This window comes from Mixophyes fleayi, chromosome 1 (genome assembly GCF_038048845.1).
Source record: "Mixophyes fleayi isolate aMixFle1 chromosome 1, aMixFle1.hap1, whole genome shotgun sequence".
Taxonomy (NCBI): domain Eukaryota; kingdom Metazoa; phylum Chordata; class Amphibia; order Anura; family Limnodynastidae; genus Mixophyes; species Mixophyes fleayi.
This window is the reverse complement of record NC_134402.1, coordinates 306929999-307002087: the sequence shown is the minus strand read 5'-3', so window position 1 is coordinate 307002087 and position 72089 is coordinate 306929999. Positions and strand designations below refer to the sequence as shown.

Sequence of the window (72089 nt, the reverse complement as noted above, 5' to 3'; positions counted from 1 at the left end):
TGCCTTGCGATTTGATACGCAGACATTGCGCAGCGCACATTGCCTGCAATTACAGTTGAAATCCTCACTCATGTTCCCTCGCACCCCACAGAGGTATGAGGAAAAATAGGAGGTGATTTCTATCAAATCTCTGCCGCAAAGTATCTCGCGGATATTCCGGAGACACTTTGCGGCTAATTGAATTTCCCTATTATGTATTAAAATGGTGTTACTATCACCTACCTGTTATTGCAGTTTTCACAACCTGGTACTGGATTCTTGCATGGATCCTGGAATTTTGGGACCTGTTGGAAAATGTAAATATGGAAAACTGAGCAATAAGTGAACACCTTGCATAACACAGATCATGCAGTATATAATGCATACATTATAATAAAATATAACATTTATCACACCCTCCCAAGCCACATCACTCTACCCCTTGGCTACATCATGCATCACGCCACCCCACAGCTACATTACGCTTCATGCCATCATCATCATCATCATCCTTTATTTATATAGCGCCACAATAAATAAATGATGATGATGCCACCCCTGGCACATCACGCATCAAGCCACTCCCCAGACACACCATGGCACCCTCCAGACACATCACGCCACCCCTTAGGCACATATAACACCTCCAAGACATATTAAACATCCTCCCAAGACATATTATAACCTCACCCAGACACATTATGACACCCCCCACCCCACTGTGCTTACCAATGCTGCTGTCACACGCCGGACTCTCGGGTTCTGTGCCCAAGGTCCGGCGCGCTTTCCTGACCGCCACTGAGTCCCTCCATGTGGCTCTGGTCGCCGCCATGTTCCTTTCAGATCTGCGCATGCACTGACCCGATCACTTTATCTTATTACCTGCTTCATTCATTGGACACTCTGCACCTAAGGAGGCCTCATTTCAGTCTCTCTCTAACTACCTCCGCATCCCCTGCTAGTATCGCCTGGTGCTCCCCTAGAAGTCTGTCACAGCAGAGGCTGCTGAGACCAAACCTTGCGGTGGTCCCTGGTGAAGACCATCTGCACCGTTAGACTCTGCGCCATCAGACAAAGTAGTACCATACCCAGCAGACTAAATAGGATTCCTCCTTCCTATCGTGACAGCTGCTGACAGAAATCTTCCTGCAGAGTGAGCAGGGAAGCTGTAATCTTGCGAGATTTGAAGCTCCTGGCTTGCTCTGCAGGCTGCTGGATAGCGTGGGATGTCCACCTACTGGCCCCCACTCACGGGCGCATGCACCACCTGCAGGCACAAAAAAAAATACTTTTAAAAATATATATATTTTTTTACTATAGTGCTCCAGTGGGGCCCAGGGAAATTTGTACCTGCACCCTTCCCCTCTTGGAACCCCTGAGGGCATGTAATGAAATATATTGCTCATTGAAAATCAAACTAAGCAGAATCTTCTGCACCAATTCAATGTATTTTAAATATGTTGTTATTTTGTAGTTCTACTTTTGTATTAAATTGCTCTACGTCATGGCCAAAAGTTTTGAGAATGACACAAGTATTGATTTTTTTACAAAGTTTGCTGCTTCAGTGATTTTTTAAACCTTTTTGTTAGATGTTACTATGGTATACTGAAGTAAAATTACAAGCAATCCATAAGTGTCAAAGGCTTATATTGACAATTACATTAAGTTTATGCAAAGTGTCAATATTTGCAGCGTTGACCCTTCTTTTTGAAGACCTCTGCAATTCGCCCTGGCATGCTGTCCATCAACTTCTGGGCCACATACTGACTGATGGCCGCCCATTCTTGCCTAAACAATGCTTGGAGTGTGTCAGAATTTGTGGGTTTTTTGTTTGTCCACCTGCCTCATGAGGATTGACCACAAGTTCTGAATGGGATTAAGGTCTGGGGAGTTTCCTGGCCATGGACCCACAATTTCGATATTAGCCACTTAGTTATCACTTTTGCATTATGGCAAGGTGCTCCATCATGCTGGAAAAGACATTGTTCGTCACCAATCTGTTCTTGGATGGTTGGGAGAAGTTGCTCTTGGAGGATGTTTTGGTACCATTCTTTATTCATGGCTGTGTTCTTTAGCAAAATTGTGAGTGAGCCCACTGCCTTGGCTGAGAAGCAACCCCACACATGAATGGTCTCAGGATGCTTTACTGTTGGCATGACACAGGACTGATGGTAGTGCTCAACTTTCCTTCTCCAGACAAGCGGTTTTCCAGATGCCCCAAACAATCTGAAAGAGAATTCATCAGAGAAAAAGACTTTACCCCAGTCATCAGCTGTCCAATCCCTGTACCTTTTGCAGAATATCATTCTGTACCTGATGTTTATCCTAGAGAGAAGTGGCTTATTTGCTGGCCTTCTTGATAACAGGCCATCCTCCAAAAGTGTTCGCCTCACTGTGCATAGAGATGCCCTCACACCTGCCTGCTGCCGTTCCTGAGCAAGCTCTGCAATGGTGGTGCCCCCATCCCGCAGCTGACTCAACTTTAGGAGACGGTCCTGGCATTTGCTGGATGTTCTTTTGCACCCGGAACTGCTAGGAAGCATCCTTTAAGCTTGAATATCGAAGCTAACACAACAAGAACAACTTCCCAACATACATAAAAAAAATATATATTTTTTTTATCTTTGCGATAACATGCTGGGAAAATCCGAATCTATAACCATACGACTACTAAAGCCTCAATAAGCATCTGCGAATCATTCTCCAACCTCTAATTATGAACGGTTCAGGTGTTCATTATCATCATTATCTGCTATTTACTCCTGCCACTGAACACCTGAAAATAAAACACTTTTCAGCCGTATCTGCGACTATTTCCCATTCTGAATCTACGCAATTGCTCAAACAAGCCCTTACTGTACATTTCCTATGTTAGAACACCCATTTCCTTCCCTATTGTGCCTCTTGAGACGTAAGGAGTTGTAAGTGCCAAAAAGTTGCAGATCTGAATAGCTGTCATTGTGCACATTCACTTTCTGAGCATGCACAGTGTGAAAAAACTATGCAAATGGGCGTACGTCTCACTTCGAATCAGGAGAGCCACTATGCATCATATTATGGTCCAACAAAAATAACTTTGCCTGATGATATGAAGACATGATTCAAAAGCACAAAACAAGACATAAAGTGAATGTAGTTTTATTCAGTGAAAAATGCATGTACAAGACAATATTTAAAAAAAATTTTTACAGTGGAAAACTCATTTAAGATTTATGGGGAATACTACAACTAAACACATTAACTAGCTACTGTATTTATCTAACTGGATCCTTAATTTAATATAACTTATACATTTCAGAGTCTAAATTTTCTCGATTGCTTTATATTTTTGTATCTGTATATGAACAGTTACCCAACACATGGCACACCTTTAATCATATATCCAGGCTCATTTTGTTTATATTTAATATTAAGAATAATACATCATTCTCATTCTGTTTTAATAGAAATTCCATGAGTACGAGAGTGTGTTTGTGGAGCTAAGTGCTGAGTGTTTTTGTGGAGCACAAAGGGATTTTAGGTGTCTGCTTTGATGGAACATGGAAACTCTGTTCCCCAGAGAAAACTCTCCCATTGGTTATCAGCCAGCTCCAGTTGGTTGGAAAATAACAGCATTACTTCCAGGGGCATGGAACTGGAAGAGAGGAGTTTCTGGTACCTATTGGACAGGATTAGACAAATGCCTCCCATGAACTTATATGAACTCTTAAATATTTCCAAGAATTATTAAGAATGCATGGCCTGAGGCTCTCTAATGTAGTATGCCTATTGTTTTCTCTAGCTTTACATATTTTGTCCAGTTTGCACAATCAAATATAACGGGCTGAGTCAGACTACCAAGAAAAGAAGGTTTTAGTTATTTTGCCACTGTTGCACAATTTTGTTTTGAATGCCTATTTTTTTCTTGCAATCACGATATGTTCCACATTGTCTGTGGTCTTCCTTCCTTTGCATCTCACCAACCCCCATTTCTTAGTCTCTCATTGTCTCTTGTTTGCCTTTTTTTGGTGGAATATTGCTGCTGATTGTAGTAGTGCCCTGTTCTCCAGTCAGCAGGCAGCTTTCATGAACAGTTATGCTTCAGATCACTTCTACCCCACAGAGACCTGAGCTGCATCGAAGGTGATCAGCATAGTTATTTGCTTTATGTGAAGGCCAGGGCCTTGCTTAGTGCAGCAAATGGTGTAAGTTCCATGTCAGGGACCCCACCAAAGTATTCTTGCAGGTAAGGAGAGGTTGGTCCTAAAATTAAAGTGGAAAAAAACTTTAAGAATGTCCCCTTTTCCAACTTGAAAAATGCATTCATGGGCTGGAATGATTTAATATATTCTAGATCTATACAGTTTTACAAAAGTTTCCCAATATAAAATATCGTTTTACCAAAAGGTGTCTATATATTTAATTGAAATTAGCACTAAACAGTTATGTAATAAGCTGCAAAAGAAATATTTATTTTCATGTAACTATGAATATACTAGAGATGAGCGCACTCGGATTTATGAAATCCGAGCCCACCTGAACGTTGCCGATCCGAGTCGGATCCGAGACAGATCCGGGTATTGGCGCCAAATTCAAATCTGAAACTGAGGCTCTGACTCATAATCCCGTTGTCGGATCTCGCGATACTCGGATCCTATAAATTCCCCGCTAGTCGCCGCCATCTTCACTAGGGCATTGATCAGGGTAGAGGGAGGGTGTGTTAGGTGGTCCTCTGTCCTGCTATATCTCGTGCTGTTCAGTGCTGTGCTGTGCTCAGTCCAGTGGTGCTGTGTCCTGTGCTCTGTCCTTCTGAGGTCAGTGGTGCTGCTGGGTCCTGTGCTGTGTCCTGTTCAGTCCAGTGGTGCTGTGTCCTGTGCTCTGTGCTTCTAAGGGCATAGTTATTTCCCCAATATTTCCCTGTGTTTAAAAAAATAAAAAAAAGTTATTTAAAAAAATACCAAAAACCAATTACATTTTTTTTTAATTACCACAAAATTTGCACAACCAATCCTGCAGTATAAGCCCATTGGTACTGCAATATTACCAAGTTCACACATTCAGCAGTAAAAGTCCAGTGGTACTGCAATATTACAAAGTTCACACATTCTGCAGTATCAGTCCAGTGGTGCTGTGTCCTGTGCTCTGTCCTGTTGAGTTCCGTAGTGCTGCTGGGTCCTGTGCTGTGTCCTGTTCAGTCCAGTGGTGCTGTGTCCTGTGCTCTGTGCTTCTAAGGGCATAGTTATTTCCCCATTATTCCCAAGTTTTTTAAAAATTTTAAAAAAGTTATAAAAAAAAATAAAAATAAAAAATTTTAAAAAAATATATAATTATAACCAAATTTGCAAAACCAATCCAGCAGTATAAGCCCATTGGTACTGCAATATTACCAAGTTCACACATTCTGCAGTATCAGTCCAGTGGTGCTGTGTCCTGTGCTCTGTCCTGCTGAGTTCAGTAGTGCTGCTGGGTCCTGTGCTGCGTCCTGTTCAGTCCAGTGGTGCTGTGTCCTGTGCTCTGTGCTTCTAAGGGCATAGTTATTTCCCCAATATTCCCCTGTGTTTAAAAAAATAAAAAAAAGTTATTTAAAAAAATACCAAAAACTAATTACATTTTTTTTTAATTACCACAAAATTTGCACAACCAATCCTGCAGTATAAGCCCATTGGTACTGCAATATTACCAAGTTCACACATTCAGCAGTAAAAGTCCAGTGGTACTGCAATATTACAAAGTTCACACATTCTGCAGTATCAGTCCAGTGGTGCTGTGTCCTGTGCTCTGTCCTGCTGAGTTCCGTAGTGCTGCTGGGTCCTGTGCTGTGTCCTGTTCAGTCCAGTGGTGCTGTGTCCTGTGCTCTGTGCTTCTAAGGGCATAGTTATTTCCCCATTATTCCCAAGTTTTTAAAAAATCAAAAAAAAGTTATAAAAAATATTAAAATATTTTTTTTTTAAAAAAAAGTAATTATAACCAAATTTGCAAAACCAATCCAGCAGTATAAGTCCATTGGTACTGCAATATTACCAAGTTCACACATTCTGCAGTATCTTGTGCTACATATAATGGAGACCAAAAATTTGGAGGATAAAGTAGGGAAAGATCAAGACCCACTTCCTCCTAATGCTGAAGCTGCTGCCACTAGTCATGACATAGACGATGAAATGCCATCAACGTCGTCTTTCAAGCCCGATGCCCAATCTCGTAGTACCGGGCATGTAAAATCCAAAAAGCCCAAGTTAAGAAAAAGTAGCAAAAAGAGAAACTTAAAATCATCTGAGGAGAAACGTAAAGTTGCCAATATGCCATTTACGACACGGAGTGGCAAGGAACGGCTTAGGCCCTGGCCCGTGTTCATGACTAGTGGTTCAGCTTCACCCACGGATCTTAGCCCTCCTCCTCCTCCCCCCCCCCTACAAAAAATTGAAGAGAGTTATGCTGTCAGCAACAAAACAGCAAACAACTCTGCCTTCTAAAGAGAAATTATCACAAATCCCCAAGGCGAGTCCAAGGATGTTGGTGGTTGTCAAGCCTGACCTTCCCATCCCTGTACGGGAAGAGGTGGCTCGGGAGGAGCCTATTGATGATGTAGCTGGCGCTGTGGAGGAACTTGATGATGAGGATGGTGATGTGGTTATTGTAAATGAGGCACCAGGGGGGGAAACAGCTGATGTCCATGGGATGAAAAAGCCCATCGTCATGCCTGGTCAGAAGACCAAAAAATGCACCTCTTCGGTCTGGAGTTATTTTTATCCAAATCCAGACAACCAATGTATGGCCATATGTAGCTTATGTAAAGCTCAAATAAGCAGGGGTAAGGATCTTGCCCACCTAGGAACATCCTCCCTTATACGTCACCTGAATAACCTTCATAGTTCAGTGGTTAGTTCAGGAACTGGGGCTAGGACCCTCATCGGTACAGGGACACCTAAATCCCGTGGTCCAGTTGGATACACACCAGCAACGCCCTCCTCGTCAACTTCCTCCACAATCTCCATCAGATTCAGTCCTGCAGCCCAAGTCAGCAGCCAGACTGAGTCCTCCTCAATACGGGATTCATCCGAGGAATCCTGCAGCGGTACGCCTACTACTGCCACTGCTGCTGTTGCTGCTGTTAGTCGGTCATCTTCCCAGAGGGGAAGTCGTAAGACCGCTAAGTCTTTCACAAAACAATTGACCGTCCAACAGTCGTTTGCCATGACCACAAAATACGATAGTAGTCACCCTATTGCAAAGCGTATAACTGCGGCTGTAACTGCAATGTTGGTGTTAGACGTGCGCCCGGTGTCCGCCATCAGTGGAGTGGGATTTAGAGGGTTGATGGAGGTATTGTGTCCCCGGTACCAAATCCCGTCGAGATTCCACTTCACTAGGCAGGCGATACCAAAAATGTACAGAGAAGTACGATCAAGTGTCCTCAGTGCTCTAAAAAATGCGGTTGTACCCACTGTCCACTTAACCACGGACATGTGGACAAGTGGTTCTGGGCAAACGAAGGACTATATGACTGTGACAGCCCACTGGGTAGATGCATCCCCTTCCGCAGCAACAGCAACAGCTGCATCAGTAGCAGCAACTACAAAATGGCTGCTCGTGCAAAGGCAGGCAACATTGTGTATTACAGGCTTTAATAAGAGGCACAACGCTGACAACATATTAGAGAAACTGAGGGAAATTATCTCCCAGTGGCTTACCCCACTTAGACTCTCATGGGGATTTGTGGTGTCAGACAATGCCAGTAACATTGTGCGGGCATTAAATATGGGCAATTTCCAGCACGTCCCATGTTTTGCCCACACCATTAATTTGGTGGTGCAGCATTACCTCAAGAGTGACAGGGGTGTGCAGGAGATGCTTGCGGTGGCGCGCAAAATTGCTGGACACTTTCGGCATTCAGCCAGTGCCTACCGCAGACTAGAGGCACATCAAAAAAGCATGAACCTGCCCTGCCATCACCTCAAACAAGAGGTTGTGACGCGCTGGAACTCCACCCTCTATATGCTGCAGAGGATGGAGGAGCAGCAAAAGGCCATTCAGGCCTACACAGCCATCTACGACATAGGCAAAGGAGTGGGTATGCGCCTCAGTCAAGCGCAGTGGAGACTGATTTCCGTGTTATGCAAGGTTCTGCAGCCATTTGAACTTGCCACACGAGAAGTCAGTTCCGACACTGCCAGCTTGAGTCAGGTCATTCCCCTGATCAGGCTGTTGCAGAAGCAGCTGGAGAAAGTGAGGGAGGAGCTGGTAAGCCATTGCGATTACACCAAGCATGTAGCTCTTGTGGATGTAGCCCTTCGTACGCTTTGCCAGGATCCGAGGGTGGTCACTCTTTTAAAGTCAGAGGAATACATTCTGGCCACCGTGCTGGATCCTCGGTTTAAAGCGTATGTTGTGTCTCTGTTTCCGGCGGACACAAGTCTACAGCGGTGCAAAGACCTGCTGGTCAGGAGATTGTCCTCTGAAGAGGACCGTGACATGCCAACAGCTCCACCCTCATTTTCTTCCACATCTATGGCTGCGAGGAAAAAGCTCAGTTTTCCCAAAAGACTCGCTGGCGGGGATGCTGATAACATCTGGTCCGGACTGAAGGACCTGCCAACCATTGCAGACATGTCTACTCTCGCTGCATTGGATGCTGTCACAATAGAAAAAATTGTGGATGATTACTTTGCTGACACCATCCAAGTAGACATGTCAGACAGTCCATATTGTTACTGGCAGGAAAAAAAGGCAGTTTGGAAGCCCCTGTACAAACTGGCTCTATTTTACCTGAGTTGTCCCCCCTCCAGTGTGTACTCGGAAAGAGTTTTTAGTGCAGCGGGGAACCTGGTCAGTGAGCGGCGAAGGAGGTTGCTTCCTCATAACGTTGAAAAAATGATGTTTATAAAAATGAATAATCAATTCCTCAATGAAGTACAGCACTGCCCTCCAGATACTACAGAGGGACCTGTGGTTGTGGAGTCCAGCGGGGACGAATTGATAATGTGTGATGAGGAGGAAGTACACACTGTAGGGGGAGAGGAATCAGAGGTTGAGGATGAGGACGACATCTTGCCTCAGTAGAGCCTGTTTAGTCTGTACAGGGAGAGATGAATAGCTTTTTTGGTGTGGGGGCCCAAACAAACCAATCATTTCAGCCAAAGTTGTTTGGTAGGCCCTGTCGCTGAAATGATTGGTTTGTTAAAGTGTGCATGTCCTATTTCAACAACATAAGGGTGGGTGTGAGGGCCCAAGGACAATTCCATTTTGGAACTTTTTTTTTTGCATTATATGACCAATCAACAGTTGTTTGCCATGTTCAAAAAGTAAAACCAAATTTAAACAAATTCAAGAAATTAAACCAAAAGTAAAATGCCCTGTCATAATTTAAAACAAAAGGTATTGACGTGCTCTAAAACTACTGTATTGTTGTTTATATTCTATAAACACTACACTTGAAAGCTTGAGTCTTTCAATAAAAAAGTAACTGTCCATTGCACGAATATTTGCAACAGGGACAATTTTAGGGTTAAGAAAGTCAACTAATAACACTTCGACGCTGTCTGTCTTTATAAACACTACACTTGGAAGTTGGAGGAGGTATTGTGGCCCCGGCACCAAATTTACTACCGGGGCCACTCCACTGTGCAGTTCATATTTAGGTGTATCAGATATTAAACAACGGTGACAGTTGATGCCCAATTTTTTAATTATATTGTGGCCTCAGTACCAAATTGTGTACCGGGGCCACCACACTACGCAGTCCATACCCTTTTTTGGTGGAATTCTGACCCGTGGAGGGTTTTTTAATTATATTGTGGCCTCGGTACCAAATTGTGTACCGGGGCCACCACACTACGCAGTCCATACCCTTTTTTGGTGGAATTCTGACCCGTGGAGGGTTTTTTAATTATATTGTGGCCTCGGTACCAAATTGTGTACCGGGGCCACCACACTACGCAGTCAAGATAGATAGATGCGTATCATAGATAAAGTACATTCAGTGGTGTGGGGCAAATTGAAAAATATTCAAAATGCACTGACATTATCAAAAACAAGAGGTTTTCACACGCTGAAACTCCAACATGTATATGATGGAGAGGATGGAGGAGCAGCCGTATGTGCAGTGTAATGCAGACCTGTTGAAGGTTTTTTATATATTTTATTGTGGTGCCCAGTGCCCACTACTCTACGCAGTCCAGATACTATTTTTGGGTGTAATTCTGACCTGTTGAAGGTTTTCTATATATTATATTGTGGTGGCCAGTGGCCAGTCCTCTATGCAGTCCAGATACTATTTTTGGGTTTAATTCTGACCTGTTGAAGGTTTTCTATATATTTTTTATTGTGGTGCCCAGTGCCCACTACTCTACGCAGTCCAGATACTATTTTTGGGTGTAATGCAGACCTGTTGAAGGTTTTCTATATATTTTTTAATGTGGTGCCCAGTGCCCACTACTCTACGCAGTCCAGATACTATTTTTGGGTGTAATTCTGACCTGTTGAAGGTTTTCTATATATTATATTGTGGTGGCCAGTGGCCAGTCCTCTATGCAGTCCAGATACTATTTTTGGGTGTAATTCTGACCTGTTGAAGGTTTTCTATATATTTTTTATTGTGGTGGCCAGTGGCCAGTCCTCTATGCAGTCCAGATACTATTTTTGGGTGTAATTCAGACCTGTTGAAGGTTTTCTATATATTTTTTATTGTGGTGCCCAGTGCCCACTACTCTACGCAGTCCAGATACTATTTTTGGGTGTAATGCAGACCTGTTGAAGGTTTTCTATACATTTTTTATTGTGGTGCCCAGTGCCCACTACTCTACGCAGTCCAGATACTATTTTTGGGTGTAATTCTGACCTGTTGAAGGTTTTCTATATATTTTTTATTGTGGTGCCCAGTGCCCACTACTCTACGCAGTCCAGATACTATTTTTGGGTGTAATGCAGACCTGTTGAAGGTTTTCTATATATTATATTGTGGTGGCCAGTGGCCAGTCCTCTATGCAGCCCAGATACTATTTTTGGGTGTAATTCAGACCTGTTGAAGGTTTTCTATATATTATATTGTGGTGGCCAGTGGCCAGTCCTCTATGCAGTCCAGATACTATTTTTGGGTGTAATTCAGACCTGTTGAAGGTTTTCTATATATTTTTTATTGTGGTGCCCAGTGCCCACTACTCTACGCAGTCCAGGTACATTTATTGGTGCGAATCATACAAGTTCAGGGTTTTTAATATATATTGTGGTGACCCACTCCTCTACGCAGTCCAGGTACATTTATTGGTGCGAATCATACAAGTTCAGGGTTTTTAATATATATTGTGGTGACCCACTCCTCTACGCAGTCCAGGTACATTTATTGGTGCGAATCATACAAGTTGATGGTTTTCTTATTATATATATTGTGGTGACCCACTCCTCTACGCAGTCCAGGTACATTTATTGCTGCGAATCATACAAGTTGATGGTTTTCCTATTATATATATTGTGGTGACCCACTCCTCTACGCAGTCCAGATACATTTATTGGTGCGAATCATACAAGTTAAGGGTTTTTAATATATATTGTGGTGACCCACTCCTCTACGCAGTCCAGGTACATTTGTTGGTGCGAATCATACAAGTTCAGGGTTTTTAATATATATTGTGGTGACCCACTCCTCTACGCAGTCCAGGTACATTTATTGGTGCGAATCATACAAGTTGATGGTTTTCTTATTATATATATTGTGGTGACCCACTCCTCTAGGCAGTCCAGGTACATTTATTGGTGCGAATCATACAAGTTGATGGTTTTCTTATTATATATATTGTGGTGACCCACTCCTCTACGCAGTCCAGGTACATTTATTGGTGCGAATCATACAAGTTCAGGGTTTTTAATATATATTGTGGTGACCCACTCCTCTACGCAGTCCAGGTACATTTATTGCTGCGAATCATACAAGTTCAGGGTTTTTAATATATATTGTGGTGACCCACTCCTCTACGCAGTCCAGGTACATTTATTGGTGCGAATCATACAAGTTGATGGTTTTCTTATTATATATATTGTGGTGACCCACTCCTCTACGCAGTCCAGAAAGATACCTCGTTGCAACGTTTTGGACTAATAACTATATTGTGAGGTGTTCAGTATACACTGTAAATTAGTGGAAATGCTTGTTATTGAATGTTATTGAGGTTAATAATAGCGTAGGAGTGAAAATAAGCCCAAAAACTTGATTTTTAAACTTTTTATGTTTTTTTCAAAAAAAATCCGAATCCAAAACCTTAAATCCGAACCGAGACCTTTCGTCAAGTGTTTTGCGAGACAAATCCGAACCCCAAAAATAATGAAAATCCGGATCCAAAACACAAAACACGAGACCTCAAAAGTCGCCGGTGCACATCCCTAGAATATACAGTAGTCAACAGCTGTTCCAAGCAATCATCATGTGACCACGATAAAGAAAAGTCAAAATGGCAAGTGAGGTCAAAAGCATAGCTGAAAACAGCCTTCTCTCACCTCTCTCTCTTTCTCTCTTTTAAGAAAATGCAATCTTTGCTCCCCTCGCTGCCCAACTGTCATCTTAAGGTTGACTTGATCTCATAATTTTAATATAGGCGTCCAAGTGTTCAAGCAGCTGAAAACACCATGGCTATATTATCTAAGGAACTATACATCTGGTAGCAACCTGCAGGCAACATAAACATCAGCATATATCCAGCATGAAAAAAGGAAGCCATGTTCCCAAAGTCTCCTGTTTGTCACATCCAGGTTTGAAAATGAGGGTATAGCACTACTTTAAGCGATCAGTGCCTTTATCGTTTAAGCACATTTGGTACTATTTGCATGGTCAATTGTTACCCAGAAAGTAAATCTCTCAATACTTAAACCTTTCTACATAGTAATGCATAACATCAACATGCCCCATGTAATACGCACCACATTGTAATTTTAGGAAATTGGGAATTAGGCTGTAAACTCAAAGCAAGAATCTCCAAGGTAGCATTTTCTGAAATACTACCTGTGCCATGTGCTACACATGAAAAACTTTGAGAACTTAACAAGATAAATAGGTGGTGTAGGAAAGAGGGTTCTTGGTGTACTGGGCAGATATCTCTCTCAACTACAGACTTTACAGTAGGAATGGGATGCACCTCAGTGGATAGGGTACAGCTGTGCTGAGGAAGAAGATTTTTAGAATTATGTAGAAGATTTTAAACTAGGAACTGAAAGGTATAGGTGGAGACTGAAGATGGAAGATAGTGCAAGATGGTGTTCACCGAGAACAGGCTTAGTGAACGAAAAATGGTAGGACTGGGGAGGTTTTAGAAGAGGCAATGAAGAGGTGACTAATATTAAAAACAATTAAAATATAAAATTGGTAAAAATTGATAGGAGTTTTACAAACACAAGACGTTAGCTAAAATTAGTTGTGATATAATAAATTTAACTGCGCTTTGGTTTATGAAAGTCATAACTGGGCTGTGAATTTGAAAAAGCAGAAAGAATGTATAGGAATCATAGGAAAGGGCCTAAAATCGTCATCAGAAAATCATTAATTCCCCAAACTCTCCAATCTACTAAAGTTCAAATTATTTAAAAGTTAAATGTCTTTGCTGAGCAAAATCATTGCTCTCCAATTCATTTGAATAGGATTTGCATTTCATTGTAGACAGAAAGCCCATTCAAATGCACTATCCATTTAAATGAATCTGAAAATCTCAAACGATCAAAAGCAGTGTTTATATCATACTTGCCAACTCTCCAGGAATTTCTGGGTGAGTCTCACGGACTCCCAAGAGAGTATAGCAATCTCCCGCATCTGCCCACTTTGCAGAATTAGGTCCAAAAAGCCGACATTCACCGGGAATCGTGGCATTTGGCCACGCCCCCTGCTGTAAAATGCCGCATTTGTGTCAGTCATTACATTACGGAATCAAGGAATAAAATGCAACCACTGAGGTTAAATGACAAATTACTAAAGGTGATAGAAAAGAGAATATTTAAATTGGTAAACCTATAAGGGGATGAAAGTTTTTATGGAAATACAAGGAAAGTATCAAACTATGTAAAACATAAATCAGGTTATCAAAGATTGAAGCTGTAAAAATGGATTGTAAAACAGAGTAATGATAAACCCAACACAATTTGCAAGTACATAAACAGCAAGAAAAATAAATGGTAATATTGAGCCAATAAAAGATAAAGTAAGAAAAATAACTGTAGAAGATAAAGAGAAAAATGATCTTTTAAACTTTTTTTGCTCTGTATTCACAAAGTAGGAAAAAATGTCAGCAAATATGTTATTACCAATAAATGTAACACAGGATCAGTTATAGGTACACCTGGCATCCACCGATGTTTGTCAAAGGAACTAAGTTCAGTCATTGATAGATCAATATTTTGTTATATGCGGGGGTCGAAGTGGAAATTTAGACGTGGTGGTATGGAAAATATATGTGAATGCAATGTGATAGTTTTACAATGAAGACAGTAGGATACCACCATATAACAGCCTTCTTCCACCACTAGTTATATTTATGGACCCCATAATTGTTTCAATTGAGTTTGGACAATCTATATCTGCCCCCCACCTCACATAGGACTGTCACAGTTGCCAACATACTTTTCAGGTACACTTTGATCCACCTAGCTAATAAGCTTAAGTGAAAATTGTTAAATAAGTGTATTGAATTTTAACTCAGAGACATGGAGTATTTCACACATACAGTATACATTATGTTAAATGACATATGTTATTAGACTGTTATTATTATCATTCTTAATTTATATAACTCCAACAACTTCCACAGTGTTGTACAGAGCTCTTTATATACACACATCGGTCCCTGACTCGGTGGAGCATATAATGTTGTTTTCTCACCACATTCATAGACGTATACACACACCAATCATCACCAACAAACAGGAATGAGTAGTGCATAAACTGCATCAGTTGAATCCGGGAAAAAGCCCAGATTAATTTGCCAGACCGTGGTGTATGGAGGGTGCGGGTGAATGAGGGCGAGGGGCCATGGTAGTCCAAAACCAATCAACACCTGTAAAACCAGATTCAAAATATCATAAAGTGTAAAATATAACAACAACATTGTAGAAAAAAAATATGTAAATAAGGTGGCGGTGTCTTATCGGCGAAACACAATGGAATTTAGGGGGGGGGGGGGGCATAGTAAAAGGAGGTGTATCACCACCTGTAACAGAGAGAGCTTTTGACAGGAAAACCTGGAACATCTGAGTGGATGTGTCCGGCATGAGTAAAATGGCATTAAAATAGAATAATATAATACCTTACATAACTTTGACAAGGCCAATCAATATGTATAACAGAGTGTATCTACACAAATGCCGTCCATCATCATCCATATTTGAGTTGTAAAGAGCATCACATTAATACTTTGGGTGCCTTAGTTATTGTAGGAAAAGTTAGATGTCGAGTTTGCAGGTGTCCTAATGGGGATCATGAGATCATACATCATAGTGATATGCTGCTTTCTGCAAAATATTAAATATTTTATTGGACTCCTAGAAATTGATATAGACTATTGGCTGGGATTTTATTTGTTACAATTGTCATACAATTATTATGAGATTCAGTAGCCGACAAAGAGAATATAACTTTTGTGGGGGAATTCAATGCCCCGCGAACAACGCGTCATTACGGTAATTTTAACGCATATTTTTGCCCGCAGTTTACAGAGTTGCAAGGAAAAAATCAGTGTTGAAATTACTGTAGTAACGGTAAAAATGTTTGTCTATTAACGTAGTAACGGTGTTAGTGCGATGCCCGTTATGTTATAAAGAACAACGCAGGGAATTGAGTGCCCCCCCCCCCATTGGAATGTTACCTCCCAGATATTTCTTCCCCACCCATGCTGATAAACTGTTAATTTTATTTATGATAGCACATATGCTGCCTGTCTGCACATCTCATTTTATTGATTGCATTTGTATGCCTTGTTTTATTTCAATAGACAGTTTAAAAATAAGTAAAGAACTATACATCACCCTGAAGCCTTTTAATTGTAATATGAGGGCACTGGGTCATTTATTTTATGGCTCTGCTTGTTTGTGCTCACTGACCTTCAGAGAAGTGAGAATGGGGTATGTTTTTATGTGTGTTGTTGCCATTAGAGAGACATTCCACTGCTCCACAACAGCCTGTTTACCATCTCAAGTTTCAACCCAGTCTCCTGGACTTGTTGATCTTCTAGGAACACTGTCCAGGCTGTGCCTGCTGAAACAAGTATACTAGGAAAAGATAGCCAACCTCATGCGAGGGATGACAACATTTTTTAAGACGCTCTACTGGTCTGATGCTTACAACTGCTGATTGTACTACTTTTTGGTCTTAAGAAGAATCTCTCTTGCAATACTATTGTAGATGTTAGTAAACGCCTGTAATATTACAACATATATGCAGAGTACCATATTAAAAATCAAGGAAGGAAGATTCAGGAGAACGTTGACTAGAGCTTTTAACAGTCATGAGCTGAATAGATGGAAGTGTGTCAAGGAGACAGTAACATTCATTACAAAATACATAGATGCGGCACAATTCATTTACATGTGTTTGTGTGTATATACATACATATATACCTCATTTTCTGTCTCTCTCATGAAAAAAGCATGCCTCCATTCTGGATTTTAGAGCTGCTCCATCCCTGTAACCTTTTGCAGGATTATCGATCCAGTTAGAAATGTACAGGAAGAGTAAAAACACCATTTCAAAGTTCATACCGCTACCACTATAGGAACACTTTCTTCGTTCATTTCAAACTTTTTGCTGTTTTCACCTAAAAAAACTTGTTTAGCCTATTTTGGGTTTTAAGTTAAACGTAAGAGTAAGGTGACATCATGACTGTCTTTAATATTTGTGTCTCTGAGGTGTTTGAATGTTTTTTTATTACTTTGGTGCATAGCAATATGCTTTCCCATATAATATGCACCTGAAAGTAAGTAAAGGCATCACATGAAAAGTATAGGCCTGGGCTAGTTTCCATCACCTCGAACACATATCAAAATAAAGCCTTTTGCTGGGATAAATATCTGCAGTCAACTTCTAAACATAAAATACTCCGCTAACTGCTCCTTCACCCACTATATCATCATCATCATCATCATCATTTATTTATATAGCGCCACTAATTCCGCAGCGCTGTACAGAGAACTCATTCACATCAGTCCCTGCCCCATTGGAGCTTACAGTCTAAATTCCCTAATATATACACACACTCACACAAAGACAGACAGAGAGGGAGACAGACAGAGACTAGGGTCAATTTTTGATTGCAGCCAATTAACCTACCAGTATGTTTTTGGAGTGTGGGAGGAAACCGGAGCACCCGGAGGAAACCCACGCAAACACAGGGAGAACATACAAACTCTACACAGATAAGGCCATGGTCGGGAATCGAACTCATGACCCCAGTGCTGTGAGGCAGATGTGCTAACCACTAGGCCACTGTGCTGCCCATATCTCATGGGAGCGTACACACTAATGCAATAAAGGTCGTTTATTGTGTGATTGGCATGATAACCGGGTGAAAATCCTATAGTGTGTACCCAGCATTACCTGTCTAATTCCCCTACCAAAGATACACAGACCAGTAGCTGAGAGCTAATTAACCTAGGAGTAATTAAGTTTCAAGTGGGAACAAACTTAAGACCATTTTAGTACTGCTTGATAAATTATCCTACTAAAGTTCCAGCAAGTGTCAGTATAATGTAAGTTTATCAGACTACTAGGAATTCTAGGACGGTGCGGATTTGTTAGCATTTTTGCTGACTGCCCTTCATGCCAGGCCAAATATTTGTTATTCCTGGTCCCTGGCCTGGGGTCAAACAGATCTCAGCTGCTTAATGTCAGTGTTATCAGCAGACTGTCCAGTTTATCTGTCAGACAATGCAGCCTGTGATTTACTGGAGCGGAATGCCATATGCTGTTGTGTAGGTAAATAAGACACAGTCTGTCGGATACACCTTAGCATGGAGGCAGGTAACAGAAAATGCATGTTGCATTTTTAAGTTATTTATATTTGATTTATGAGCAAATATGAAATGAGGAGACACAGAATATATAGAAAGGTAATCTGTATACTAACGCATTAAGGGCCTCATTTACAGTTAGGAGCAAGGCAAAATGGACTATGTTTGTTTCTGGAGAAACCAAATTTAACTGTCAACTTTTGCATGTAGCACACAGATACTGCACAGCTTTATTTGTACATTGCAATTTAGAGTTGAGTTTGGACACTCTAAATCTGACCCCCCCCCCCTTAAGTGAAGATTGTTAAATAAGTGTATTGAATTTTAACTCATAGGCATGGAGTATTTCACACATACAGTCTACAATATGTTATATGACATACGCTATAAGGCTATTATTGTTATCATTCTTAATTTATATAACATCAACATATTCCAAGGTATTGTACAGAGATCTTTATGTACACACATCAGTCCCTGACTCGGTGGAGCATATAATGTTATTTTCCCACCACAGTCAGACATGTATGCACACCAAGGTCACTTTAGTCCAGTATGTCACATAGAGAATTGTTACGCTCTGTGGGACAGGAACCAATGCTAATCCCAATTAGTGCTGGCAGACGAGGAGAGCGGGGTCTAACGAGCTCCCCAGTATTCACCAAGAACCGCTGCAAGGTGGGATGGACTTAGCTGCCGAGAACTCGCAGGTCGCGGTCCCTTGGACTGTCTCAGGATGTAACACAAAGCCAAAAGGGTGAAAAGTGTACCCAGGAGATATAGCAGCAGCTGAAGCCAGGTACACTGGGTGTAACACAGGGTGGTTATGCAGATAAGGATCAAGTACTCAAGTGATCAGGAACAGAGTAGTCAGACAGGCTAGGATACGGTACACGAGTTGTCAAGTCCAGAATGGTCAGACAGACTAGTTTCGGTACAGAAGAGATCCAGCAATGCGTTGTCAGACAAGCCAAGTTCTATACACAGGAGATCAGCAAAGTGGTGTCAGACAGGCCGAGGACAGTACACAGATATTCAACAGAGCGAGCAAGGAGAAGAACCAAAGGGGCAGCAAAGCAGGGAGTCAGACACTCGGCAACAACATTGCACTGACACTGTGAGTGTTAGTGCAATGACTAAATAGTGGAGGCTATCCCAGCAGACAGGTCATGTGACCCGCTACCCAGAAGTGGTGGGATCGTCGCGAATGGGAAGGCGCTGGAGCAGGTAAGTTTGTTACAAGTATATGGGGAGAACATACAACCCTTAGGGTCCCATACCTATCTCATTTTATCTCTTTTGGAGCTAAAGCTCCGTTATAGTCCTTTGAAATTGGTCCCTCTTTTGTGGTTGTGTACATAAAGGTGCTTTTAATTTGAGCAGTGTTTAGTTGGGTCCTACCAACATTCTTTATAACCTTTATGTAAGGTTGGCATCTACAATTAAAATGTGCACAAAGAACCTCATGTTTGTTCTAGATATTACTATCATACTTGCCTACTTTGGAGATCTCCCTTCTGGGAGGGGAGATCTCCTTGCTGCCTCGTGGGGGCAAATCGCGTCATTAGGCCCCACCCCACTGCTGAACCATACCAATTTTGTCCTATTACAGCAGGGGGTGTGGCCAAGATGACCCAATTAGCCCCGTCCCCACCCACTTCACCAACTAAGAGGCCGGGACCTGGGAGGTTGCCCTGCTCTCGGGATTCTGGGAGAGTTGGCAACTATAATAACAACAAATAATGTCTCCTATTGTGATTATTATGTCTTTCGTGTTTAAAGTGTGCTCCTGCATTTTGTTCTGTATTCTGTAAAGTCAGCCACAACAGGGATACAACTTTCTATATATTAATGAAGTTTCACAAGTTGGTGCAGGGTAGCATGTAGATGTTAAGTTCGTATTATCGCTACCAAATCACATTGTCCAATGTGATTATTGTGGTTCCAACGCACAAAGAGATTTAATAGCAAAAGATAGCAGGATTGACAGCAAGCCATGCTGAAGCATAAAAGATAGAACAATAAACAGGAAAGTATAAGCTGAATACATTACATTACGCAAGCACTCCCTGGACCCAGGTCCATTTTCATCTTTGTAGTTAGGAAGAGAGCTAACACTGGCCACATGAGCTTATATGCAGTTTGAATTAACCAAACAGTGATGATGTCACAATGTACACAGCTAACACTCAGAGAGGTTTTCATTGGTCCAGGTTTAATGATGTTCCAGTTGTTTGCTGGTCATAGGTCAGTTCATTTGATCTTCTCCAAGGAAGGGGGGGCAACTTACTCCAACTGTTGCCTACGTGTCTTACCGCCGAATTACCAGTTTAAACTGACCCATAAACAACGTTATTTTAAGTATTAATCTCATATTACTCATATCTTGCAACTGCTAGATGCGATCGCTACTCTGTCGAAACCGGGTTAATGCTGGTGAAATAAGCTTTAATATGAGAACAAACTCTTTACTCCATAAATACCTTAACTTTAATATTATCTATGTGTTATCAATCTCTAATACATTTTACTAATAAATAAATGTGGATTGGAACCTTAATAAATGTGTACTATTTACAAGTGTAAGTGCGAATGTAAATGCGTGTGTTATTATTCCGTGCAATTGCGTCATTACACTGGCATACTAATTGTAATTGCACGGTAAAACAATATTAATCAATTTAGTTTACTTCATCCAATTATTTGACTTCCATATAGAATATCCAGTATATCCAATAAATAGAAAAGCCTGCACTCAGGAGTTTTATAACATTTCAATATATATACCCTTCCACTGGCTCACACATATATTTTTATTAATAGCATTAATTCTACTCTGCTTTTGTTACTTTTTTCATGCTTTGTAGTATTTGTATCTATGCATAGTAATGTGAGTATGTCAAGTGAGGGCGTTCCTTGCAAAGTACAGAGTTGGTGCACTGGTGGAGCAGAACAAAAACAAGATTTAACTGAGATTTTTTTAAATGAAATAGTGGAATGGAGAGGGGTTTTATGGAGTTACTCGCTGTGCCAAGGGCAGAGCCATAACTAGAGATTTTAGTGCCCTAGGAGAGAGACCATTGCCCCACCCCCACCCCCACCCCCAATTTTGGTGGGAGTGCACTGCTGGAAGAGAGGTAGCCATCCCACTGTGGGGTGGGGGCTGTGCAACTCTCTCCTACCTGTACTTGTGGTTTGACTACCTGGTGCTGCTGCTGGCGTCTTAAGCTCACTTGCTGCTTGGCTGGATCCTGTTGGGTCCCTGTTTGGAAAAAGATAGTTATTCACCACAAGGAAAGCAAAGCAACTAGTGAATACTCTAGGCCTCCCTCCTCTAACCATCCCTTTCATTGAATCAAAGTACCCGTGTTTAATAATCAGGTCTCCTTCCCAGGATTAAATTAATATTATTTACATTTTAAAAATAGGCACATTTGCGCCCTAACAGCTCGACATTAAATAGCATTCACATTTCGCAAATAGGCCTTCTTCCACCCCCTTCCACCCCAAATTGGTCCCACATTCAACTAAATACACCCAAAACCCTCCATTATTAAATTAATAGTCCCCACCACCACAATCATCCCACAAGTAAAAATCCCCATTAAATTAATAGTCACCACCAATAAATAAATCGCCCTTACCTAGGTTAAATTAATAGACCATACCCAGATTAAATGAATAGCCCTACCAATAAATTAATAGCCCCTACTGCTGTTAAAGTAATATACCATACACCTATTAAATGAATAGCCCCACCAATAAATGAATAACACTGCTATTACATTAATATACCCTACCCTTATTAAATTATTAGCCCCACTGATAAATTAAGAACCCCTACACTAGTTAAATTATTAGCACCTTACTCCATTAAATTAATAGCCCTTACCAATTCATTAATAGCCCCTACTACTATTAAATTAATAGCCAGTGATGATGGACAGAGACTCACAGGCTGAGGAGGAAACAGAATGGTGAAGAGAGGGGTAAACAGAGGGTTGGGGGGGGGGCAGAGACTCATAAACTGAGGGTGAGACAGACGGGAAGAAGAGACATGTATACTGAGGGTGAGTCAAAAGAAAGGGAAGGAGTGAGAGACAGGTTAAAAGGCTGGGGAGGGCTTGAGAGATATACAGGCTGTGCGGGGGATAGATATACAGGCTAGGGGGGGAAGAGAGACAGATTCACAGGCTGGAGGGGGAGAGAGAGATTCACAGACTGGAGAGGGGGAGAGACAGATTCCCAGGCTGGGAGGGGGAGACAGATTTCCAGGTTGGGAGGGAGAGAGAGACAGATTCAAATTTTGGGTTGGTAAGAGGGACAAATCCGCAGGCTGGGGTAGGGGTACAGAGAGATTCACAGGTGGGAGAGAGACAGATTCACAGGCTGGGGGGGAGACAGAATTACAGCCTGGGGGGGACAGATTTACAGGCTCAGGGGGAGAGGAGAGAGACAGATTTACAGACTGAGTATTACTTCTCAATCATCACTATGTTGGAGGCAGGACTTGATTAACCCGAGGTCTAACTGGGTTACAGCCCAGGGGCCTCGGCATCTGGAGGGCCCGCCAACATTCATCGGGTCGTGGGAGTCCCCGCCCCCAGTTCCGACTGTCATCTGGAGAATGAATGCAAATGTTATGCTGTTAGCTGCTTACTGTCATTGTAGTCCTTCCGCGGCGCACAGTTGTCTCCTTACTGAGGAGATCTTGTGAGAATGAGACTTGAGTCCATAGTCTCACTCTCATGAGATCTCCTCAGTAAGGAGCTTACTGCGCAACGCGGAAGGACTACAGCGAAGGAAGTAGGTAAGCACTCAGGGGGGGGGGGCTCACATGTCCCTTAGCCCGGGGGCCTCCATTCTCTTAATCCGGCCCTGGTTGGAGGGCGGGCAGACCGGCCTCAGGGAGGAGCGTCCTGTGCTTCACTGCATTCCATGATGCAAGCGAGTGCCTCTGCAGCATGGCGCTCCCCCACCGCTAATGCTGCGATCCGCCAATGCTGACTCTGCAGCAGCCCCAGATGTTTACCTGGGGCTGTGAGTCGTGTAATAACGGGGGCAGTGGCGCCCCCTCTGCCTGGCGCCCTGGGCAGCTGCACCGCCCCCACCACCCTTACTATGGCCCTGGCCAAGGGACACATAGGCATTTCCATTCTGCAAAAGACCTTGATTTTTACATAATCTCTAAACTAGTGGAGATCGGGTCTTGTCCTATACTTTTAATGGAACGTAACTTCCATTTACACTTTGTCATAGAAGTATATGAGAAGGTACACTGTCCAATTTAAAATAAAGATCTTGCATCTTCTGTTTGCACTTTGTCATAGAAGCGTATTTGTAGGTACACTTTGTCCAATGTAAAACAAAGTTTCAAACACACAAAGTGCCACATGTAATATAATCAGTCCCAATAATCTCATTATTAATTTAAGCTATAAATAAGGCTAAACTGATAAACATTTCAGGAACAAATTTATAAAAGAGTTGGTAGGAGGTTGGACTTTTGTCATTTACACTTGTGCAAGTAAATGACACACAGTGTCCTCTACAGATATTTTCGTCTCTCTGTACATCTAGACACACGTCTAGTTCCTGAAAGCATCTCCCGACAGTAGGCTTGCAGGATGGGCCATGGGTGCAAAACAAAACCCTTTTGTACCTCTCAGCACACATGAATGTATGGGGCATCTGAGAGGACAGACTGGAGTTCTCGGTATTGTGACCGATCATTACTTTTCATCCCTCACCTCCTGGCCCTGTTGCAGTCATACCCCCTGCAGTGGTGAAAAACAAAAGCATTTTGCGCAGTCCTTAGGGTAAGTAAAAGAGGTCCATAGAGAATCATTTAGCATTGAAAGTGAAAATTTGCACATAGCAATCAATCAGCAATAAAGAAGCAGAACAAGGGTAGGGAAATAGTGAGCGATAATAGAGCTGAAGATCAGGTGAAAGGTAAAGACAGTGAGCCATACAAATATTTAAGAAGGGGATACATGTAAAGGATAAGAGAGCAAGACATACCTCCCAACTATCCTTGCCCCACCAGAATCAGGATAGGTGACAGACTGCCGTGCTCTCTCCTACCTCTCCTTCCCTCTCTCTCCTGGGAATTGAACTCATGACCTCAGCGCTGTGAGGCAGAAGTGCTAACCACTTAGCCATCGTGCTGCCAAGAGTTTGATTCAAAACCATGGCCTTATCTGTGTGGAGTTTGTATGTTCTCCCCGTGTTTGCGTGGGTTTCCTCCGGGTTCTTTGGTTTCTATCCACACTCCAAATACATACTAGTAGGATAATAGCTAAACCTTTATGTGTGTGTGTGTTTGTTTGTTATGGAACTATTGCCTTTAACACAATAGACACATCTTCACAACATGCATAGATACTGTGCCTCACTGGTGCTGGCACATACATACTGCATCCACTACTGTCTGCCAAAACATACATATTGTACCCACCACTGTCTGCCACAACATATATACTGCACCTCACTACTGCCAGAACATACAAACTGCACCTCACTGTTGCCAACTGCAACTATGTGAAGCTTATTTAGGGCTCAAACACTTTAATAGATGGTTGGCTACTATGGGATACTGACCTGTGCAAATCTGTGCATTTTGCAGTGTGTCTTTACTGAAAAACCCAAGAACGTATGGCACATTCATATTAGTAAAATATGTCAACATTGTAGTGTTGATCTAAAACCTGCTGAGAGAAAAAAAATTACTTTTAAGTTGCAATACACATACACTTTATTTTTAAATAACAAGTTTAGTTCCTTAGTAACACAAAATTACTCCGTGCGGTCTATTTATTTGTCTACCACTGCAGAAAAGTCTCTCAGCTGGAAGTATTTGCTTTCTGCTTGATCCTGATAATATCTGAGCCAGGCAGTCAGGAAGCTCCTCAGTGGTCACATGATTGCAGAGAGAGTTCCAAAACCTCTGTGCCCACTATACCATGTTGTGATTGTCTTTATTTAATTATTGTCAACATATTGTGCAGTCATGTGTAGAGAATGTTTAATTGAACACAACTGTTGTAATCTATAGCAGCCAATCATATATAGAATTTCATTACTGTGAATATACTACACTGTAAACAACTAATAATGTATTGGTTTAATAAGCCTCATAATGTTATATATGCAATTATGTTTCTTATTAGTAATATAATGGACACATTTTGCAATATTCAATTTGTGTGTTTCTTTGCTTTCATGTATGAACTCATCATTATTAATTACTAAAGTGCCTGTCGAGGAAATCTTGTGCAAAACTATGTTTACAGTGTTGCACACAGTCTCCTTCTTAGAAAAAAACATCTTACTTCTAAATCACAGACCGCTATTATTTCACATATTGTATGAGTTCTGAAATATTCTGAAGTATACCTTATAATAAAATGGCTCATCACATTACATTGTAATTGTGCAAATGCCAAAGACACCTAGGTGTTATATTTGCACATCATTGTGATGAAAACAAATTGTAGTGATAGCTGTGTTCTCTATGCAAACAGAAAACAAGGTTGAAACATCAAGGGAAAAGTCACATACTTTTATTAATGTTATCAATTAGCTTAATATGAGCAACAAGATAAGAGAAGAGAGTGGATGGAGTGAGTTTGAAATAGGTAAGTTTTGAGCCAAATGAATGAGTACCATATTAGGTCAATATAATCACATAGCCCTGTTATCATATAGTTATAAAAAATACCTGTAACAAACTTTAAAAGGATGGTCTGGCATATTAATAATCACAATCACTTCTAATAACCACACACTATGCAATCGGAATACTACACCACTCCTTCAGAAATGGGATGTTATTAAAGATGCTATTATACAGAATGTTTGCTATATTTGTGCTGTTCTTATATTTCATTGCTTACCCACACCATTTCCAGACTTTTGCTTCAAATGTTTAGGCCACACTGTCTACAGTACTTAACCATTAAATAACAAACCTTTTAATATTAGCCACAGCAAAGACCTCATCATACTATAGTTAATCCACAATCAGAATGCAGATCTTTATTTGTATAAAACACTGTTTACTCCTAATATATTATTATTCTTTATATGGTGCCACAAGGCATCCGCAGCGCCATACAAATACAGTTTAACAATACAGGACAGTATACCAGGGTGTCACAGTACAGGGTAAAACAATTATAACCAAGATTTCGAACTCCGAGTAAAATAGGTACAGTGGAGTAGGAGTGGAAGAAATTGTATTGAGACAGAAGGGAAGAATGCCCTGCTCATAGGAGCTTACAAACTAAGGGACGGGGAGAAAGACAGCAGGCACAAGAGGAGTCAGTAGAGGAGATCAAGCGCATGAGGATAGAGGGAGTGGGTGGAAAGGAGAGCAAGGAAGGAGAAGGTGAAGTGGATGGATGGTAGACCTTGAGGAACAGATGGGTTTTGAGAGTCCGTTTGAAGGAGCCAAGATTAGGGGATAGACGGATGGAGGGAGGCAGGTTGTTCCAGTGGAGGGGGCAGCACGGGAGAAGTCTTGAATTCTGGCATGGGATGAGGTGATCAGTGAGGAGGAGAGACGTCGGTCATTGGCCGATCACAGGGAACGGGCGGGAGTGTGGATGGAGAGGAGGTTAGAGATATAAGGGGCAGTGGAGTGGGAGAGGGCCTTGTAAGTGACAGTAAGGAGTTTAAAGAGGATTCTGTAGGGGAAAGGGACCAACGTAGGGCAAGGCATAGAGGGGAGGCAAAGGAAGAGAGGTGAGAAAGAACTTAAATATTACGTTTAATATATAAGTTTACATATCTTCAACAGCCAGAGATGGCGCTGCCGCTAGGCAAACCTAGGTGGCAATCTAAAATACTGAGTGAGCGACTCATTCAGAGAGCTACCTGATGACATGGAAGGGACAGTGGCTGGCAGCTTCTTACCTGTAAAGCTGCCAACTGCTGCTCCTCCATATTGGTAATCAGTATGGAATGTACCTATGATGTCACAGCCCAGTGCCACACTCATGGTTTCAGTGCAGAAGATGCCACCTTCTGTCTAGGAGAGCAGCCCTGTTAACAACATATAAAATCTTACATACAGCATACATCTCAAATTTGCCTCTTCTTCAGATGGAACAGAGGGCATCTCATGATAGAGGCATAGCCAAATCAGTGTGGGAGCGTGTTCATGTCCCTGTGAGAATATTAAGCACTTTTGAAGTGTTAGAGTGTAACCGCCTCCCCTCTACTCCAAAAGCCCAGTAATGGATGCGAACACCAGAGCGGCAGTGAACAGGATATACTTCCCAAATCTCCCACCCGTGGGTGAAACACTTTACCTGATGCCAGATAAATATGTGTGTGTGTATATGTGTATGTATGTATGTATATATATATATATATAATATACACTAGGGATGTGCACCGGCGACTTTTGAGGTCTCGTGTTTTGTGTTTTGGATCCGGATTTTCATTATTTTTGGGGTTCGGATTTGTCTCGCAAAACACTTGACGAAAGGTCTCGGTTCGGATTTAAGGTTTTGGATTCTGATTTTTTTTGAAAAAAACATAAAAAGTTTAAAAATCAAGTTTTTGGGCTTATTTTCACTCCTACGCTATTATTAACCTCAATAACATTCAATAACAAGCATTTCCACTAATTTACAGTGTATTCTGAACACCTCAAAATATAGTTATTAGTCTAAAACGTTGCAACGAGGTATCTTTCTGGACTGCGTAGAGGAGTGGGTCACCACAATATATATAATAAGAAAACCATCAACTTGTATGATTTGCAGCAATAAATGTACCTGGACTGCGTAGAGGAGTGGTCACCACAATATATATTAAAAACCCTGAACTTGTATGATTCGCAGCAATAAATGTACCTGGACTGCGTAGAGGAGTGGGTCACCACAATATATATTAAAAACCCTGAACTTGTATGATTCGCACCAATAAATGTACCTGGACTGCGTAGAGGAGTGGGTCACCACAATATTATTAAAAAACCCTACACAGGTCTGAATTCCACCCAAAAAGTTTATGGACTGCGTAGTGTAGTGTTCCCCACAATATTATTTAAAATTTTTGCAGCAACAGTCAACGTTGTTTAATATCTGATACACCTCTATCTGGACTGCATAGTGGAGTGGCCCCGGTACCCAATTTGGTACCGGGGCCACAATACCTCCTCCAAACATCGTACAGACCATTCATCATTGAGATCCCATCAAGTATGTTAAAGACAGACAGGGTCGAAGTGTTATTGGTTGACTTTGTAAACCAAAAAACTGTCCCTGTTGCACATAGTCGTGCAATGAAGACTGACTTTTTCATTTAAAGGCACCATCTTTCAAGTGTAGTGTTTGTAAGTCTAAGTTATATTATACTTTTGGTAAAATTGGTTTATTTTGTTCCTCTTTATGGTAACTACTAATAGAATTAAAGTATTAAATAGAAGCGGCAGTTCCTCTTTATGGAAATTAGTAATAGAATTAAAGTATTAAATAGAATTAAAGTATTAAATAGAGTGGTATAGAGTTGTAGTGTGGTATAGATAGAGTGGTCCCCACAATATAATAATAAAACCCTCAACTGGTCTGAATTCCACCAAACAAGTATCTGGACTGCGTAGTGGGGTGGCCCCGGTACCCAATTTGATACCGGGGCCACAATAAAATAAATACACCCTCAACTGGTCTGAATTCCACCAAACAAGTATCTGGACTGCGTAGTGGGGTGGCCCCGGTACCCAATGTGATACCGGGGCCACAATAAAATAAATACACCCTCAACTGGTGTGAATTCCACCAAACAAGTATCTGGACTGCGTAGTGGGGTGGCCCCGATACCCAATTTGATACCGGGGCCACAATAAAATAAATACACCCTCAACTGGTCAGAATTCCACCAAACAAGTATCTGGACTGCGTAGTGGGGTGGCCCCGGTACCCAATTTGATACCGGGGCCACAATACCTCCTCCAATTTCCAAGTGTAGTGTTTATAACATCTTAACACTACACTAATTCTAGCACGTCAAAACCTCTTGTTTTAAATAATGACAGGGCATTTAACTTTTGATTTAATTTATTGAATTTGTTGGCATTTTCTTTTACTTTTTGAACATGGCAAACGACTGTTGAATGGTCACATAATGCCAAAAAAAAAGTTGCAAGATGGAATTGTCCTTGGGAGCTCCCACCCACCCTTATGTTGTTGAAATAGGACATGCACACTTTAACAAACCAATCATTTCAGCGACAGGGCCTACCAAACAACTGTGGCTGAAATGATTGGTTTGTTTGGGCCCCCACACCAATAAAACAATTCATCTCTCCCTGCACAAACTAAACAGGCTCTACTGAGGAAAGATGTCGTCCTCATCCTCAACCTCTGATTCCTCTCCCCCTACAGTGTGTACTTCCTCCTCCTCACACATTATCAATTCGTCCCCGCTGGACTCCACAACCACAGTCCCTCTGTACTGTTTGGAGGGCAGTGCTGTACTTCATTGAGGAATTGATTATTCATTTTTATAAACATCATTTTTTCAACGTTGTGAGGAAGCAACCTCCTTCGCCGCTCACTGACCAGGTTCCCCGCTGCACTAAAAACTCTTTCCGAGTACACACTGGAGGGGGGACAACTCAGTTAAAAAATAGAGCCAGTTTGTACAGGGGCTTCCAAACTGCCTTTTGGAGTTCTACCACGTCACTACCTCTAGTTAATTTAGATTGCAAGGCTTGTAAATATAAATACTTTGAAGATAAAAAAAGCAGGCTGCACAGACTGTGGAGCTAGAAAGTGAAATTAAATGGACCACGTTACTTTGGTGGCTATCTATGCCCCCCCGCCCTACACTTGTAGTTGAATATAAATAAAGCAGCCTGCATAGACTGTAGAACTAGAAATTCAAATATACAAAGAAATGGACAAAGGCAGTTTGGTATCTGTCTGCATCAGATCCCCTCTCCACTAGGAGTAAAACAGAAAACTTTTCAGCCCTTATATAATCTAGAATATAAATAGAAATTGAGAAAGGCAATTTGGTATCTGTCTGCATCATAATCATCAACATCCTCCTCAGCGCCAGCTACATCAATATCCTCCTCCCAGTGTACAACATTCACACCTTCATTAGCCAAATCTGTAACTGGACTGTGGGTGATCCTTCCAGCATATGCAGAGGGTGTGCTGCAAATGCTGGATGGAGTCACCTCTTCCCGTACAGTGATGGGAAGGTCAGGGTTCACAACCAACAACACCCTTGGACTCGCCTTGGGGATTTGTGATGTCATCTGTTTAGAAGGCAGAGTTCTTTGCTGTTTTGTTGTTGTTGCTGACAGCATAACTCTCTTAAATTTTTTGTAGGGGGGGGGGAGGAGGGCTTAGATCCTTGGGTGAAGCTGGACCACTAGTCATGAACACGGGCCAGGGCCTAAGCCGTTCCTTGCCACTAAGTGTCGTAAATGGCATATTGCCAACTTTACGTTTCTCCTCAGATGATTTTAAGTTTCTCTTTTTGCTATTTTTTGAGAACTTGGGCTTTTTAGATTTTACATGCCCTGTACTAGGAGATTGGGCATCGGGCTTGCCAGACAACGTTGATGGCATTTCATCGTCTATGTCATGACTAGTGGCAGCAGCTTCAGCATTAGGAGGAAGTGGGTCTTGATCTTTCCCTACTTTATCCTCCAAATTTTGGTTTTCCATTATATGTAGCACAAGAGAGCGTACCCCTAAGCCACACACACTCGGCAAAGCCTTTAAAAATTATATGCGGCACAGGAGAGTAGCACTGGACTTATACTGCTGAATCAGTGAACTTTGTAATAGCAGTACCACTGGACTTATACTGCTGAATGTGTGAACTTGGTAATATTGCAGTACCAATGGGCTTATATACTGCTGGATTGGCTTTGCAAATTTGGTTATAATTATTTCTTTTTTTAATTTTTAATTTTTATTTTTTTTATAACTTTTTTTTTATTTTTTAAAAACTTGGGAATAATGGGGAAATAACTATGCCCTTAGAAGCACAGAGCACAGGACACAGCACCACTGGACTGAACAGGACACAGCGCAGGACCCAGCAGCACTACTGAACTCAGCAGGACAGAGTACAGGACACAGCACCACTGGACTGATACTGCAGAATGTGTGAACTTTGTAATATTGCAGAACCACTGGACTTTTACTGCTGAATGTGTGAACTTGGTAATATTGCAGTACCAATGGGCTTATACTGCAGGATTGGTTGTGCAAATTTTGTTGTAATTAAAAAAAAATGTAATTATTTTTTTGTATTTTTTTTAAATAACTTTTTTTTATTTTTTTAAACACTTTGGAATATTGGGGAAATAACTATGCCCTTAGAAGCACAGAGCACAGGACACAGCACCACTGGACTGAACAGGACACAGCACAGGACCCAGCAGCACCACTGACCTCAGAAGGACAGAGCACAGGACACAGCACCACTGGACTGAGCACAGCACAGCACAGAACTTAACTGAACAGCACAGAACTTAACTGAACAGCACGAGATATAGCAGGACAGAGGACCACCTAACACACCCTCCCTCTACCCTGATCAATGCCCGAGTGAAGATGGCGGCGACTAGTGGGGAATTTATAGGATCCGAGTATCGCGAGATCCGACAACGGGATTATGAGTCAGAGCCTCAGTTTCAGATTTGAATTTGGCGCCAATACCCGGATCTGTCTCGGATCCGACTCGGATCGGCAACGTTCGGGTGGGCTCGGATTTCATAAATCCGAGTGCACTCATCTCTAATATACACATACATACATACATACATGCACATACTGATCTTTAATTAGGTGGTTTCAGAAGATGTTTTACTAGTCTTTGTTACTTTCATCTGACACTTTTTGCTTCCTTTTTCATTACTGGTTTTCCAAGTTACAGATATTCTGCCCTTCCTGTCTTTCCCAAGTTACTTCTGCATTTATTACCTTGTTTCCCATGCCTGCCATGTCACCAATGTTTGGCTGTGTGTCTCTTCCTTGTGTCCTTTGTTTTGTTTCTTGTGTTTGCGTTTGTAGTTACCATTTCCATCTTCCATCTTCATGTCCTTGCGCCTTGTTTGTGCCCCTTACTGGTCTGTGTGTCCTCCTTCCTTTCTATGTGTATGTGTCCTTGTTTCCTCCTTCTTTGATAGAATAGTATGTTTGTATTTTCTGGTGATAGTGGAGGGGGAGGAGGGAAAGGAAGAGCTATAATGGACCATGATTGTTGTCAAAGTCAGCGGTCACAGAGAGCAAGTTAAGTGCCAGACCCCAGTTTTATAAAGCCCAGTCCAGCACTCCCAGAATCCTGTGTGCGCATGTGTGTAACGAGTTCATTGCACACACGTCGATGCACTGGCATTGTATTCTTGAGCAGCCCACGGTGCAAGACCACAATGCCACTGTGGGGGTTTTGGACATATCCACCAGGCACAAAATTGGCCTAAAAGATTGAAATCTGTATATTTTAATCATTCTCAGACAACAATGCTTTTGGTCTGGGACAGCCATGTGTATGTGGTCACTGGAGAACCAGGGGGATGGAGCATTTTCACTTGCATTTTTACTAGCATTAAAAAACACAAATGCAACATGGGTACATGGCCTAAAACACCAGAAAATATAATAACAATGTTTATGGTTATGGGGGGGATAAAAATTGTTAAATGCGAGTAGAGTTAAAAACTACACTAGATGTACAAATGTTATGCATGAACAAACAGATTTTGATTTATATAGAATATGTTATATTTATTTGCATTTGCAAAAGGATATTCACTCAAATACTGAGTATTGATCAAGGATTGTTTTGAAGTACTTTCTTGTTTTTGGCAATTGTTGCCCCTGTATTTATGTCACATAAACAAGTTACTCTTAAACTGGTTATATATATTCTTTCCTCCTTCAGAAATAAAATACCTATAGGATACAAATGTTTGTGCATTAAACAGAAACTAGGAATCTGGAGATACAACGAAACATTCACACTTACACAAAAAATTAATGTGTATCTCAGGCCTGTTTACATTGACCGGCTTGTCCTCTAAATCCCAAGTCGTGGGAATATTCATTCACAGTGGACTTCTATGTGTGCAAGTTCATCTCTGGACCATTACATTTGTCATTGTACAAAAAAACCAGTTTATACTTTATAGGTGTATGATAAACACATTTTACAGATAAACATCATTGTGATCCATTCACTGTTCTTGGTGAGACTAAAATAGCACCACGTCCTGAGCATTGTGTACAAATTGGACAATGTTATGTCTCACGGTTCTAATGTGCTTCGAAAATAAAAGGAGAAAGAAGCACGTCATGTTTTCAGAATTGTGACTGATAGATAAAATCCTTGAAGCTGTATGGGTTCTGTAGAAAGCTTTATTGTTTGTGATATGTGATAACTATCAAAGGGCCAAAGAAAATATACATGGCTTCTTGGAGATGCCAAAAAGGATTCATAATCCTTTTTAAAAAAGCAAACAACTGGCCCAAACCAAGTGAGCAAAACAAAAGGAGGAACAATCTCAAACCCACAAGTTCATATCCAGGAAAGCTGTGACCCCCAAATGCTCCCAGTATCCCGGAGATTCTGGTGCTCCCGTAGAGAAGTTCCTCCTTTTGTTTCACTGTTTTGTTTATTTCAGTTATTTTTGTCACTTCTCTGATTTACAAGTCTCTGTAAGGAGGGAAGCTTTTATTTAGAGGAGGCTTTAAGGATACACACAGTGCTACCTGTGAATATATACCTGAGCCCACATGGATTATGTGATCCTTAGTGATTTCTTTACAGTGTCCCTGATCCTTATGATTCCTGAAGTGGCATCAGTTGAGTGTCTGACTTGCCAGTGAAGAGCCTAAGCTGGGTCTGACTGAGACAAGACAAGATAAGACAATTTGCTATTAGGGAAGTGGGGGAAATAAAGGATTCCCTGAACATCTGGATGAGGAAGCAGGACATGGATGTTTCTCAACAACTGGGTGTTTATCAGACAGGATTCAGATATGTACCAAGCCGGGGGGAGGAGCCTGCAGCGCAAATAAAAGGGCTGACGGCCAGCAAGAGACGAACACAGCTGAGTGCATGGAGGGTAGAAGGGGCAGGTGTACAAGGAAGGACGGGCATAGCTAGTGTAGTACATAGCAGAGGAGACATCCCTGGTAACTGACGGAGCAGACTCTGGCACGGTGCTAGATGAGATAGGATGACGCAGCTCTGACACCACCGACGGAGACCATTGATCTGGGCACTGACACCCTAATCCGAAGGAGATGGAGAGGACGCCCTGAGACGAGCCACTAGGATCTGGTGAGGAAGGGTCACTACTGGTTTGGGGATCTCAGGAAATCAGGTTACCGAGTGTGGTTTGTTCAGCAGCTGATGTCGCCCTGCGGTATGACCGGAGCATTAGCTGAAGGTGCATGAAATATTCAGTGGTTCTCCGGATCTCCAATCTGTATAGTCATTCACCCCATGCATGAGTACGGAGCAGCTTGTCATTCATATAGTCTTCTCTCATAATGGACACCTATGCTGTTATGTGACGCTCTTGTACTAATGAAGGAGATACTTGATGTGACAGTGGGAATAACATGGTATTCGTTATGTTATACAGGCAGTCTGTAACAGAAGCCCCCGCAACAAAATCTGTGCACTCAGTTGGATGTTGTGTGTGTATGTATGTATGTGTATATATATATATATATATATATATATATATATATATATATATATATATATATATATATATATATATATAGCATTTCAATGTTAGTATATCGTATTGTGATATCCCTGATTAAATACAACGTGCTTTGTATACTTTGCACTAAGCTTCATAGTGTACCTGCTTGTAGAACCTTGCAACACCTATTACGCAACAATATCTTTATTCACTATATATCACTGCCTGATGCAATAAAATTCACCCTTGATTTGGTAGGTGACTGCTGGGATGCACTCTCTCAAACTGAGTGGTGCTGTGCTGTATATAATCAGGGCAAATACCATTCTTTGCTAGTGGAAATACTTTTATTTAAATTAGCATGGTATATAATGACATTTAAACAGGCAAATGTGGCAAAATATAAATCTACCCCAGCAAACATTGCTGCCAATAAGTAGTAACTTTACTGATCCATGTCAGTGATTTGGGGTAGATTTTCACAGAAATATGCTATGGTGTGAAGAACTTGATGATAATCAGAATAAAAAGCTGTTCTGACATTTAATAAATTACACATTAGCATAATTAATTGTGCTATAACACATATTTTGGGGAACAGCCAATTCCTCTTTAAAATAAACTAATTTATACGTAAACAATGTTTTTTATTTCAGTCCTGTAAATCACTTCTGTCTTCTGTCTGTGACTTCTCCCCCAAAGACTGTCTTTGTGCCATAAAACAATAGTTCGTTGTATTCTTACTAGTTAGCTGATAGTGTTTTCTGTAGGACAGATAATCAATGGCAGGAAACTTCAGTGACAATAACAAGAGATATTCCTAGATGAGACATGCTAGGAAATAGTCTTCAAAAGACACAGTGTGCACATAGGCTACAAATCAATAATTCAGAGAGATAAAACTTAATATATTATTGTGTCAAGTTATTTACAGGTATATACCCTATACTTAATAACACACACTTTTTAATGTCAATGTCCATTTAAATACAATATATTCTGACATCTTGCACTTAACCCACTGAAATCTTATTTTCAGTAGAATCTCCTATGTTCCAAGGTCCATGTTGATTCCTCATATGGTGAGGGTCAATACAGGTTTGTATCTTGAGGTGACTATAAATTAGTTGTAATAATGTTTAAATTGCAATTTCCATCCCAGACTGTGACATATATATATTTGGTTTTATACATGTTATCTTTCCCTTTGCACAGGTCTGGTGATAAGAAACTATTCATTTCTGATAACCAGTAGTCAAGAAAGATGGCGGAGGGTGCCCGACTGCGAACCAGTGCTGAAAAGATCCCTGAAGAACCAACACAGGATTCAGGCTCTGGTTCAAGTGCTGGAGGAGCGGGTGGTGGGGTGGCTCTGAAGAAGGAAATAGGGCTAGTGAGCGCCTGTGGCATTATAGTGGGTGAGTCAGACACTCTACAAAATATATGTCAATAGACTTGCAAATAAAATGTTTTTGTTTTCAAAATAAGTTTTAACAGTTCCTCTGGCTGGTGTAAACATGGCATAGTGCTGGTCACATTAGAAGGGTCAAATTGCACAGCTATTGCAATAGCCTCCAATAGCTGGTCAGGCGCCATGAGGAATCACAAGATTGCAATATAAATCTGGATGTACACAAAATCTTATTATAGGAGCCAAGTTCAGGTTGAATTTTGATTGCTTAGAACCATGCAACACACTTTGTAATGGTTTAACTATTTGGAGAAAACCAAGTTACTGACCATGACTGCACATGTGCTGCTAGCTCCACACTACAATTCCCCACCAATAGCTACAATTGTTATTCTGCCACCACATGTATCAGTTGTTCCTGCCACCTCTTAGATCAGTGAGGGGCAATATGAAGTAACTGGAGGGATTACTAGATAACTAGGAATTATGTCGTCATAGAGTTTGGAATGACTGCTATGTACAGTTGTAGGCCAAAATGAAAAAACATATGTCAATACAAATAGTTATGGTCAGTCTTTGGGGGGAATTCAATTCCCCCCGATGTACCGCCGCGCTAAACCTATTACCGTTATTACGGTAGTTTTAGCCCGGCTTTCAGCTCGCAGGTCAGGGAGCTGCGAAAAAAAAGCTGGCGTTAGAACTACCGTAATAATTATGTGCAGGCCGCATTACTTTTAACAGTAACGCGGCCAATTGAATTCCCCCCTTTGATTAAAGACCGCACTAGTAAACATAGCGATTTGTCTTTCAGTGTAATCAATCCCTTGTTTGCTATTTTATACTCTGCATAAACTGGGCTTTTAATCTCTAGTACCAAGAAATGTTTGAGACTGTGTGTACAATAGATATCTTGCAATCTGTGACTCCCATGCCAACAGAAGAAGTGCTCTTTTATCTTTAATCTTTACAGAAATGGGGAGGGATTGGGAGTCCCAATTCCAAAAAACAGTTGCACAGGCTTGAAATAATCTATAGTACAATAGCAGTCCAAAAGCAGATGGACATTGCAAAATGTATGTGCTGAAAATACCCTTGAAGATTACATAGTTTCACAGACCAAGTACTTCTTTTTATACATACATTCAAGAGTTTTGCCTGCAAGCTAGAACCTTTCTGGCATTGCCTGTCTAATCTGCCTTCCAGGAGTACAATGAGTTATCCTAATATTGTGTCTTTGCACAAACTTCTGAATTCACAGAACTTATTTATTACTGCCCTTGTAAATGTGATTTTAGACTATAAAACATTCAGCCTCATGTATATAATTATTAAAAACATCAGCTGACTGTTGTAATGAAAGTAGAATTTCTTTATCCATTGAAGTAGATGACTAATTAGTCTGATTTCCAACTTCTAAATATGTAACTGTGTGGAAACTTTTCACTTCTGTGTTTAGCAGTAATTTTGCCATCTCTTCTCTCCAATGAAAATCGCCACATAGTACACTTACATAGTAAATGTTTTGTATGGAAACATGGTTTGAAAAGACACATAAGTGTCTTAAGTGTGAAATGCAATATGTACTTAACCTCATGTATCCAACTCCCATTGTCCCATAGATTGTAAGCTTGCAAGCAGGACCTTCTTACTACTTTGTCTGTATTACCCAGTATTGTTTATTACTATGTTTGTTCCCAATTGTAAAGCGCTGTGGAATTTGCTGGCGCTATATAAATAATGATGATGATGAAGAGGTATATTTACTAAACTGCAGATTTTAAAAAGTGGTGCTGTTGCCTATAGCAACCAATCAGATTCTAGTTATCATTTATTTAGTACATTCTATAAAAAAAATGACAGATAGAATCTGATTGGTTGCTATAGGCAACATCTCCACTTTTTCAAACCCGCAGTTTAGTAAATATACCCCAAAGTGTTTTCCTAAAATATAATAATGAATATGTTCCTGTTTTTTGGATTCTGTATGTGAAACATCCACCCCACCTCAGTCTCCTATATTCCTTATAAATGGGTGCAGCTGGAGGTGAGAGGGGAAGGATAAATCACATGTGGTTGGTCAAATTTTAGGAAATGGCTATTTTATATTGCTGACTCTGCTGCTTTGGTTAGCTGAGTAGACAGCAAGCATCACTGCTACGTGACCAGCACAGCTGGAGTGGAATAGTGATGTGATGTACATAGGTCATCTTGTGATTGATGTCACTAAACCTTTGTACAGTAAAACAGTTGTGAGTCACTATATAATATAAAAAGAGCCTCATTTTTGAACCTGGACAAACCACAATTTAATGCAAGTGGTGCATAGGCATATTTTTTATTTTATTTGCATGCAAAAAAAATACCGTCTGCTTTTGCATGTAGCACACAAATACTGGGCAGCTCTATTTTTACAATGCAATTTACTATTGATTTAGGGTGCACCCCTCTCCCAAATACAAATCTGTCCACGTGTTTTAAATTGACCTCCTCACCCCTGCAGGGCAAAATCCTTTTAGCTCAGGCCTGGCCAACCTATGGCTCTCCAGGTGTAACTACAGGTCCCAGCATACCTTGCCAGCTAACAGCTAGCTATCTACTGATAAAGCATGCTGGGGCTTCTGATTTCACATCACTATGGGGAGAATTAAATTAGCTGCGAAGTGTCTCGCGGGCATCCCGCACTTTTAGCAGAAATCGCCACTCATTTTTCCTCGTGCCCCATAAAGGTGCGAGAAAAAGTGAGTGGAGATTTTTTCCGTAGTAACGGTATAAGTGCGCAGCCGCGATCATCTGAGGAACACTGACAGAATCAAAGAGGACGCAACTTTGTATTGCGCCTGGTGGAGCTAGCATGGATAAACGTATACCTTTCATGCATTTCCTTTCTTGTTACTATTTATTCTGTAAAATCATACTCGGTCTGATAGCTAGTTCTTAGCATTTTTCATTATCTAGTTCCCTTCCTCCCTAGTTCCCTCCCCCCCCCCTACTCTCACCTCCCTAGTTCCCTTCCTCCCTATTGTCACCTCCCCCTACTCTCTGCTCCCTAGTTCCCATCCCCTATATCTTCCACAGAATGTAGCATCCTTTGCCATACTCTCCTTGTTTTACTCTGAATAATAGATGAGAGGGTGACATGTGACTGCTATTTATAGAGACCAGTGAGGCTGGTAGGTGACAGGGACAAACTGTTAGGAGATGAATTCCCGGGTGTTTTTCGTAATATACTGCTCCTGTAGTAATATTAGACTGTTGGCTCATCCTGAGATTTGGCGTATAAAGCCTACAGTTCTGAACATCCTGTGTACTTGCAGAGGAGATTGACAGTACTAGTATAATGATGCATTCATACAGGAACTACCTTATTCCTCCTATAAATTATAAGAAATTATTTATGGTATGTTAGGTATAGTCCCATGGCTATATGTGATGTGTATATTACAGTTTGTTTTGATTTATGGGAAAGGTGGTTGTAGCTTTTTTATTTAAATATAATAATCTCTTTGCCAGTCTAGTGTAGTTTGATGTTACGGTTATGCCAGAGAAGTGTTCCAGGATGCTACTTAGTTCCACTTAGAAAAACAATGGTCTGCTGCCTGAGTACTGATACAAAATATACAATGGCAAACCGATGCCCTGTCAGAAGATAATGCTTTAGCTTTGTTATTGTGTTTCAGGGTAATGCTCGGCTCTAAGTGGAAAAACATACCATTCTGAATCTGACATTGCCCAGGTGAGTGTCTGAAGAAGCAGACTCATAGGGGCATATTCAATTAGCTGCAATATTCCTCCGAACATCGAGGCTGCGCACAAATTTCAGTACTACGCTACCTCAACATCGCAGCTTTTTTCATGCACCACTATGGGTGGCAGTGAGAAATCTGCAATGTTATGGATGTGCCTTCGCGACCATTCTGGAGGCACTCCGCGGCTAATTGGATATACCCCATAGCTGGAAATGGATTAGTTATGTAGTATCACAGGAATATTTCATAACATATTCATATAAACCTTGCCAAAATATAAAGCCAGCATACATGAAATATATATTGTTTGATAAATATTGAGGCACTGACCTGTTCAGGAGGCTATTATGATATGTGCTATTGTTATATACTTTACGAAGAGCAACTGATGCAGAAGTAAAATGCTTTGGTTTAGCATCTGTGTTTTTGCATTTATTACAGTTGGTGTGTGTTAAACCGTGAGACCTAGAGACCACCACCCCTGAGTTGGTCCAAAATGAGGTCCTTTTGCGGAGTGGAAATGATATCGGTTTATCTCATTACAATAATCTTGCTCAGCCAAAAAGAGCCTTGTTTCTGCACTGCGCCGTAAATCGAAGTGCATCGACAAACCTACTCTATTATTATTATTACTATTACTATTTATTTCTATAGCACTGTACAGAGAACTCGCTCACATCAGTCCCTGCCCCATTGGGGCTTACAGTCTAAATTCCTAACACACAACCACAGATGCAGACAGACAGAAACACAGACTAGGGTCAATTTGATAGCAGCCAATTAACCTATTAGTAGTTTCTGGAGTGTGGGAGGAAACCCATGCAAACACAGGGAGAACATACAAACTCCTCACAGATAAGTCCATGGTCGGGAATTGAGCTCATGCTGTAAGGCAGAAGTGCTAACCACTAAGCCACCGTGCTGCTATCTTAGTACTTTAGGAGGAGTGCCTTCACCCTGACCATCTGGCCGGAAATCTAGGCATTCTTGTTAAAATGGAAAATTAAAAATTAAAATGAGGTGTACAGACAGTCCTGTGTAGCTTCTTGATAGATATATATATATTACACTTTCGGGGTTGTTGGTCGTACAATGTATGAACGTTATTGCAGTGTTTAATGAATTCTGTCAGACCTCACTCTTGCCAGGAAGAATATTCTTTATAGATAGAAAAAGAACAAAGGTTGACAAAAACGCAATGTCAAGCAAATCCAGTGCTAATCCTAATACTGAGGACAAAGTCAGGTGTTTGTTGAATTTGAGACTTTGACACGCTGGAATTATTTACACAATTATCATCATCAATTTTCATTTCTATAGCATCAGCAAATTCCGTAGCACTTTACAGTTGGGAACAAACACAGTAATAAAACAATACTGGGTAATACTAACAGACAGAAGGTAAGAGGGCCCTGCTTGCAAGCTTACAATCTATGGAAGATTAACAGAGTACTGTGATTGATAAAATAGGGGCATATTTATCATAGTGTGAAAAGCCCTACGACCGCTCTATGTGGCATATTTATTAAAGACCGCATTTTTAACACAATCCCTTTCAATCCTTTTTGCAAAGATAAGGATTAAATATTGTGTGTATTAAAAAAACGTCAACAGGAACAGCAGAGAAAACTGCTGTTCCTGTGAAGACCCCTTTCCTATGGTGACTATCGCAAAATGACCACCTTTGCGATAGTGACCGGATGGTAGAGCAGTAAGATGCGGTCAGGGATCCGAAGATCCCTCTACCGCAATGCTCTCCCCATAGAGCAAAGATGAGAAATCATCTGAGCTGGCGTACATTACAGTATGTGTAAATGGCTTTTCATTACTTATTAAATTGAGGTAAACAGCAGTCTCCATAGACATCTGTGGGGGCTGCCCGCTTACAAATTGCCGCAGTTTGGAAGTCCTTACCCCCTCCACACCTCCAGGCGGTGATCTCTCGAGTGTGGTATATAGTTCGATGGAGCATATCAGAAGCCTTTTAAAGGACAAGTCACACTCCACTACCTGGCATTAGGTGAGCCGCTTCCTCACCTCATCTGGTGACATCTGAGTACCTTCTCCTTTTCTTCTAATGTATTGTCTCTCTTATCCCCTGGGGTGATAGTGGTGCAGGTCAACCCGCCCTAGATGGCCTTTTATCTTGGCTTCCTGTACTCCCCCCCCCCCCCCCCCCCTCAACCTTTCCATCCCCCTGTCCCCTTTATACCGATACAAAGACATCGAACAACATGGTATGTACCCTGGCCTGGACTCAGGAGTTAGATTCAGGACCAAAAGTTACCTGGTAGACGCCAGGTAAAGGGTTATCTTATTATTGCAAATCAGTACATATTTTATTAAAGTGTTATCAGCTCTGCAATGTTATTGCTTTTTATCAGTAATCAAAATCCTTCTCTAAGAAGGAGGAGGGTGACAGGGCAATGTACCCTCAGCCCTCTGTAATAAGAATTGTCCCCAGTCACTCCATGCAGAGGAAGTATTGTCAAACATTGCACCCTGCAAGAAAAGACCAAATGTTATATTTGGTCTTATGTAATTATAAAAAAAACCAAAAACATTTTCTTGCAGCAATGCCCAGTTATGGAACAAACAATGTACCATGGTATTTTATTACCCCTAGGAATAAATCATTGGTATCTCATATCATTGTAAACATAGCAGATTGTCTCTAATAATTGCTGTATTCACTTTTACACTCCCAGTAGATTTCCTGTATTGGAGCACTCGTTCCCCCCCCTTCTCCTCCTGGACAGATGGACAGTAGTTCTTCTCATACCAAAGTACATTTATTCCCCTCATTTCAAGTACAAAACACTTATTTAAGATAAGGTACACCACTTGATATGAGTTTTGTTTGAGGCTATTATAGGTGCACTAAAGCAAACATGAAAAATCCTTTTAATACAATAAGTGACCTACTTTTATCTCACAAGTTAATGTAACAGTGAAATGGCTTGTTTGAAATCATTTTATAATTAATCAAAGACTACTGTATCATAATGGTTTTGGTTTTTTTGCTTTAAGTATTGTGTCTAAGTAGGTGTTAAAGTGTGTTCTAAATTGGAACATATTTAGGGGGCATGGGGGAGTGTGAATGTGTAAATATACTGACATACAGTATATCATGCAATTAAACTTTTTTTCAAATCATCCTTGAATTTGTTGCTAACCACAGTAATTCTTTACAATATTTTACAAACACATCAATATATGTTTTGTATCGTGTAGTCTAGTTTGCATAGGTCTGTGCCTGTGGACTTAGATGGATAGGTTCCAAAATTGTGAGTTAATTCTTATCACAAGACTGTCTGGGCTTAGGTCCTATAACATTCTGAACCTGTAATAGGATTCTGCGTTCTCACAAGGCAGTAAGAAATCCTTTTCATTTTTCTCAGAAGTTATTTAACTGCCAAAGTAACCTTTGTATACCATTTGGAACTTTTAAGCTAGAAAATCATATGTCAAATTAGCCTTAGAGAGTAATTACCCAGAAATGATTCTACATCAAACTAAACACTTTACTCTTATTCAGACAGTTGTCCTGTTCTAGCAGCCAAGAGCCTGAAAATAAATATCCCCAAATTAGATTGTTTGTGGGCTCCAATATGATAAAATAAAGCATGTTAAAAAATGAGAGATGCCTCTAATGAAAGTGATTTGAATATTGTGTGTATTTCTAAGAAGGCTCATGTTTACGGATTGAGCTACTCCAGGTCATAGTGAATAAACCTGTTCTATATTACTGGCACTACACCCTGCATTCTCATACGCCGTATCAACCACCCCTATTCTATGATTATGAAACGGAAATTACGACATGACATTGCTTCACACTTTCTAAATGTATGTGTGCATTACAACCAGTACATGTCAGTTTGAACTGTCTCTTCATATTGTTCCAATTAAGGTAAAATGAATTGTCTGCTGTCTTGCAGGTAATATTATTGGCTCTGGAATATTTGTGTCCCCAAAGGGAGTACTGGAAAATGCAGGTTCAGTGGGAATGGCTCTCATCGTGTGGATTGTCACAGGAGTGATCACTGCAGTGGGAGCTCTTTGTTATGCAGAGCTTGGAGTCACTATTCCCAAATCTGGAGGAGACTATTCATATGTTAAGGACATCTTTGGTGGACTTGCAGGGTAAGTAAAGCATCTTACATTAGATGAAAGGGAGAAGGTAGATGTTTGTTTAGATGAGATGGCTATGGTTCTCATATCTTCTCACTACACTTTTTTTGAGAATGTCTGTCTGGTTTCCTTGCAGATTCCTCCGCCTGTGGATTGCAGTCCTGGTGATTTATCCTACAAACCAAGCGGTCATTGCACTAACATTTTCCAACTATGTATTACAACCTCTCTTCCCAACGTGTTTTGCACCCGAGTCTGGACTCCGCCTGTTAGCGGGTGTTTGCCTATGTGAGTAACACATGTTGTATAGCATGACTTTCATAATGATGTATTGTTCACAGATTTCTTATCCCTTAATTCATAGGTATTACCTGCAGGTTACAACTATACAAAGGGGTCACCATGATTTTTAAAAATATTATTATTAATATTACAATCTGAGTAACAGCCTCTGGGCTTGTAGAGTTGTTAGAACACCTGCCATTCTTGAGAAAATCAACTGTAAACTTAATCTCTGTATTAGGCATTAATTTAAAGAGCTGTTGGCAGTGCCGTAACTAGCCATTTTAGTACCCTGGGCGAGATAGGGAAGCGGCGCCCCCCATCTAAGTGGGAGTGTCAATTGTCGAGTGGGCGGGGTCAACCTACTGTGGGGGGCGTAGCTAGCTCTTTACAAGTTCTAGACCGCACTGAAACCACCTCGCTCCCCATTCTTCTCCGTCTGGCTTTGTAAGGATCTTTATGTAATGAGCCTCCATAGATCAAAGTACTTTAAATGCAGCTATCACATGCTAGCTGTATAAAAAATGAATTGGTTATTGAAATAAAACTCACTGAAACAAATTAAAACAAATGTAACGGTACCATTTGTATCACACTGCCCCTTCATCACACTGTGCCCTCCATCACAGTTTCTTCTTTATCACACCGTGCCATGGAGCCATCTTTATCCCATCGTGCCCCCTTATCACCATCGCACCAAATGAATATATATATATATATATATATATATATATATATATATATATATATATATATATATATATATATATATATATATATATACACACATACAATATAAAGAGCCTCCTAGTGTCCGCCATACCTTACAGAGAGCATTCCTGTGACCACCATACTATACAGAGAGCATTCCTATGACCGCTATACTATACATAGAGCATTCCTGTGACCTCCATACAATACAGAGAGCATTCCTATGACTGCTATACTATACAGAGAGCATTCCTGTGACCTCCATACAATACAGAGAGCATTCCTATGACCGCTATACTATACAGAGAGCATTCCTATGACCACCATACAATACAGAGAGCATTCTTGTGACTGCAAAACAGATAAATACCTCACCTGAAATTAATAGACCCTACCATTAAATTAAAAAGCCCCAACAATAAATTTAATTGACCCACCAGCACCCCACAAATAAAATAGTACCCATTAAATAATTAGCCCCCACCTAAACGTCACCATTAAATTAATAGCCTACCTCCCACCCATGTACTAAGACACCTAACCTCCCTACCCTCATATCACACATTAATACATCCCCCCCTTCCCTCACACATTATGGCAGCATACCCCCCCTTCCCTCATAAAGCATAGCAGCATCCCCCCTCCATAATAGCAAGATGCAGCACACATTCCTCCCCTCCATAATAGCAGCACACCCTCCCCCTCCCTAATAGCAGCTCACATCCCCCCTCCTTAATAGCAGCTCACATCCCCTCCCTCCATAATAGCAGCTTACATGCCCCTCTCCCCTCCCCTCCCTCCAGAATAGCAGCTTACATGCCCCTCTCCCTCCATAATAGCAACTCACATGCCCACCTCCCTCCATAATAGCAGCTCACATCGCCCCCCTCCCCTCCCTCCATAATAGCAGCTCACATCCCCCCCTCCCCTCCCTCCATAATAGCAGCTCACATCCCCCCCCTCCCCTCCCTCCATAATAGCAGCTCACATCCCCCCCCTCCCCTCCCTCCATAATAGCAGCTCACATCCCCCCCCCCCATCCCTCCATAATAGCAACACACATCCCCTTTCCCCTGCTTTGAAACTTAACTTTTTCCTCTTTCTTCCTGTCCAGCCGTCGCTGCCTGGCTCCTCTCTGGTTCTCTGCTCCTCTGCTGCCTAGCAACGTCATGACATCAGACGCTGAGGCAGAGGGCAGAGTTCAGAAGGGGGTGGAGCCGGGTGCCGGCCGCCATTTTGGATGCGCCGGGCGGCCGGCAGTCTGAATCTGAGGTCTGTTTAATTTTTATTTTTTTTCACTCCTCACACAGAGGCAGGTGCGGGCGGCCATTGCGCCCCCTTGGGACTGCGCCCGGGGCGGCGGCACCGCCCGCACCGGCCTCGTTACGGCTCTGGCTGTTGGTGTAAGCTGTCTTGTGGGCTGAAAATCTTGTGATGATAATTGTTCAAAGCCAATAAGAAGCTTGTCAGCCTTCCTATAGTTGTTTCTCAACCCAGTACATGAGAATTGTACTAAAATATTTGTGCAGATATAAAAGTTAAAATTTAGAGAAAACTGTAAATGTCATATAGGTTTATTTAAATATTTTAGGTTTAATGCAGTGGTTTCTAACACTATGCCCAAACCCCCCTTAAAGTTCATGTTTTAACGATGTCCACCTGTTTGCACTAGTGGTTGTACTCCACTACAGATGTTTCTAAAACTTTCACTGTTTTGGAAGAGGGTTTGAGGATCAGAGGTGGGAAACACTGGTTTAATGTGTTTGTGTGTGTATCTGACAACTACAAAAAAAATTAAATAAAAAAAAATATTTTTTTTTTATCTGCAACTAGCTCATAAAATACATTATATTTGTACTACCTATTTCATGGGAACTGAAGATCTGGCCATTTTCACTTCACTAATTAGTCAGGTTAGTGAGAATTCATATGCAGATGGGACACATTTCTTATGTTTTTATTAGTTATTCATATAGCGCCAATCATATTACGCAGAGCTAAATAGAAACAAGTAGTCATTTACATCAGTTCCTGCCCGGTTGGAGCTTACAATCTAAATTCCCTATCCAACAAACAGACATACACACTAGGGTGCATTTTTGTTAGACGCCAGCTACCCTACCATTGTGTTTTTGGATTGTGGGAGGAAACTGGAGCACCAGAGGAAACCCATGCAAAAACAGCAGAACATACACAGATAGGGCCTGGGTGTTAATAAAATATTCTATATTGATCACTGTCAAGATTACACAGGAGAGAGAAACAACACATATACAGTAACACGTCGGGCCTTATATAAAGGGCCTGATTCTTCTTTGGATGCAAGTCCCGTTGCATGTCGTATCTTACGGGAAATTGCTCTGCGCCTGCTCAGAAACTAACTGGTGAACTCAATTGCAACAAATTTGTGTCCAAAGACAAATTACACTTCTGACTGCCTATGACTTGAAGGATTGAATGGCCACTGGAAGTGTGTACGCACGCAGGAAGTGCTTACACACATAGACAATGTACAGTGAGGGCATGCTGAGGTCAAGTGTGCGCTCATTCATTCGATTCACGCTCTTGGCATCTCTTAGGTACGTGTTTTTAAGCCGTGTCATTTGCACCAGCTACAGGGCAGGTGTAAGTACCGACTGATAGGGACGACTACACTTATGCATGCTAGAACAGGAGTAAGAGAAACTATAAAAATGTATTTTATGTACCGTACACATTAAGAACATCCTGGTTTATGTATTTCATGTAAAAGAAAATGAACCTACTTTTATTAATGATTATAGTATTAATAGTTATAAATTAATTTTATATATATATTTTTTTTTCTTTTTTTGCATGTGTTGTAATGGGACTTGATATTGTACATATGCAATATCCTGCAGTCTGTTCTGTCTGCCTGCATACGAAAATTAAAATATAACCAGAACGCACTTGTCTTATACCCATATTCATATGGAAACGTTTCTTGAGACCCGCTTGTATTTGAGTACCTGCGTGCAAGTTGCATCTGTTTTTTTGTTTTGTTTATTTTAATGCAAGTTGCGTTCACATTGCGTTGCAAGATGAATCAGGCCCACAATGTGCAAATTGCCATTAGATAGCACAAAAACCTCATTGGTGCTGCTGTGCACCACAGCTTGTGCAAGCGCACCTAGATGTCCACTGAAGCACATAGGTTTGCAGAGAAAGAGCAGAAGTTTGCACTGGCCAAAAACAGAAATGTTTTATTTAATAAAAGAGGTGGATCTAAAATGGTAGGGGGTTACGGTTACACTCTTGCACATCTTCAGATTTTTCGGCCTCCCTGCACACCTAGGTCTAGTTTGCAGAGGCATCTCCTGAGAGCGAACAGTAGGCATGTACCTGTGTAGACCAGCGGTGGGCAACAGGTGGCACCTGGCTGCCTGCATTTCGCTGAGACTTCTCTTGCGCCCCCCCAGCTGGTTGCTCCCGATCTTATCAGAACGGGGGTAGACGACTTCCTCAATCACGTGATTGCACAGTGCAGGGAGGACACGCGGCATACCTAGAAGATTACACTGCCTCCTTCCTCTGTGCGGCCCCTTTGAAGGCTGGAGGGCCACAAGGTTTTTGTTGTGTATACATTTCATGCACCAGTTGAGACATATGAAGGTTGTTGAATTAGAAGCTATCCTAACAGGTTACCTACCATAAAAGAAGGAAAAGATGTAACAAGCTAAAGGATCCTGAGGGATCTGTGTTAAATTGCCATTGTCACTAAGCAGTTAATGGGTGTTGATTGGACCTTGATTCTGGCTGTCCTTCCTGAGAATATGGGGGATGGGGTGTTTTGGACTGTGCTCTTGGGGCAGGGTGCCTGGCTGCCGGGAGTTGTGGATCCTGCTTAAACTGGTTCCCTTGAAGCTAAAAACATAGGGGAAGGGGGGTCTGAATTATGCAAGCACAGCTGGGCCTGAAATGTCATTATACAGACAGGCTGATTACTCAGGGCTGAGTCAGCAACAAGGTAGAGAGGAGGGGAAGTGAGAGGATAAATCCAGTGTTTGTACGGGTGAGATTAATGTGTGTTTGTGAGAGACTGAGACAAAGCTAGCTGGCCTGGAAGTGTGTCAACACAAAGCCATGCCTGTTTGTGTGTGAAATAAATTTGGATACAGCATTTAGGATAGTATTGTGTGTGAAATAATTCTGAATATTAAGATTAATGTATAAACACATTTAATTGTAAATGAAAAGTGTGTATGTGTGTTTAAGGGAGGCGTTCCTTCTTTTGTTATATGTGACTTGCTGTCCTCCAGTTCTCCTTGTACCTCAGACTCGCTGATAATAACAGTGACGCAAATCATGAAACACATGAGGGTACTATCAGATATTCCATTTCAATCTGGGCCTTGAAGCTCATTATTACACTTGAAGCTGGTATACAGTACTCTGCCAAATAGACTTAAACTGGTATAGATGGCGCTTGAAGACACCATGAGGAAAGGAATGTTTAACTCCTTTGTTTCCATTTTTCAACTGCCTTACTCACTTGTTATCCACATGAAAGAAGCCTCACCTATATCAAATATCTTTGCATTCACTGAGAGATATGTGCAAAAACAAGTTTTTCCTTCGGTATATAGACTCATTTATAATGTTCAACTTGATTCTGCTTCCACTTACCAGTTTGATGCTTTGCACCAATAAACTTCAAAATAAAACCTGGGCTCCATCGGGCCTACTTATTAAAAATTGGCGATAGTGATGACTTCCTCATGCCCCTTGATAGATGAGAAAGATCCATTATCGTCAGCCATAGTGCTTTCATAAAAACGTATACCAGAAATAACTACTTATTTACATTTCTGCCTCCTTCCATTTTCTTTCCCTTTTGGCCAGTGTTATTTTTATCTACTGAGACAAGTTGGCCCCACCTAAAATTAAGTGGTCTGATCAGTAAGGCACTGTCCAATATTGAATTATTGGGGGGAAAATGACTGCTAATATTGGTGTGACATCAGGTGAATAGTTCTTTTTATTGACCTTATAATGTGGTTTATATTGTCTGCTTGGTACAAACAGTGGGCAGTACACTCTAGGTACAAACAGTGGGCAGTACACTCTAGGTACAAACAGTGGGCAGTACACTCTAGGTACTGCAGTTATGCTTAATGACATGATTGTATCTACAGGAGACATTTTGGAACTAGACATACATACCAACTGTCCTGATTTTGGCAGGACATTCGCAGACTGCAAAAGGGGTTAGGTTTATCCAAAGTAGGTGACATTGCCTACATTTGCACATTTATGGGCGGAGTTTGAGTGGAACGGGGGCAGTGCTTATTTAGTCCCGACTTTGTGACGCTAAATCTTGGGAGGTATGGACATGATACTACAGCTGTACTGAGTTTTTCATAAGTGAACATCCACTAGGATGGGAAGAGGTGATATGTTTGATTTGCAATGTAAACCGAAGTCTTACAAATAACCTTTTGCTTATTATGACACTGGTCTCCTTCTCAGTGTTTGCACCAAAAATTAATTGTAATTATTTTCATTATTTATTGCTGGCCCCACACCCTGAGGAATTGATCCAATATCACTATGTGTGCAGCTCCAAAATAAGGATGATACTTAATAATGATCTGAATACAAACCTTTGTATTATTCACAAGAATAATTGCTAATCCTTTTCTAAGATGACAACGGCCAATGTGTGTGTGCAGTTATCTTCCATATGCAGCCTGGAAATGCAGCTTAGCCGAATATTGTCCAATGTTGCCACACATGTCTGTGCCCAAATTGAATACTGAACCTGTCACTCGGCACACAAAGCAAGTGGCAGTATCAGCCCGCATGCCGCCAGCTTATTATATAATTAAAATACTAATTGTAGTCAAGATGGCCGTCACTACCATTCTAATTGTTGCATAAAGTACACAACAACCTTTTCCAAAATCTTTAATTTAAAGCATGCTTTCTTCTATGCCCTACATTACTACTAAACAAATTGGGGTATAGTTTGTCAAGGTACAGTTGTAGGAAAGAGCGGCACATTTCCACGCTTTTCTCCATATTTGCCTTAGGACAGCCTGTTTCCATGGCTATCCATCAGGCAATGTCATCGTGGGTGAAGTCGGGGCTGAGTGAGAGAACATGTGCATGTTAGTGTATATACTGTAAATATTTCTGTTAACATGCATCTAACACAGAGGGAGCCTAAGGTACATTTTCCCTTCTCTTCTTTCCTCATTTCTCCCGCTGTCCTCAGTCACTGTCCTGGTTTTCTTTTGTTATATTCAAGTATGTGCTTTCTGCCTCTCTCTCCCTCCCACCCCTGGGTTATTTCTGATCTGTCTCTGGAGCTGGTTAATATTCTCTTCCCTCCCATCTGTCTTACAAATCCTTTCTGAGTTCGAAAACAAGTTGTCTTTTCTGGCAGGGTGCCCTGATCAGTAAGGACATGACTGATGGTGTAAGTGTGGGGCATACTTGCACCCACTTAACCAGTGACATCACTGCAGCACAGGATTACACACGCGTGTATGACATGCTTATTGGAAAATCTTTGTGTCTGTATGTTGTTAAAATGTAGCAAACTAAGGACAAGCTGTGTTTTCAGAAGTATATAAATGTATACATGCATGTGTGCACACAATCTGCATAAGGAAGTAATAAGTAGTAAACCATAATTTATCAGCCTCTGCTCACGTATTGCCACAGCTAGTTATTGTCATTATTATCCCTTATCTAAATAGTGCCAATATCACACAGCACTGTATAGAAAGGGACTTTATCCAAGCACATCAGTCATTGCCCCAGACAAGCTGTTAATCTTATTTGCCTTTACACAGTTACACTCATTCCAGGGCCAGTTTAGTTATACCGCTTTCATACTGCCGCCCCGGCAATATCCCGGGTTTTTCAAGCCGGGTTTTTGCCGGGGCTCGGAGCGTCCCAGCTCAGAAACACCATTCATACTGCACCTCGGACCCGGGAATTTCCTGGGTTGACCCCATTCATACTGCACAAGTCTGTGCCCTGGCAATTTGTGGGAGTCATTACCAGAGCAGTTTTCATTGGCTGAAAACATTTTTTTTTTTTTTTTTGTAAGTCTGCTTTTCTGCTGTTTTGTCCATAAAGATGTGTGAGTGTATTTTATAAGATATTTTAATTTTTATTGTTCCATTGTATCATTTGTAAACAATCAGACATTTCTTCAGTGTTTCCACCAATTCCGTTCTGTACTGCTCACCGCTCCGTACTTTACTTTAGTCACCTATGTAAAGTATGTGCGACCTTTCTCTTTCGTTTGTTTCTTATAGTGTGGATGATAGAAGTAGTTGTTTCAGTCCATACTGTTGTTTTCCTCGAGTTTTTTTTTCCTGGTTTTATGTATGCAGTTAATGTAAATATTATGAGCATTACAGGTCAGACAGCCAATCAGCTTGTTTTCTGTGCAACCCGGGTTGAAAAACCCAGGTTGCACCATTCACAGTGCAGGCAACCCGGGTACGACCCGGGAATTACCCCTCGATAAATCCCGGGTTGAAGACCCGGGTTTTTAGACCCTGGATTTTTGACTTGTACCATTCATACTGCACCAAGACCCGGGTCGTTTGAGCTCGCCCCGGCAAAAACCCGGGATTTTGGTGCAGTATGAATGGGGTATTAGATGCCGATAAGCCAACCAATATGTCTTTGGCCTGTAGCAAGAAGCCAGAGCACCCAGAGGAAACCTACACGAACATTAGCAGAACATGCAACATCCACACAGAATCGAACCCAGCATTGTGAGGTCATCGATGAATTAGTTTAGTTTACTTTACTAATCACAAAATTTAAATTCCTAAAATGGTTTTGTGGAACTCTGATTAGCATATTAAGGAAAAATAAAAACCATGGTGGGTAAAACTACACATTAAAACATGTGTGCATAGTTAAGTGGATCCCATACTTTCTCATTTCGAGGCACCCTTAGGGTCTCCATAATTTTTTTCAAAGCACCCCAAGCCAAAATAATCACCAAATAGTCCCTTGCCTTGCTTATCACCAGCCCTAGCCACGGCACCCCTGTGAGATCGCAGTTTGGGAACCAGTGGCATTGTTTGTTAGGTACTTATGCTATTTAAAAAGGAAAACAGAGAGTTGCGCAGAAGTACCTAATAGGAATTTAATAATAAAATCTCAGAAATCTGTACAAGATGCATGTATCACATACAAAAAGCCACATAATTGTGGTATGGCATAAACTGTGTATACACTAGCGCTTCTAAAATAAAGATTCCGGTAAATCTCAATTAAAAACAAATCACATGACCTCATAAACATGTATATGCATACATATATTTTGATGTAACCCCAATATATCTATCTATCACCAGCTGGTAAATATATAATTGGGATATCCAAAACTTTTTGATCCTGCAGGATATAAAGAAAGCAGAGAAATCCTCTCTTCAGATGGTTAAATAAAAATAAACTATTACATGTACATGCGGAATTTTCCTTTTTGGAGTTTTGATCTTCAAAAACTGTCCTTATAAGGATCAAATATAGATGATATCCAGTAAGCAGACAAATAAAGATAATTGGATATTATTGGTGATCAACAAAATGAAGTCTCTTGCCGCAGTCGCGGCTAGAATACAATTATGATCCTGTATGTAGAACCACACTATGTGTGTAAAACATCCAACAGAGGCACAGCTTCTTAACGCTTCAGCGGCTATTATAAATCAAATACCACATACCTCCGGGAACTTATGCTATTTACCTGTGAAGACCGTCGTGCTGTAGAGCTATGTCCCAATGGCGTCACTGAGTGACATAATTATGATGTGACTGATGAATTACATAAGTGACTGATGTGAATGAGTTCTCTGTACAGCGCTGCGGAATTAGTGGTGCTATATAAATGGATGATGATGATAATTATGGGAAATTTTGTGTATATGCTTCAACTTTAAACATCCTATTTTAAACAGATGTTGTGCACATTAAATCATTCACTCTAGTTTTACAAATATCCCCCATTGTCTCAAGGAAATTGCATGCTATGTTTGGGTACTTCACTTTGAAGGTGTTAATATGTACAGTAAATCAGTTTGGGTAGTGTGTTTAAGATAATTTAGCTTGTGTGTGTGTGTAGCTATTGTAAATGAGTTTAAAAAACCATCGGCAAATAGACTATAAAATCTTATTACCATGCAGAACCCTATTTCGTAGTGCTGTGAATCCCCATCTGTGCAGATGCGTCAAGCTTTCCGCAACAGCGCATAGAGTTGCAGATTTTAATGGGGTAAATTTTCTGCCTTAATAGTTGCACTTCAATGGAGAACCGCATTTCTAGGGGCATTTTGGCCATTGCAAAACAAAGCTGCAAATACAAATAAGTAATAAAAACAGTGCTGATGTCCCCTCACTTAATGGTTCATTTAAGCCATAAATGTGTTTAAACCAACAGCCTTTAACATGAAAAACAGAAAAGTTTGATTCAATGAAAGCAATGACTCTGAGGTGGTAGAAGATTGGGGCGAGAAACAAAAATGTCGCCCTCTAGCCCTCAATTTTAGCCAAATGAACCTAAAATATTCATAGACTGTGGCCCCCTTCAGCGTTGAGCCCTGGGTGGTCACCCAGCATTACGGCCCTGAGCTTGGACTGTGGATGACACTTTTGCATAGTGCACTGGATGTTCTGTGTAGCTGCACATCCATTGTATGCATATCATGCAGGAAAGCCGCGTGTCATGTGTGGGTAGAATAGACGTGATATGGGGATAAGGAAGAAGTTGTGTGTCTTTGGGCAGTAATTGACAGGATGGCTCATTTCTACATTACATCCAGCAAAGGGTATGAGTGAGATGATAATGGGGGAAGGAGTGTGCCTTGTTCTTTGTTTATCAGCCACTTACTACTATATAGTATTCTACGCACGCCCTTCATATGTTATCAGAAACTGACTGACCTATTCCAGTTCATACAGCATTCGTTATCTGGGAATTTTCATGTTGCAGACTCTATTATCTCTGTGGCAAGGACAGGCTTTTGGGTGTAGACATGAATGAACAGTTTTTAAACTAATATGGCATTTTCTTCTTTTTGTCTTCCTGTGTCATGTATGAACTTGATGTGTAGGAAATGTCCCCCTGTCAGCAGTTAATTTCCAGTAGAACTTCCCCTGCATCATTTCTAGCCTGCTTCGACAGGAGTACTGGAAACAGCCTGTGGCTGATTAGTAAGATGGACAGTTGCTACCTCTTCTCTTAAGCTGATTGGAAAGCATTAGGAATGCGTAATATAAGCAGCAAGGGCTTGTGTGTAGCTGTTTATTGTGTAACTGAGCTAGGCTCCCATGAATCCTGCAGAATAACATATTCAGATCAATACTGAATCTGATCCTGTTTTTCTGAGGCTATGCAGTATATTACTTAATACCATTGTATGCAACTATGCAATCATCTCATTGGGTTTCTTTGCAGCAATACAGTAGATAAGGGCATTGTGTGTGAAAAATAGGCCATTCAAATTGTAGAACTCTCAAAATAAGTTCTTAAATGTCCACTCACTGCAAATATACAGCAATGCAGTTTGTAGCTTTCATGTGTATCATGGTTCAGAGGGCTGCAATATTAGTTTGGTCTGGATATATGTTGTCTATATTGTCAATAATTAACAATTGTACTGTTCATCCCAGCAATATTTCACTCTTCATTATATTAGATACAAAATGTACAGCAAACCATAGCCATCAGACAGACACTTTGCTTTAATTGTGTAACGTGCACAAGACAGATAAAAGGTAATTGTTGATTGGATGTCGTGTGCCAGTGCAAAATTTGCACCTACATGCAATATTATTAAATGAGCTTGAGTGTGTGTTAAGGTATGATGGATAGGCAAGAACAGTGCTGAGTAGTAAGATGATCCATTATTTTGTCAGTGAGGCCTGCACTAACCGTTATCAACATAATATAGTGTGGAATGAATACATAGGTCACCTACAAAGCAAAGGACATCTATTGCCCAGTGTAGAATCAGCCTTGGTCCCATCCATCTGCAAAAAGACAATTGCATCTTTTCAAGCCAATCAGAGTAGCTGCACACAACCCAGCTCTCGGACAGAAAGCCATTCACCAGTTCCTGGAGACCAGCACTAGCCTATAAGATCATGTTTACAACGTAGACTTGATCTCATAGGCCAGTGCACGTTTGCAACGGATGCGCCTGTTATTTTGCTCCTGAGTATTGCACTTAAGTGACAAGATGTAATACAAGCATTGTAATAAGCTTCACAAACATAAAATTGCTACTCCAAATAAAAACAGTCCTGCTGTCCTCTTACAGTCAGGATTAGTTTGAGCCATAAATAAGGATAAAACAGAGCAGTATTTTGGGAGGAAAAGAGGAACGTTTATTTTAATAAAACAGGCTGTACTAAAGTGGTAGGAAGTTGGGCTTTGATCTGACATGTACTCTTTTGCACTAAGCTCTTCTTGAGATTTTCCTCCTCTATACACATATAGATGCACTCCTAGTTTTATACAGCACTTCCCGAGGGCAGAGAGTAGGTGTGGATCATCCATGCACAGTACTGAAAAACAACGGTGTTTCTATGTGCACGTTGCATGTTCTTTGTAAGTGAGCACAATAGTATCTAACTATTTCTATTCTCCCTAAGTGCTACTCACCTGGGTGAATTGTGCCAGTGTACGATGGGCCACTCGAGTCCAAGATATGTTTACGGCTGGAAAGTTGCTTGCTCTGGGACTCATCATTATTATGGGATTTGTGCAGATCTGCAAAGGTAAGTGCCCTTAGTAGTATTCTGTGTAGTACACATAGGTATGTGCTGAAACAATTCACAGCAGCAGTACAGTGACATAATACTTGGAGGTGTCTCTACGTGAGGAGATCCTTTGTATATTTTAATACATTCTTATTGTCTGTATACGATGCATGTGTCTTCCTAATGTGAACAATGTTTTCCCAGGGGAGTATTTCTGGCTGGAGCCTAAAAATGCTTTTGAGAATTTCCAGGAGCCAGATATTGGTCTGATTGCACTGGCTTTTTTGCAAGGGTCTTTTGCATATGGTGGCTGGAACTTTTTGAACTATGTCACAGAAGAGTTGGTGGACCCCTACAAGTAAGAACCACTGGAGACCACATTCATAGCCTGTTACTTTCATAGCTAGTCCTAGAACAAATAAGCTACAGTTGTGTGACTTTTGTATCAAGATTATGAGCTACTAACTCAAATGTATACCACACTATAGGGGCAAGAATTGACTTTACAATGGTGGGAACAATGACTAAAATTGTTATCGTGATATAAATTATATGTGACAGATATAGTTAGAGAAATTGTGTGGAATATATTGATATATGAAGTGATTCTAATGTGAATGTCATGTAAATACAGACAGTCTGGTAATATGCATAGTAGCACAACCTCACTGAGCTGCTAAGTGAGCTACTACAGGATAATCCAATAACAATGGTCCAGCTGACAGCACAGAAACAACTCCACTAACAAGCTAGAGCTCAGAACATCCATTTACTCTTAAGGTGACCACACATTTCACATGAAATCCTAGGATATCCTATCACATAAGCCACAGATTTACATCATATTCATGTGAAGAAGGTACAAAAAAGAGAAACCAACTTTATAAAGATGCCATCATTGATAGGCTTACATTTTTAAAGATAAACTCTGCCCATTTACTGCCAAGTATTCATTACAGACACAATTCTGAGTGCAAGTGTAGAAAGCAGATCCCATTTTGCTGATCTCTGATCAATGCAGAGTCAATTATGTTGGAAAGTATTCATATAAGAATACAGTCATGCGGCTAGTATATAAAACAAACCATTCTGGTGACCAAAAGGCAAATCACACCTAGGGGTAATCTTATCAGGCTGCGAGTTTCCGGCGGATTTGAAAAGAGGTGATTTTGCTCATAGCAACCAATCAGATTCTAGCTGTCATTTTGTAGAATGCACTAAATAAACGATAACTAGTATCTGATTGGTTGCTATAGGCAACATCCTCACTTTTCAAGCCCAGCAGAAACTCCTAGTTTGATAAATTGACCCCCTATTCTGGTTACCAGTATACAATACAAACCCTATTCTTATAGTGAGTATCTAAATCTCCTAATGGCTCATATACAAAACATTAGTCATTCTGGTGACAAGCATACAAAACATATCCCTGTAAACCCCCCCCGCCCCCGAAGTCAGAAAAATACAATGCTGAACCCTATTCTAAAGCCTGTATGGGAAACAGACCACTTTATATAAGACAAAGTCTGGTGATCCTACGGTCTTTTACACATCTCTTTGTGGTGTAAATAACAATAGCAGCCAGCCATTTAATTGCTAATGGTGCCAGACATCTGCTTGTTTATTGTCCTCTGACTAGAATCCTCTTTACATTCCGATGCAATTTAGTAATTTTCATTCCAGTAAATAGTTACTACAAAAAGAAAATAACATATACAAAAATATTATTTGTTATTTTTATATTCCTCACAATTTTATTTTGTACACATCTTGTATCAGTTTAGGACTCTTGTGTGTCCCATTTTCCCAGTACAGTTTTGCTGTAGTAATCTTTAAATCTATCTGAAATACTGTGTGACTAGGCTCTTTTAGCTGTTTGTATGTCTTTGTAACCCTAAATACATACATGATAAGCTCATGTTTAATGTCCTAATTTTAATTTCTAAAAATATTGGAACCTCATACATGTCACATATCATAGCAATGTCTTCATTATTGTTGATGATTTTGGAGTCATTTATAGTTTTTTGGTATATGTGTAAGTATGTAAAAGATCACGCTGCTCCATTTTTGCTCCAGACTGTCATTGTACCTCACTTCATGTGGCTGGTACATAGATATGACTAGGTCTCCCTCTAGTGGCAGAACCTGGTTAATCATTGTGTCTTCCAACAGGAACCTCCCACGTGCCATCTTCATATCTATTCCACTTGTCACTTTTGTATATGTTTTTGCAAACATTGCCTACGTGACAGCCATGTCCCCTCAGGAGCTACTGGCTTCCAATGCAGTGGCTGTGGTGAGTATTTTTAAACCACACTAATCTTTTTTGTCATTTCATACACATAAATAGTTGCATAGATTGTGTTTATTTGTATAACTCTTTAAAAAACCTCCTTATGCTCTTCAGACATTTGGTGAGAAATTGCTGGGTGTCATGGCCTGGATCATGCCAATATCTGTGGCCCTCTCCACATTTGGGGGAGTCAATGGATCTTTGTTTACCTCATCCAGGTGAGTGCGAGATGTAGGTCTATTACTGTGTATATACATAAACCAGTGTGTGCCCATTAGCCATGTGTGGTACTGTTAAGGGTAATGTACTGTTAATGTTACATAGTTACATTACCTCAAGAGACTTTGTTCCTCTGATAGGCTGTTTTTTGCGGGTGCAAGAGAGGGTCATCTTCCAAGTGTCTTGGCCATGATTCACATCAAACGCTGCACACCAATCCCAGCACTACTTTTCACGGTAAGCCCCCATTCTTCTCAGTAGCCCACTCTTGTTGCCTGTCATTCTGCCATTAGCCCTACAGCAAGTGGAGCGTTCATTTGCTCTAACATCTCCATTCTCTCACACTTTTTTTTTCTTTCCCAACAGTGCCTGTCCACTCTACTGATGCTTGTTACCAGTGACATGTATACTCTAATTAATTATGTTGGCTTCATCAATTACCTGTTCTATGGTGTTACTGTAGCTGGACAGATTGTCTTAAGATGGAAGAAACCAGACATTCCTCGGCCAATCAAGGTTAGTAGGGCAGATTAAAAGAGGAAAGAGCATAAGAAATTGTCATTCCCAGCATACCTAAGTAAATTAAATTAGATAATCAAATTCAGAATATTAAATAACCAAACAAATTGTACAATTACTTTCCGAAAGAGTGTGATGCCTTATTAGTAGGCGTGATAAGTAGCCACTGGACTGCTGATCTGGCACCCCAAATCCAATGGTGGGATACTGTCTTTTGCAAATTCAAGGTCATCCTTTTCCAGGCTATATGTAAAAAAGGACAAATAGAGGAAGATGGACACTGACAAACATGATGAGATAAAAATAGCAAAAACTCCAGACAATCTGGCTTTTGATAAATAGGGCACACAGTCGTTTCAGACTGTTGTCTGTCTTCATTATGTTTGTGCAGTATGATATTTAGTAGTATTATAATCATTATTAATAATGAACACTGTACACTTATTTCAACAATGGTTAATAAAAGCAGCACAAAGTATTTTTGGGTGCACACTAGGCCCCATTTACTAAGAGGCAGAGGGCAGTGGCACAGTGCAAAATACTTGCATACATTTCGTCAAAAGCGAATAGATTTTAGAAGAAAGATGGCAGCATTTGCAGAGTGGCACAAAAAATATAGCAGAATAGCACGGGTTTGTGTCCCCAAAACTGAGACATATAAAAAAAAAAAAACCAATATATGAATCTGTGGTAATTTTCCCTTTACTATTAGAATTTTCTTCTCATGGAGTAGCTCACAATTATCAAGTATTGGGTGCAAACTTAAAATTAAATACTCTTTGATATCCTTAAGGAAACAGATAAAATATGAATACAAATTATTTTTAGGAAACTATTGATCATAAAATCCACCAATAATAATCCGTATGTACACAAATGGGCAGAGGTGAAAAGCAGATAAATAAATACAAGAATGAGCAAACATCACTGAGCAAAAAATCCATTATAGAGCTTGAAACCTATACAAGGAAGATCTCCTCTATAGTACTTTTGCATAACTTATATGTAAAAAATATTGAGTGTCTCACAATAATCCTAATGTGAATCGCAGGGGAAAGAATATACAGCTCATTTGTACCAAATAACCCTCATAGCCAAGAATACACAAGAGCCAATTAGTACGAATAAGTTCCAATTATATGAGAACTAAAACTACATAATGCAGGCCAAAGCACTGCACAATACATTCACCTAGAGTTATTACACCAGTTCCATTAATTTTACTGAATTCCCAAAAAGAGTGTATTAGTGGTTAATAATAGTCATATTTTGAAAAAAACGAAAGGAGATTGGGGGGAGATAGTTCATAGATTGTAGTGTCTGCCCTCCGATAAGTCATGCAGATCACTAACAAGCCAATGAGCCTACCTATTAAATAAATCTCATATCCATATGTTTACTCAGCTGATGGGAAGGGTTAGGTGTAGTGAGAGTAATGTATGGCGTTGGTGCACCCAGTTTTCCTGAGCATATTTCATATTGAGGAGCAAGATTATTTATATTGCATGAAGGGGTGAGATTACATTATTAGGGGCGTTTTCTGCTGTGCAAAGGCCTTGGTTTGATTAGCTCTGAGCTGTTGGACAATGGGTGTGATCCTGAATTTTTAATAGGATGTAGATGCAGAAAACTACATTTCATGGTGCACTTTTTCCACAGTAGAACAAAGCTTTAAGCGCACAAAAGTATCGCATGCACAAAATGAGCAAAACCAAGATGTGTTTTAGGAGAAAGACAGAATAGTTTAATTATAGGGATAGTTCTAAATGTGTAGGAGATGAGACTTTGTGATGTTCCTACTTTTGCTTAGTGCACTTAGGCACATTTGTAGTGTGCAGAGGAGCTGTGAAGAGTTGGCTAGTTTCCCCATGTGCACTGGGAGGACAAGCTGTGCTCACTGGATTTTTACACTAATAATCTGTTGGAGGGGGTGCATTATATGGATACATATGCATTGTTAGAGATGTACCTCCTAAAATAGAGAGGATAATAAAAGTTCGAATGACTGTAAAGTTCAGAGAGAGAGATAGGGGAAGCATGAAGTAGTGTGAGAGAAAATGGGAAGCATGGTGAGAAATGACGTGAGAGACGGAGGATGCATTTAGAGAAGCAGACTGAAAAGGAAGAGAAGCAGTGGTTTTTTTTTTTAAGTTGATATGCAGTAATACCCCCTTATTTTACCACAGGTTAACCTCATTTTTCCAGTGATCTACCTCCTGTTCTGGGCTTTTCTGCTTGTGTTTAGCTTATGGTCTGAGCCTGTTGTCTGTGGAATAGGCCTGGCTATCATGCTTACTGGAGTCCCTGTGTACTTCCTGGGGGTCCACTGGCAAAACAAGCCCCAGTGCTTCAATAACTTTGTTGGTGAGTACATACTGGATGATGACTGTTTTCTTTCTTTTGGGCATCCTCCTCCATGTATACAAACAGAACTGTTTTACATAGGAAAAGGGGTAATTTTAGTCTTTTTTTGTGTTTTTTTTTCCCCCCCTTCAGATGCAATGACACGGGCTGGCCAGAAGCTGTGTGTGGTGGTTTATCCTCAGATGGACAATAAAGACGAAGACGTCAGTGAGGAGACCAAAGAGCAGAGAGCACCAATCTACAAGCCAGGGTCTGAAGCTGGAGATGGAGCTCATGCCTGAGCCCTTTCCTTCTCCATTGAACGTTCACTCCACTCCCACTGCCCCTACACATAAATGCTGTCAGGACCACACTGTACAGCTTTGCAGAGATAGATGGAACGTGTGTATACGTATATTTCTGTATGTGTGCGCGCGCCTCGCTGTGCACATAAACTATGCTGGTTATCGTATTTCCTGTCTCCTTTGCCCTCAGGTAATAGTGGTGTCCCAGGGTAGAATCACATGGTGTGAAGTCAGTGCTACGTAATTGTTTGTGTTTGTTACACATGCAGTTGTGCATTGTTTCTCTTTAGCTCTATCTCTGCATTGTACTGTGGAACTGTTCTTTATCACCACTCCATACAGTGCCCTTAATTGCTGTACTAGCTCCCCTGCTGGGCAGCAGAGGGAGTTTCAGCTCTGCTCTGTTTTGTGACATAATGTCTATGTACCTCATATTAGAGGTAATTTCACTCCAAGCGGGTGTCTCTTGCTCCCCTCTGGAAACCTACATGTGGCAGCCTGCGCCACATGACGGCCTGCAATGGACATACACCAGATTGAGGTACCTGAAAAGCTTTTTGACAACCAACTGAACACTCTTTCCATGATTCTGTTTCTTAGACTACAACATTGCAAATGGCATCTCTGCTGCTCAGAATATTAATTGCTAAATGATGGTTTACTCCTGACAATCATGAGACTTGCACAGGACTCACTCCTGAACCATTGTGCATACATGTGGAATACAATAGGACTTCATAGCAGATGTTCTGCTGAAGGAGTAATTGGCTACGAAGAAAGCCAATGTACTACAGTGTGGCCTCAGATCTCTCTCCCCCTGACTGTGACGTGCCACAATGGTCCTACATTCAATCCAAAACAGAGGTTACCCATAACCCTTTGGGGGCAGTCTAGTCTCCTACTGCTCAAATGTCCCCTTTACACTCCGGGAGGTCTATCTACCAGGTGTTCTAATTCTGCAGAATACTCTAAATGTTTTATATATAGATTTTTTTTTTTTTTATTCAGGATCTCTTGTCTCTGAATGTAATAAAATTGATCTTGTGCCTTTTTCGTGGTATGCATATATGTGTGGAATACTGTCCATTCACGTATTGCAATATGTTATTAAACACATATATGTACACAAATATGATTATTATAAGCATTTATTTCTATTCGGTGTCCTATTTCATATCTACAGTGGACAAGTCAGTAAGTGAAGATATATATAAAGACGAGACACATTTGTTTTGCACAAAACAAGCAATTGAATACTAGTATATAATATCTGTATTGCATGTGATAAAAGTTCTTTACATTATCATTATTTGTGTCTTAGAGGTTTACATATTTAGCATAATCATTCACACATTCTAGATGCTTCATCCCTATGTACAGAGCTGTAAGCCGGATACTGTGATAGAAAAAACTGGCCCTCAGTTTTAATATGTAAGCGGCTTTAGATAATATTCTTCCTAGCACCTTCTGTACCTGTTATTTGTAGATTGAAATGCCCATATTTCATTAGACGTCTATAAACTAACACTGATGTAAGACAGTCATGCTGTGTGTGATTTAATCCGGTCTGTTTTTTTAAAAACATATTAATTTCCTGTGAGCTTTATAAAAAATGTATACAACACACAAGAAAGTATACCTCGGGAATATAAATAGACATCGCTCTGCTTCCTAGTCTGTTAACATGATGTCCCTACTAACATTCCTACCCCGATCACCACAAAATCTGTGCACACAGATCCACATACTGTAACTTTAACAGTTTACTAATCAAGATAAGATGAAAGTACCAGCCATCAGTAGACAAAATAGGGTTGTACCCATTTCAGAGTATCTAATATATATAAGCCTAGCGGCGTGTGTTAGTCTGTGTGTGGAAAAAAAAAAACAAACAAGCTGCAGCGCCACCTGCTGGGCGGAGTTATACACTGACCTACTAAATTCTTAGCATTATCTAATATATAAAAGTAAAAGCCTAGCGGCGTGTGTTAGTGCGTGTGTGTGGAAAACTATTTTCTCAGAAAGGGCTCATCCAATTGGCCTGAAATTTGGTATACTGACATTACTTGACAAAAAAATTAGAATAATGAAGTCAGTTAACTTCCATCATCCCCCCTTCCCCCTGTGGGAGGGGTAGTAAAGGCTAAATTTACGAGTTGAAGGCTCAAACTCATTTTCGTGAGGTAATTTTACCTCATGAACACACATTAAAAAGGGCGCTTGCGTCGGGAAGTAACGCTCTTCCCCTGAGAAGACCTGGGCTAGGCCCAAATGCATGACAAGAACCTTTTTAACACCTTAAGTAGCTTGATTTGACTAGAATGCATGAGTATCATGCACGGGTTAACTTGTACTATTATATTTATGTTATTATTGTGTGCCATTTAGATTAGAAATGTTGCTAATATATTATCCCAGATACATATCTGGCACCATTCTTTTGAGCAGTGACCTGTAGGTATGCAGTAGCAAACTTTGCACCGAGTGAAAGAAAATTCTGAGCAGTCAGGTAATGTGTCCACATGTTAGACGGGAAGTTTGGTCACGGGTGTAATGGCTGCAGCAGCACCTTTGCTTGCTGTTGAGTCTGGCAGCATTATGGGGTCATGAAACAGGATCAACACTCTACAAGCCTTTTAGTCTGTGTATGTAATTCTAGTTAAAAAGAAAGTAATCATTTTTTGAAGAATGGAGTAACGCTATGTGTGGATGTGACTTCAGCCTATGGTAAGGAGCTGGAGATTAGCTTTGAAGGCATATGGGGGGGGTGTCACTTTAAAAAATTTTTTAAAAAAAGGACATACAATTCCTAGTATGCTGTCACTCTGGTCCTTTATTACACTTGTTTATATTTTATTAGTCAGAAGTCATTAGCAATTTGATCAGTCAAAAAAAAGTGAAAGTTTTCCAAAAGGATGTCTTGTAGGTCCCAATTAAGAAATGCAGAGTAATGTAGTTCCTCTACAAGAGCACTGGGGCATCTCACAAATCTATAATAATAATGCAGGAGGAAAGTTTTTCTCTTTAAATAAAAAGTGGTTTCACTTCGAAATGGTAAAGAACTGGAAAATTATGGGTCTGAAATTACCACAATGCCAAGTATATCTAAATTCGTGGTCATATCATGCCCCTATCTCTGACGACCTCTCTCCCCTCTTCTCACACCTGCCTTAGAAAATCAATAAATCTTTGCCTAATAGTGCCTAGATTAAAAAACTATTACAGAATCGCATAACAGAATACTTTGAGTTCAAATCCACCACTGAAACTGATCTACTATTATATGGAAAGCAGGCAAGACAATAATAAGAGGATATGTGACAGCATGGCCTCTAGGGGATAAATGTATCAAGCTGCGAATTTCTGTAGGGTTTGAAAAGTGGAGATGTTTCTTATAGCAACCAATCAGATTCTAGCTATCATTTATTTAGTATGATATGCAAAATGACAGCTAGAATCTGATTGGTTGCTATAGGCAACATCTACACTTTTCTAACCTGCTGGAAACTCTTTGCTTGATACATTTACCCCTTGAACTAAAAAGAGAAACTGCTCAAAATTACAGAATTAACCAAGTGTAACAACCCCTTAGAGGTGGGTGTTGTGAGAGAGAATCTTACCTGGTACTCCTGCTGGCTACTCTTCTTCAGTCACGGCACGGCAATGAGACAGAGAACCCCCATGTTTCAAACATCATAAAGGACAATAAATGAGTGAAGTGACGTCAGATTTATTATACTGGAATAATATGTCACTAAAATACTTTTAAACAAAGAATGATTAGCAGCAAGCACAATCTAAATACAATGTTCAAAGGCCTTAGCGGTCTTACTTCAAAATAACAAAAATAATCATAATATTCCTATATATTAATACTTACATAAAGTAAACGGTTGATTACAACAGTACTTCACAGTATTTTAAGTACCTTTTTATAACCGTCACATAAAACTAAGAATACAGTAATACACTTCTAGCCCTTAATATCATAAAGAACATTTATTTCAAACAATATACCGTAAGCAAATGATATCAAAGTCTATGAATCCTCTTTAATGAAGTCTATCCTTAACAGAGCATATTAACAAAGATGTTTTCACTGGCCAGACTTTCATAGGTATACCCGTTAGTACCAGATAGGAGACACTTCTATTATAATGGAAGCACTCTATTATAATGACAGTCTTGTAACTTCAGAACAGCAATCAAATAGAGCAGTTACTATCTCAGGTTTAAGATAATGACTATTATCACTATAGTTTAGGCCGATCTTTCAGGAGATAATCGGGAATGGTGCTGTTCCTTTGCTAGCATATCCAAGTTAACAGAGTGAGCACTGGTGATTAAATCTGTAATTTAGTTATATCTGGGCTCATATGCTGCAGATATACTGTGTAGTTGGTGAGAATACACAGTCAGTTTGATTACACAGACCTGTTTCCTGTTGTATAGTTAGTTGTCAGCTCCAGTCTGACTCACAGGTATCAGTCCTTGTCGTCGTCTTTCCAAATACAAGGTTCTAGGTGGCAACACACCTCAGCTCTCTCAGCAGTAGTCTATTTCTCAGCAACAATTCTTGTCTCACTTTTCCTCACAACAGCATAGCAGAAAAACCTGTCTCTATTCACAAAATGTCTCCTCAGTCTTCACTGTGAGGATCCTCCTGTCAACATTCTCTGTCACCAAACTCTGGAACTTTTCCCATCAGACTTGGTTTAACCTGGGTCCTAGTGACTCTCCTGTCTCCTATCCCACAGGGTCCTGGTGCTCTGTGATTTTCTGGGTATCACAAAAGCAGCTTCAAGAAATAGAACATCAACATAAACCCTATAATCCACAAAAGATTTAGGGGAATTTAACTTCTGTCTGAGCAACTTTTATGAAAAAATGACAACATTCTAGCCTCAAAATTGAGAGCCACGAATTCCCACCATAACATCATGGCCATTTTACCGCCTAAAGGCATTCTTACTTATGGCCCTAAAGCTATGTGCAACAAATTAAACCTATGTGTATAATTTACCTCAATATTCAGGTTACCTCCTGGCAATGATGGAATTGATCATCAATGATTTGATCCAAATTGCTCAAAAGCTCTCACCAAACAGCAGAACACCATAGTTGTGTCATTTCCATGGAAGAAATTACCCAATTTATCAAAAGCCAAAAAACAGGTAAACCTCTTGGCCCCAATCAGTTTTTGGTGGTCCATTATAAGAAAAAGGCAGTCCTGTAGGGAGCGCCTTTCCAAACACCATGCTAGAAGACCGAATTATAGTAATCCATAACGAAGGGAACGACATCCACATTTCATCATCACCATTTATTTATATAGCGCCACTGATTCCGCAGTGCTGTACAGAGAACTCATTCACATCAGTCCCTGCCCCATTGGAGCTTACAGTCTAAATTACCTAACACACACACAGACAGACAGAGAGAGAGACAGACCAGGGTCAATTTTGTTAGCCAATTAACCTACCAGTATGTTTTTGGAGTGTGGGAGGAAACCGGAGCACCCGGAGGAAACCCACGCAAACACAGGGAGAACATACAAACTCCACACAGATAAGGCCATGGTCGGGAGTTGAACTCATGACCCAAGTGCTGTGAGGCAGGAGTGCTAACCACTGAGCCAAACACTACAAAACACAACACAGTTGTGTTGTGTGTGATATCAGCTATCAGAAACAGGGAGGAGTCCCCTAGAACCGCCATCACATTTGACTAATATAGCAGAACCCCATTTCCATAGAATTTGATATGACCGTGGTCAGTATTAATGGTGGTCTGTATCCAAGCAGAGTTCAAAATCCTGGCATCAGTCAGTAATCTATTTCTCAGAAACAATTCTTGTCTCACTTTTCCTCACAATAGCATAGCAGAAAAACCTGTCTTCACAAAATGTCTCCTCAGTCCTCACTCAGGATCCTCCTCTCAACATTCTCTATAAGGATAACACACGAATATCTTCAAGATACTTTTCAGTGTTGTAATATACATCCTACTGCCAATACAGTGGGCATTATTTTTGAATACTAGCAAGATTCCTGCCAGAAGCATTAAAATGATCATTTATATTAAACCACACCTACAGACACATGATTTTATGGATGCTATGTTAAACTAATACAGTTCTTATTCAAGGACTTCCAAAATTATGTGAGCACACACTACGATTGTCTGCAATTTATAATTTTATCCACACACGAATGAATGTAAGAGGTGATTGAGAAAGTATTTATTATTATTATTACTAGCTGGATAAAAACATTTATCTTGAGAGAGATTTCATCTAAGGTCAGGTAAGTCATGCCTTAGCTTGTGGGTGTGTGGAACAATGGATAGATTGGTAGTAGGTTCACATGGTGTTACCCTTATGTTGGATGCTTTGTTCCTCTGGGTCAGGTCCAGCAGGATGGGGGAGATGCATTGAATTTGGTCGGGGGGTGGACAAGGGAATTATAGGGGAGTGTGGGTGGTATAGTGGGGGTAGGGGGATATGTTATGAGCAGAATAACAATAATCTCCCCTGTGTGAGATAAGGTAATAATAAGTGGATAGAATGGCTGTGTGTTTTATGGGGTGGGTGGGGGTTTGATGTCAAAATAGAATGATGAGATTGACAATTAGGAATAATGGGAGAGAATATGGAGTGTGTAGTTAGGAGGTGGTGAATGGTGGATGCTGTGCGCAAAGGAAATTGTTGGGAGAAGAGGGTGGGCAATGGAAATAATGAGGTAAATAAATACTAACTATAACAATTACTTACAAATAAATAGAAAAATATAAAATAGATAAATAGAAATATAAAGCATATCAAATAAAACTGAAATGTGCATACACATATCTGTGAATTAATAAAGGAGTGTTAAAGCAATTCTGAAAATAAAAAGAAAATAAAAAACACCTAAAAATGAGGACAAAAGAAAGATTTCTAGTTCACCTTCTGAATGAATCAGGCCCAAGGTAGTCATTGTTTTACCAGCGGAAATCAAATCTTTTACCTTGGGAGAGACTGCACCTAAGGTCAGGTAGATGATCATTTGCTGAATGGAAAGATTTAATAACATAACCGTTCAGGGCAATTTAATTTTAAAAGCAAAACGAAAACATTTGTCTTAAAATCACATGCAATGTTTTGGTGTTAAAATCATCTAAAAAGTTTAATGCAAATAAATTATTAGCAGCACATACACCGATCACCCACAATTTTAAAACCACCTGCCTAATACTGCGTAGGTCCCCCTCATGTTGCCAAAACAGCTCTGACACTTCGAGGCATGGACTTCACAAGACCTCTGAAGGTGTCCTGTGGTATCTTGCACAAAGACATTAGCAGCACATCCTTTAAGTCCTGTAAGTTGTGAGGTGGAGCCTCAATGGCTCTGACTTGCTTTTCCAGCACATCCCACATCCCACAGGTGCTAGATCAGATTGAGATCTGGGGAATTTGGAGGCCAAGTCAACACCTTTAACTCTTTTTCATGTTCCTCAAACCATTCCTGAACAATTTTTGCAGTGTAACAGGGTGCATTATCCTGTTGAAAGATACCACTGTCATCAGGGAATATTGCTGCCATGAAGGGGTGAACTTGGTCTGCAAAAAGTTTAGGTAGGTGGTACGTGTCAAAATAACATCCACATGACTGCCAGGACCCAAGGTTTCCTAGCAGAATATTGCTCAGAGCATCACACTGCCTCCGCTGGCATGCCATGGTGCATTCAGGTGCCATCTCTTCACCAGGTAAATGAGACATCTGCACTTGGCCGTCCACATGATGTAAAAGGAAACATGACTCATCAGACCAGGCCTCCTTCTTTCATTGTTCCATGGTGCAGTTCTGGCGCTCACGTGCCCTTTGTACATGATTTCGGTGGTGGATAGGGGTCAGCATGGGCATTCTGACCGATCTGCGGCTACGCAACCCCATATGTAGCAATTTACGATGCACTGTGTGTTTTGACACCTTTCTATCATAGCCAGCATGATCTTTTTCAGCAATTTGTGCTACAGTAGCTCTTCTGTGGAATTGGACCAGATGGGCTAGCCTTCATTCCCCAGGCACTTCAGTGAGCCTTGACCGTATTGCCAGTTCAGCAGTTGTCCTTCCTTGGACCATTTTTGGTAGGTACTCACTACTGCATTACAGGAAAACCCCACAATATCTGCTGTTTTGGAGATGCTCTGACCCCGTTGTCTTACCATAACAATTTGGCCCTTGTCAAAGTCCCTCAGAAACTTATTCTTGTCCATTTTTCCTGCTTCCAACACATCAACTTCAAGAACTGACTGTTCACTTGCTGTCTAATAAATCCCATCCCATGACAGGTACCATTGTGATGAGAAAATCAATGTTATTCACTTGACTTCTCAGTGGATTTAATGTTGTGGCTGACCAGTGAATAGTTGCAACTTAAGGCTGCAGATAATACTTCTCTTTCATGCACCTCATAAGTTAATAAAGCAAAACCAATATTCTGGTTTAGCTTTATTAGCTCATTAACTAACTTCTCATTTCTGTGCAATGTGCTCAACAACTTATTTAACTAATTAAAAGATTTAAAGAAGCTGCAATACTTCTGCAAATAGCATATACGTAATGGACAAATGTATTCACACCTTTTTACAATGTTTTGTTTGAAGTTCCTAGGAGAGCTTTAAGAGCTTTTACTCTGAGGACCACATTAACTATTTGTCTTAGCATATTTTCAACTAGCTTCCATAATCTAAGAACCTTAGCACATTTTGACCATACATAAATGAAACTGGTTTCTATATAGCAATATAGCAATCAGAGAATTGTTTTCCTCTATTCTATGCAGTACCAATGTTAGATGAATGTTGGGGTGCAACCAGAACTTTGTGGACCATGTAACAAGTTTTGAAGTGGCCCCAAATGTTTTAGAAATGGACACACTCTGGCATGCTGCCAGATGGGGCATGCCTAGTGCGGCTTTTTTATGCTACCCTTCCCCTACCCCACTTTGGCTGGCAGCGTTGAGTGACACATCCTTTGTGAGGAGCCGCTTTAGTCTTAATTCTGTTAAAATGTGGTTTGTTTGTGTCCTTATGACTCTCTGAAATAAGACTGTTCTGCTCAAAGGTATTTTATCACTTACCCTGCCGACATGAAAATGCTGATACAGTAAATGCCGACAGTGACAATGCCAACAATCACAATGCCGACATTAAATGAACAATGCCTGCAGTTCCGGCGGCTACACAGCCACCGAATCTGCCGGCACAAAATAGTAGTAAAAGTTAAAACTACCCCCCCATTCCTCTCAATATACCTAAAAACCTGTGCTGGCAGTCAACGGACCCGAAATCTGCCAGCACTCAAAGTGTTAAAACGAAGCTGGTCAGCACAGGGCTGAATTCCCTAGGGAGATGGGTTCCGAAAACAAAAAATACGGACCCCCTCTCTAGGGGTACCCAGCCCCGTGCTGAAAGCACTTGTTCTCTTCCTAACACTACAAGCACCAGCACATGCCCTGGCACGCAGGGCCCACTGAGACTTGTACTGCACGAATCCAAAATTTAAATAAACCACGCTCCTCATTTTAACCATAAAATGTATTTCCAAATAAAAACCCTAATAATACCATCTTCTGTGTTCGTCATCTGTAAACGATCCAAATCTTGTAAGCTTTAATGGATCCACATTTCTTATAAACTTTCAAACCCAAAAAGCATATTCCAAAGGTCCTGTAACTGTCCAGACCATAAAAAAAA

The 72089-nt window shown here is 40.7% G+C and overlaps 1 protein-coding gene across 2 annotated transcripts; it reads left to right on the top strand.

Moving 5' to 3' along the window:
• The first annotated feature begins 33975 nt into the window (after nucleotides 1-33975).
• On the top strand, nucleotides 33976-63480 carry SLC7A8 (solute carrier family 7 member 8). Of its 2 annotated transcripts, none has more exons than XM_075211182.1 (12): nucleotides 33976-34251; nucleotides 35843-36045; nucleotides 43726-43930; nucleotides 44055-44206; nucleotides 56561-56686; nucleotides 56873-57026; nucleotides 58844-58967; nucleotides 59079-59182; nucleotides 59324-59420; nucleotides 59550-59699; nucleotides 61889-62066; nucleotides 62199-63480. In XM_075211182.1, the coding sequence occupies exons 2-12, from the start codon at nucleotides 35892-35894 to the stop codon at nucleotides 62345-62347; spliced, it is 1593 nt and encodes a 530-aa protein (XP_075067283.1). In that variant the 5' UTR covers nucleotides 33976-34251; nucleotides 35843-35891; the 3' UTR covers nucleotides 62348-63480. The 2 variants fall into 2 exon arrangements, with proteins under 2 accessions (XP_075067283.1, XP_075067284.1); XM_075211183.1 differs by lacking the exon at nucleotides 33976-34251 and adding an exon at nucleotides 34336-34360.
• Nucleotides 63481-72089: the final 8609 nt, after the last annotated feature.

Coding starts and splice junctions, on each gene's coding strand:
- SLC7A8 (XM_075211182.1), top strand. CDS start 35,892: ATGGCGGAGGGTGCCCGACTGCGAACCAGTGCTGAAAAGATCCCTGAA. Junction 44,207..56,560: donor GTTAGCGGGTGTTTGCCTAT/GTGAGTAACACA, acceptor ATTCTCCCTAAG/TGCTACTCACCTGGGTGAAT. Junction 58,968..59,078: donor CTTCCAATGCAGTGGCTGTG/GTGAGTATTTTT, acceptor TATGCTCTTCAG/ACATTTGGTGAGAAATTGCT.